Below are 56,016 nucleotides of genomic sequence, written 5' to 3'. Positions count from 1 at the left end.
TCTGTCCAGGCCCCTGAATGTATCACACAGCTGAGCAGCAGCACGACAGCAGGAGGGAGAAGGCCACAGCTGCCACCGCCAGCTCCAGGCATGGGACAGCCCCTACAAACAGGACAGGCAGCAGCACATCGCAGGCAGGAGGGCAAAGAGCAGGATGAAAGGAGCAGAGCTCTGCCCTTAAATCCCCCCAAAGAACCCCAGGGCAGGTGTAGGGCACTGAGCCACGCAAGAGACTGTGCACAGGCAATCACCATCCCTCTGGGCTGGATGCAGAGGTACAGCCCCAGCCCTGAGGCCTGGCCAAGGTGAAGGAGGGTCCTGCCATGGGGCAGCATCAGGCTCGGACCTGGCCCAATATGTGGGCAAGAGAAGGGAGGCAAGAGGGAAGTGGCAGCATCTCTCCACTCCCTGGAGGCACTGAAGCCCTGGAACATTCATGCATTAGCCAAAAGGCAACTACAACAGGATTTAAAATACATATATAAGGCTGGTCCCTGCTCCCCTCTCAGGGCTCTGGGAAGGGCAGGGAATCTTCCGCGAGGGGAAGGAAAGAAGCCATCTTCAGCGCCATGCGTGCCCAGCGCCCCTGGAGCTCCGTGTCCTGCTGTCGGGCCACGCCACGCTCCAGCTCTCCCCCCCACGGGCGGCAGGCTCAGAGAAAGTCAAACACCCCGTAATTCTTTGCTGCTTGATAGAAGAAACACAAAAGGGTGAAAAGAAAGAAGAGATGTTTAGGGTGGAAGGACTGAGGCAGCAGTGACACACGGGCAAGCAGCACAGGGTGCTGGGACGGATGCGGATTAATGGGGTTAGAGAGGATGGCAGGAGGGAATTACCATCGGCAATACACAAGTCTGGTGGCAGGATGGGCTGACAGCACCCAGCAGGCCTGCCAGGACTGTCCACCCCGCTCGAGGAGGGATTAGAATCAAGGTTTAGTTCCATTTATTATTTTTTTCCCTTTTTTTCTTTTCGTTATCAAGACAAAAAAAATAAACAAAAAAAAACCCCAAAAAACAAGGGTTGAAGCCAGGGCTGGTCCTAGGAAACAAACGACAGGGATAGAAGGGGGAAGGAGGGACAGCAGACAGACAGGGGACGGGCGCTTCACATTACATCCACAAAGAACTCACTGGGGTTGCCCATGGCCATTCGGAAGGACTGTCTACTGGCTGTCAGTTCGGGGGGCACAGAGGCCAGGTCACGGCCCGGCGGTGCCCCAGGGGGCCCCATGGCTGACGGCGGTGGAGGCATCAGCAACATGGGGGGGCTGAAGAGAGGGGGGAGGCCGGGAGGCCCGTACGACTGCTGGCTGTGGTGGCTGCGGATGCTGTGAGCCAGGGAGTGCTGGCTGCGCTGGCTGTGCTGGCTGGCCGGCACCGAGCGCTCGCTGGCCGCACGCTCGCGCCGCATGCTGCTCCTCGTGGTGTGGTCTGACTCGCTGCCGCTGCCGCCCGACTTGGACTCCCCGGTCTTTTCTCTCTCCTTCCTCCTCTCGCTGCCGCTGCGATTGGAACCGCTGCTCCGGCTCCCTGCGGAGCACAAGAGGCAAGGTTAGGCCAGCTCGGACAAGTCAGGAAGAACGGATGGAGTCCTCCCCTCTAGCCAAGGGAGGACTGCAGCACGCCTGGCACAGCCAGGCCCCAGCACAATCTGTGCTCTCAGTCCCCCTGCAGCAGTGAGTCCCATGACCCTTCTGAGATGGCTTCTGCCCTGGCTTCCCCCACATGGGGCCTTGCCTAAGCAGCCTTTTCCTGCTGCTGCCCTGAACAGGACATCTGCCCACCTGCAAGCATATTTTAGTCCTTTTCACTCACCTTCACTGTGCTGACTGCCTGCACTGCCCCCTCCGTAGCTGTAGCCTGGGTCAGGGAAGCCTGGATGGGGGTTGTATGGATGAGGCGGTGGATACTGATATGGGAAGGCCATAGGCCAGGGTGCAGCTCCTGGGTGGGGGAGCGGAGCCAAAGTGTCCTGATCAGAGGCACCGCTGGAGCCATCATGATCATGAAGAGATAGATTAGCCATATCTGCAAGAAAGCGGAGAACAGGGGTTAATTCGAGCAGAAAAACAACCATGTGTGGTGAAGCAGCTTTCTGTCCATTCTTGCTAATGGACAAGGACAGGATATGCAAGGAGACACAAGAAATTGGCACTCTCTCTGTTAGTCAATGCCATCATTTGTGCTTCCTGGCTGAACAACTGCCAGGCTGTGGGAGTCCAAGCTGCCACTCTAATACAGAGACCAGCTTGGTGGAAAAAGACCACATCAGAGCTACAGCTCACTCTGCCAATTCCTTCCCCCATCTTATTTGAGCAGAACTGAAGTTGCCTGAGCACCAACCCCTTGCCAGCACTGAAATTCACTGCCTGGAGACAGTCAGTAAAGACTAAGACTCTGCTACAACTGCTTATGAGAAAAAGATCACATAGCAGGTGACATTGTCAACGCTGCTTCCAACTTCACTACCTCAGCAGCAGGACAAGGGAGCTGGGATATTCTTCATCCCTCCCTTAACAGGGTTTGTAGAACAAGGGGCCCAGCCTGATGGCAATGGCTGTAGGTGTGTCCCCATGGTGTCAGCAGGGCTCTGCTGGACCAGTAACCCTCCATCCTCTCCCTCCCACCCATGCCAAGAGCCATACTTCCACAGAGGTCCCCGAAGATGTAATAGCACTGCTCCGAGAAGGTGATCTTGTTCACGGTGTGTCGGATGTAGCCAGCCTTCAGCAGATTGCTGGCATATTTGCGGGACTCACGGCGGTCTGTAAAGCCCTCCACATGGTGATAGAGCCAATCTACCACATCCGAACCTGCCACCAAATATAAAGTTAAATTTAGCAAGAGAGAGGAAGATGGCAGCCCTTGAGGCAGTGAGCCACACTGGAGCAAAGACAAAGTGGGTCAAAATGTTCAATTTGTGACTTCTGCCTAGTCAGAAGTTTGTTTATGGTGACAAAGATGCTCCCTTGGATATCTACTTGAAAATGTCCACAGCTCTTTGGACATCTGCTTGAAAATGTGCCACCCATTCCCCAGTCCCTGCCTCTGCTGCAGGCAGCACGGTCTCTTACCAATGAAGGCATTGGGGATGGTGATCTTCAGCCACATGCGGTCACGCACTTCGAGGCCTGACTCTGGTGAGGCCATGGCTTTGACAATGGTGGCCATGTCACTGTGAATGGACAGGTGAAAGTCATCGAGGCCTGTGGTGTGGATGAAGGAAGGTAGGCAGAGGTGAGAGAGGACAGAAGAGACAAGAAGGCCACATGGAAGCATCACACACAGGAGGAATGGGCCAGGGAACAATACATCGCAGACAGCCTTGAGGTACATGCTGTGTAATCCCCCTTCCAGTCTTCCCATGTTATCCTTCACATGTCAGCTGTTTCCTCTTGGGAAAAGCCCAGGCAAGAGTCACAAACTTACAACAAACTCCTGGCTTGTTGCCTCACCCAAGCTCTCCAGACCTTTGCTTCAGGGCTCTATACACCAAATCATCCCAAACCTTCAGAAAGCAACCAAGACGCCTGGGCTCAGCAGGACTCCACCCAACCACAAGGCTCTTTGCTCTCAGCTGCCTTCTCTATCCTGCACTATCTGCTGTCTGGGAGGAGCTCTCAATTGCTCCAGGGACATGCTGAATCCCTCTGGCTCTACATTCTCAGCACTAACCCCTGACTGGTCTGAGCCTTTCCTCTACACCTGCCACAGCTCCTGACTGCACCCAGGCTCCTCTACTCCCCTCACACAGAAGGCTGAAAAATGTGATATTAATTCTCCCAGGCAGAACTCCCAGTGATCAAAGTGCCGGCCCAGCGAGAGCTGCCTCCCTCCCAGTGCCTTGGCAGGGCAGATCTGGCCCACCCCAGCTGTCCCCAGGCAGATGTATTGCTCCCCTCACAGCTCAGTGAAGGCGAGGAGGCCGTGCAGCGGGTGCAGCACGGAGGCACAAGGACTTACGTTCGGTCTCTGGGATGGAGCTGGTGATGGAGGAGCTGGTGGAAGTGATTGTGCTCATGGATGGACTCATACCGTACGCTGGGTAGGTGCCAGTCATCGCTGCCGTGTGAGACACCCAGGCTGCCGGGTCGATGGGCCGGATGGGCTCACCTGCATGGAAGAAAGAGTCAGTCAGTAGCTGTAAGAAATTATCACCTCATCAAAACAACCTCTAGGGAGGGACAGGGACTCAGCACAGCCCATTTCATCCCCAGTATTTGCCGGGACTCACCCGGATCGGAGCATGGAGAGTCTGGCCCAGCCCAGATCCGCTGGGGAGCAACTGGGAGAGAAAGAAGAGAGGGAGGGTCAGCAGGAGAGGTGCAGAGGGAGAGATCCCCCTATGACTTAAGTGGGGTTTCTCTTTCCTCTGGCGCCCCAAGTGACCTCCCTGCCCCAGTGATACGCGTCCCCAGCGTGATGTGGGAAGGAGGGCTGGGCTTATGGGCATTTTGGTCTGGGAATAGGACATAGCAGCCTCCTAAAAGGAGAGCTGACACCCCATCAAACCCCAATTCAGTGTCCCATCGAGTCACACACACAGGGGAGGAACAAGACAACAACGAAGTGCTTAAGGCAGGGCTCTCACATGAGCTTGGCACCAGCACTAAGGGTGGGTCAGCTATCCACTTACTCCTGGGTAATGAGAAGCAGCCCCGCGGACTGGGGTCCCAGCACTTGGCCACTGTCAGGGTAATGGGCCTGCAACAAAAAAGTGAGAGTTAGAACCAGAGCACAGTAACACAAACCTCTGCATGACAGGTGGATGCTATGTGCCAGTTCTCTCCTGGAAGACAGGGAGAAGCTGCCAGTAAAGTGACTTTGTACCCCTCAAGCTATGGGTTTCCCTAGTGACATGAACAAAATTATGTGACCCTGCTGAGGGTTGCTGGTGACCCAAATAGAATCAGACAATCACACTACAGTTTGTTTTAAAAAGGATCTTTAAAGGTCATGTAAGTCCAATTGCCCTGCAATGAGCAGCAACATGGCATCCCCACAAATAAAGGGACACAGACTCCAATTCCCCGCAATTCCGGTGGCTGCAATTCTTGCATTGGATATGAAAACTCAGGAATCAAAGCAACACCAAAACCCTAAGCTCTGAGCTTCTGCAGAGGCACCAACAGAGGTGGCTGGAAGATACGACTCACACACCCCAAGCACAAACTGTGCAGATGTCCCTGGATGGAAGGAACAACCCAAGCACTCACCCCGGCTTGTGCACAATCTCCCTCAGCACCCGCACAGCATCATCGTTGCTCATGTTCTCAAAGTTGATGTCATTTACCTGCAAACAACACCAAGAGGTGAGTCCCACAGATGTGACCAGAGGCTGAGCTCTCCACTCAGCTCAGCCATGACTCAGCTTCCCTCTTCCAAGCACAGCTTCCTGGGTTTAGCCTGCCAAAGTTCTCAAGGAGGCTTCTGGGTCTTTTCTTACTGCTTTCCCAGGCCCAAAGATGGAGATATGTGGGCGTGAAGTACCTGTAGGAGCATGTCTCCTGGCTCAATCCTGCCATCAGCTGCCACAGCGCCTCCCTTCATGATAGAGCCAATGTAAATGCCTCCATCCCCACGCTCATTGCTCTGTCCCACAATAGAAATGCCCAGAAAGTTGTATTTCTCTGCAGGGATGGGACGAGAAAGAAGTAAGTCACCATAAAGCATCAGGCACAAGCAGACCTAACCTCAGTAAAACCACATCCTAATGATGGTGATTAGCACCCCTGTCCCAGAGAGATATCCTGGGACACATAAAGTCTTGAGAGACAATTTCTACAAGAGAAGCCAATCTCCTAAGGAATTCATCTCCTCACTCCTCCCTCATGTATTCTCTTTGCCCCCTCCCCAGTTCCCTCTCCACAACCCAGTCTTGCTCTGGAAGGACTGCAGGCTCCATGCACACCTCCCACTCACCCATATTCAGCGTGACCGTGATGATGTTCAGGGACATGGTGGAGTCTGTGATGCTGCTGAAGGACGAGGACTGCAACGTAAGCGAAATATGAGATGTCCTCCTGTGCCTCAGTAACGTTCCCAGCCCTAGTTTCCTCCACTTGTCCTTTCTTTCCTACCCCTCCTTATGTCACCACAGCCACAGCCACAACTCCAGTCCTATGCTGGGAGCTTTGCAGAGCCAGAGAACAGCCGTGATCCTTATGACCTCTCTACGGCTGAGACAAAAGCCTGTGATCCCAGCTCTTGAGGCTACATTGGCATGGATAAGGTTCACTGCACTTTTTGAAGTCTCAGCACTTGAACACTCATCTGAAGCCATGCTCACAGCAAAACCAGCTGAATCCCTGAGAGCCCACCCTGACCTGCAGTGCCCTCCCCAGGATACCCAGCCCCTCTCTGGGTACCCGCTCAATGCGTGGAGCCTTCTGTTTCCGTCGGCGTCGCTTGTGCCTTCTCATTAGACGGGAAGCACTGCTTTGCTCTGTCGAACTGCTAAACCTGCAGGCAAAAGCAAGAGTCATCTTTTGTGCCAATGGCACAGGGAACAGAGGACTGCAGGGGTAGAGGGCAGAACATGCACATGGGGTACGGACAGTGGCAGAGGGGTCTGCTGGATGAGACAGAAACAGGTCTGAGCCCAGCACTACTGTGCCCTGCATCTCTCTTTTCTGGGAGTTGGGGGAAATTAGTGTTTCCGCAAGACCCAAGCTCTCCTACCTGCTGGTGGAGTCATCCTCATCTGAATCAAAGAAGCTGGTGGTCTCCAGCTCGCTGCTCATGAGTGTGGAGGAGCTCTCGTACCCACCCAGGTCTCGGCGCCGCTCTCCCTTCACTGTCCCGTTCACCCTGGGTGCTGTGAAAAGACAAGGCTCAGTGGGCTTGAGACAAACCCTTCCCCCATGCAGGGCTCATGGCAACCTCCTGAGAATAAATATGGCCATCAGTCAATCCCATCTAGTGCCAAATAACTCCCAGTCCACCCTGGGATCAGATCCATCTCCTATGGATCTTCTGTCCCTACAGGATGGGGAAGAGGCTGATGGGCCAGTAGGAACAATGCTGATAAACTTGTGCGAGACTTGCAGCTGTTTCCTTGGTAGAGCAAGAAGGAGCACAAGTGGCAAGGCTAAAGCTCACTCTGCTTTTCAGATAAAAACGCAGAGGCACAACTGTCTCCTGCTCTTGGGGCTTCTACAGGAGATACCTCCATTGACCCCAAAGGGTTCAGCACCAAACTCTGATGTAACACAGGTGTTAGCTCCTGCCTCCAATGTGATGCTATGGCCCTTCTAAAAGCCATAGAACAAGCCTTTTGAGCTGGGAAGGTTCTGCAGAGCACAGAAAGCTGCCCCAAGTCTGGAGCTGGTGCTGCCACCATGTCCCAGCCATGCCCTTGCACAGCTCCCACCACGTTACCAACACTCACCATGCTCAGGTCCATCTGTCCGACGAGGTCGTTCCCTCTGCGATGACACCACCGAGTCTGTCTCTGTCTCATTGTCCAAGTTTTCTCGACTCCCCCCAGTGTTAGGGCTGTGATGAAATAAAAGCAACAAGTATGTTCAACAGGGAACAACTTGACAAGGCTCTCTCTACCTCTGTCCTGACCAACACAAGGTTCCAGCCATCAACTGTCTCTTTCTTGAGAGACAGGAACAACCACAACACATCTATGAGTGCAGGGCAAAGGACTGGGGATGCTGTGCTGGCTCTTTCCCTCCATGATTTTCATCATGCCCTTGTTTGTTGAATAACACAGCTCCACTTCAAGTCTGCTCCCAGCCCCACTCTCCTCCCCTCTTGCTGGCTGTCATCCCTGACAATTTGGGTAAGAGTGTCCCAGCCTGGTCTGGGATACTGGTCTGGATTACAGGAAACACACCATGTGTCCCTTGGAAACCAGAACAGATGTCCATGTAACTTACTGGAAAGAGGGGGGCCTGGAGTCTCCAATTCCTCCTGTGCGCTCCATGGAGGGCGGCAGCTCTGTCTGGTTATCGGCACAGACCGAGCCAGCATCTGAATGGGAACCCTCCGCAGACACCAGCTGGAGGGACGAGAGACAGAAAAGGAAACTGAGAAAACATTTATAAGAGTGGCCAAAGGAGCTGGCCAAAAGCCTGCCTGGCTGGCCCAGGATCTCATTTCTGGCAGTTGACAACAGCAGATGCCCGGCAGCAGGTATGGAACAGGCCAAGCATGTAGCAACATCTCCCCCTGAGGCCTTCCCACACACTGGCTATTTGTGGCTCAGGAATTCCTGACCCAGCAGTGAAGCCCAGGTGGGTGACAGCCGTGCTTGGACATCTCTGACATCACCTGCACACCCACACCACACACTCAGGTAACCTTTAGCAGCAGGGACAGACACATCCTGCAGCAGGGACTGGGTTCCCCCAGTTCGCACACTTGAAAAGGCAGTTACAAGTCATTCCTTTCCTCAGCTCTAGCAGCTTCTTCACTTCTGCCTTCAAGCTGTGGAACCCAGCAGGACTTTCACCTTCCCAACCATCAGAAGCTGGAGGTAACAGAGCTCAGGGCCAAGGCTTTTTGTCTTTGAAATAGACTCTTGAAACAGGCTCTTTTTCTGGCTTCCATATGTTCTTCACAAGCTTGCAGGCTGTGTTCAGCTTACTGGCTTGAGTACAACCTTCAGCCAATCTTTGGGATGCTCAGTGGATTTCCCAGCCCAGAAATTCAAGAACCCTAGGGACTCTGGGACTCTACACAAGCCATGCTGTGGGGCAGCCCAGACACATCAACACACCGTGATTCTGGCTCTGTAATAAATCACCAATTTCAGGGCTCAGGGAATGAGCTGGACACTCTCTCAGGGGCCATGGGGTCACCAGTGGAATGAAACAGAGGATAGCCCAAACGAGCTGTTCCCCAATATTGCTCCTTGTCCAGATTTGCACTCTCACTTTCAAGCTGTAATTAACTGAGCTGATCCCAATAGGGCCAAGCAAGAAAGCAACAAAAAGCCTCTTCCTTGACAGAGGCATTCAGGGCCCACAGAGCAGAGGTGACAGGGCCCAGAAAGGATCTAACAGAGGTGAGGGACACCTACTGCTGCTCAGGACAGAAGAAACATGAAACATAGGTGGGAAAAAACGCTGATAGCTGCTGTCCAAAACATAATATCCAGTGTAAATTCAGAGGCAGCACTTCTGCTTGCTGGTGAGGGAACCACGGGGAGAAACAAAACCACATCTGCATGGATCCAAAAGCAGATGTCAATTCAGATGCTAGAAGCACAGCCCATTTATATAGGTCTTGAGTGCTTCACAACATCCCTGATGAAAGAGCTGTGCCCTGACCACCTTCAGGAACTGGGGAAATCCTTATAAGGGGGGGATGGACCCCACAGATCATCATTAGTGTAGCAGATGAGAGGTCTACTGCCAGGGACATTGGTAACAGAGGCAGGGATGCAGCTAGAGCAAGGAAGAGAGGGCAGCCTTGAAAAAGCTGGAGAAAAAAGCAGCAGACAGGGCAGAGAGCAGCCTCAGGTGTCAGAAGCTGCAGAGCCCGTCCCACAAGCCCCAGGACAAGCCCAATGGCTCCTGCTCTCACAGCTGTCTAACCAGCTCTTGTCTCACGCTCAGGTCAGCTTCTCTCCCTCCAGCAAGCCCCAGGAACATGCCTGGCTCTGCTCCTGGCACCTTCCTGGTGACTTGTCTTCCCAGGACATATCCCCCTCCCTAAGGGCCACATCCCTACTCTGGTAGCCACTGCCTGGGAGAACAGGGTAGAAGAGATGCTGCAAGTGGCCAGCATTGCCTAGGGAAAAGTCATGTAACACATTATGCTTGAAAATCTCAAGGCAACATCAAGCAAATAGATCTGGACAGAGGGAACTACCCACAGGCAACTGTCAAACAGCAGTGAGGAGAGTTGAGGGGGTGTTCCCAAGCAGGCGGCATTGATGCTATCTTCCTCTAACACTCCCAAGGCTGGGATTTCCTTTCAGGAAGGTATTGATAACCATCCTGCACTTTTCCTGCCTCTTACACTGTCAGGAAATACTCACTTGGATTCAAACCCCCATCTTTCCCTGTTGCTAAAATTAGTACCAAGTTCCTATAATAGCACCATCCCAGCCTGCCTGTCAGAAGTAGCAAAGAAAGTGTTCCCCTCTCAGCCCCCAAACCACACATGGACTGGGAGACTCTCAGCAGAGGTAGAAAAAGGGATCATCGGGTGCACAAAGGCCTCTGGGACTGCCATCACCCTTCATACACCAGAGCTGGTAGTGATGCTCACTCTGGGCACAAGTTCCCTGCAAGGACCCAGCCCAGCAGTGTAGCAGCATGGTGGTCACACCAGACAGACCCACAGCAGATCTGTGCCACTCACACTGAACAACTAGAGAGCTCCTACAAGAAAAGCCAGCAGCTGCATGGATACATGCATCATCACAAGGAAAAGCACACCAGATAAAAAGCAGCACTGGAATGTGTTTAGAGACTCTGGGACGCCCCACTCCCCACTCTCCTTCTGGGCAGGTGAAAGCAAAAAGCAGCTGGAAAGGGTGGGGAGACATCTTGGGGCAGATGCAGCAGCAGCGGGATGGATGCAGAGGAATGTGTGGTGGCCAAGAGGCGGACCCAGGCTGTTTTCCGAGGGCCCTGGATAACCGCTAGAGGGAGGACGGCAGGCGTCCGGCCCCGGCTCTTTGTGTGGGAGCCCAGCACAGCCTTTCCTCCCTGCTCCAGCCTGTACCCTGCTCCCCTGGCTGGAATCCAGCAGCAGCTGTTTCGGCAGTGGGGTACCTGCCTATCCGTGTCACTAGTGCAGGGAGATAGAAGGAGAATTAGGTCTGACCTAGCCTGATTTGCTGAGGATTTTTACTGTTCAGGGGCTGCTTAGAGGCCTCTGGAAAAAGGCACTTGAGTCTTGGCTCTGCTCCTGGTGTAGATCCACACACCCTCATCAGCACAAACTGCAGCTCAGCAGAGGGAAAACTGGATTATGTACTGTGGAAGCATGCGAGCAGGGAGCAGAGCATGTGCATGGCATGGTACTGAGGGAAAAGCTTGTCCTGCCCAGGCAGTACCTTTAGTCTTCAGGGCAGTCAAATCCAGTCCGCTTCACCAGCACTAAAGTCACTTAAGCCCTTTGCGCCAGTCACTGGAGCGGGACTGTCCTTGGAAAGCTGACCCTGCCATAGGGGCACAGGGGTTATGCTGTGGACAGGCCACAACCATGACCTCTGCTAGCCATCAGTTACCATAAACTCTTCACAGAGGTACCCCACATCTTCCCTGGCACAGGGGACCCAGCATAACAGAGCCCCCTCTGCAGCTGAGGGACTGGAGTGTGGGGATCCAGCTCATCAGTGTCATGAGCAGCCAGCACAACAACAGTACAGAGCAGTCCCTGTGCCTTACTTGGCACTCCACATCCAAATGGTGTTTTTCAGAGAGGGCACAAACAGGCTGAGAGATACCAAAGCAAGGGGCTTGCTTACCCATGACACCACTCGGCCGTTGAAGCAGGGAAGCTTGGCATTGTCATCTGAGATCTCTTCTTTCACCACCCTGCAGAGGGGAGAGGAGGCAGTCAGAGCTGGATTCAGGACTTCGAAGGAAGAGGAGACTTTCCCAGATGGGTATTTGCACACAACACCAGGCAGCCCAGGTTTGGGGATGGAGCAAGAGAGGACTGGCAGCTCTCCTGTGCTGCCAGGCCACAGGTTCCTATGCCCACAGCCACGACTGGCAGACTGAAGAGGAGCCAGACAGAATAGTCTTTCTATGTGCATGCAGCTGTTTCATCCCTCAGTTCACATTTTAATCAGTAAAATCAAAATTCAGGCGCAAATCATAGAATCATTTAGATTGGAAAAGACCTTTAAGATCATCCATTACCCAATTTAAGTCCAACCACTACCCAAGCACTGCCAAGGCCACCACCAAACCATGACCCTGAGTGCCACATCTACATGACTTTTAAATACTTCAGGGATGGTGACTCCACCACTCCCCTGGGCAGCCTGTTTCAGTGCTCAACGCTTTTGGTGAAGAAATGTTCCTAATGTCCAATCTAAACCTCCCCTGGCACAACTTGAGGCACTTGCCTCTTGTCCTGTAGTTTCCCATTTGGGAGAAGAGACCAATCCCCACCTGGATACACCCTCCTTTCAGGGAGTTGTAGAGTGATAAGGTCCCCCCTGAGCCTCCTTTTCTCCAGACTAAACACCCCCAGCTCCCTCAGCTGCTCCTCACAGGACTTGTGCTCCAGACCCTCCCTCAGTTCTGCTGCCCTTTTCTGGACATGCTCCAGCACCTCAATGTCTGTCTTGTAGTGAGGGGCCCAAAACTGAACACAGGGTTCAAGGTGTGACCTCACCAGTCCCAAGTACAGGGGACAGTCACTGCCCTGGTCCTGCTCTCCACAGTACTGCTGACAGAATCCAAAATGCCACTGACTTTCTTGGCCACCTGAGCACACACTGCCTCATGTTCAGTCACTGTCAACCAGCACACCCAGCTGCTTTCCTACCAGGCAGCTTTCCCACCAGAGCTGTGTGTGGTTGTGACCCAGGCACAGGACTGAGCACTTGGCTTTGTCAAACCTCATACAATTGGCCTTGGCCTGTCGATCCAGACTGTACAGATCTCTCTGCAGGGCTGTCCTACCCTCCAGCACATCAACACTCCCACCCAACTTAGTCATCTGCGAACTAAGTGTGCCCTCAATCACCATGAGCAGATTGATAAAGATATTAAACAGGACTGGCCCCAGTACTGAGCCCTGGGGAACACCACTGTGAGCAGGCAATAGATGTAGCTCCATTCCTGACAACCTCCTGGGCTCAACCATCCAGTTTTCTAGCCAGGGAACAGTGCACTTGTCCAAGCCATGAGCAGTCAGTTTCTCTTGGAGAATGCTGTGGAAAATTGTGTCAAAGGCTTCACTAAAGCCCAGGTAGATAACAACCATAGCCTTTCCTTCATCCACTAACTGTGACTTGTCACAGGGGATCAGGTTGGTCAAGCAGGACCTGCCTTTCCAAAGCCCATGCCAGCTGATTGCCTGGCTGTTCTGTACATGCCCCATGATGGCACTCAAGATAATCTGTCCCATGACCTTCCCTGGCACTGAGGTCAGGCTGACAGCATGTAGTTCCCTTGGACTCTTTCTGGCCCTCCTTGTAGACGGGCATCACATTTGCCAACTTCCAGTCACCTGGGACCTCCCTGGTTGACCAGGACTGCTGGTAAATGAGAGTGACTCCATGAGCACTTCCACCAGTTCCCTCAGTATCCTTGAGTGGATCCCATCTCTCCCTGTACACTTCTGTGTCTGAGTGGCACAGCAGGTTGTTGACCATTTCCTCTTGGATTACATGGCCTTCATTCTGCTCTTGGTCCCCACCTCCCAGCTCAGAGGGCTGTGCAACCTGAGAATAGCTGATCTTACTATTCAAGACTGAGGCAAAGAAGACATTAAGTACCCCAGCCATTTCCTCACCCTTTGTCACTGTTTTCCCCCACATCCAATAAAGGATGGACATTCTCCTTAGCCCTCCTTTTGTTGCTGACATTATTTGTAAAAACATTTTGTCTTTAACAGAGTAGCCAGATAAGTTCCAGTTGGGCTTTGGCCCTGCTAGTTCTTCCTGCATAACCTCACAACATCCTTGTAGCGCTCCTGAGTGCCTCCCCCTTCTTCCAAAGGTAAAATATTTTATTTTTTTCCTGATTTGGAGCAAAAGCTCTCTGCTCAGTCAGGCCATTCTCCTTCCCCACTGGCTTGTCTTTCAAGCACACAGGGACAGCCTGCTCCTGCATCTTTTAGATTTCTTTCTTGAAGAATATCCAGCCTTCCTAGGCTCCTTTGCCCTTCAGGACTGCCTCTCAAGGGACCCTTTCAACCAAGTCCCTAATCAGGCCAAAGTCTGCCGTCTGCAAGTCCAAGGTGGCAGTTCTGCTGACCCCTTCCTTACTTCTCTGAGAATCTAAAACTCTTACCATGTTGTGATTGGTGTGCACAAGAGCCTCCAGCCATCACATCACCCACATGTTCTTCTCTGTTCACAAACAACAGGTCCAGTGCTGCCTTCCCCAGCTGGCTCCCTCACTTGCTGTATCAGGGAGTTCTTCCACACACTCCTGCAACCTCCCAGACTCTTTCTGCTGTACTGTATTTCCAGCAGAAATATTTCTACCCGTTTGCTTATTTCTAAAGAAATACATAATTTATGCCTCTTCATAATTATCTGAAAGAATCACAAGCTATGCCAGAGATTTCTAATAGATGAAAGCGAAATACATTAAACATGCTGCCTACCAAATGATACTGTTGCTTTTTAATTACATACATAATATTTCAACATCAATTCAAGCTTTATAGTTGTGCCATAATGTCATGTCCCTACATTACACAAACTTATTACATTATTATCAGCCTTCACAGTGAAAGAAGCACTAACTAACTTTGTTTTTTCTCAGGAGTAAAAAAAAATACTAAAAAATCGATTTTCTTTGGAGAAAGAAAGTTTATTTTTTTAAATATCACTGGAGCCCTAAATACTTTTTCCACAGAGAATCTCCAATCAAAACAACTTGCAAATTCAGAAGAGTCAATTACTACTATCTTTGATAAATTGAATACCAAAATAGTCTTTAACAAGATAATTTCCTTTTCTACCTTTCTACTTTGAAAATAACATTTTAAGCACTCTTATTTAATACAAAGATATATTACAATTAGTTTGTGATACTATGTTCCCCCTTCCAAGCTATATCTAAGGTAGCTTGACACATATCATACTTAAAACATGAAGTAACTAAATAGTGAATAAATTATTGGACCGAGACAAAGTCCAAAAAAGAACAAAGTAAAGAATGTGAAACCAAGAGAAATTATGTATTAAAAGTAAGTAGATTATAAGTATCTAACACTACTCAGAAGTGGAATCCTACCAACAGCTCTGAAGGGTGCCCAAGCCAGTCCCCAACTCACAGAGAATCGAAGAGGATGCAGAGGTGGGACACGGAGCTGTGACCCATTGCCCCAGAGTGCCACCAAGTCACAGCACGCTGGGGCTTGGAGAAAGAGGTGCTCTGGGCTCCTGGCTGTGCTCCCTGGTGTGCCAACAGCTGCCCCAACTGTCCCTGAAAACAGGACACGAGGCGTGCCAACACTCAAAAGGCATCAGCAAAAAGCAAATGAACAGCGCTGGAAGCCCAGACCTGGGGAGCAGGCTCGCTCCACCCTGCCAGCCCCACTGGTTGCACCGGTGTCACACACGCTCAGCAAGGGGCTGTCCCACGGGCTGAAAGGCAGCACATCGCCAGGCCTTTGCTGGCAGCTGGCACTCTCAATCCCTGACAAAACTGGAGAGGTAGCAAAGGGGCTGCACAAAGGCTACCCATCCCCAGAAGGCACAGATGAGGAGGTCATGGTTTGAGCAGTCTAATCCACTCCCAAGGATGTGTGTTAATTCCTCTTGCACAGATGGAGAAGCAGGAAAAGCAGGAAAGGAGCAGTGATGACAGATTAAAATCCTGCTATCTTAATGCTTCTTCAGCATGTTCTGTGCCAGCCTCTGCCCAAAGCCCCTGCAGCCCAGATGAATGTCAAATAGAGGCAGTCCCCTTGGGACCCACCCTCTTTGGTGCCCACACCAGCCCTTTCCAATGCAGGCAAGTTGTTGTCTTCTCACTTCCAAGCACACACACACATGCACCCTGCCCTGGCTGCACTAGCATCCATTCATACTGTCGCCAGCACCCTGGACTGCATCCAATTCCTAGAGAGAACTTCAGGCAGAGCCAATTTCCAGTGCTACATACTGCCTGCTCAGAGACACAGAGCCCTGCCTGTGGGTGAAGGGACAGGGTGATATATTTGCCGGGTCAAGGTGACCAACTGCTCTGCACAAGTCAACTATTCCACTTTCAGTGGGGATAGAGGAAACCAACCCCAAGACGCGCCCATTCAGCCTCAGCTGCAATGCCTGATGGAGAACAAGCCCCCTCTGTCCTCAGAGCTGGTCCCTCCTCACTCTTATTACCCTGTGGCTGCCCCAGACATCCCAGGGGTCAGCTCCACCCCGAAGCAGTTTTCTCCCTCCTTCCCCAGCCACTACATTATTTATCACTATTTATCACCCAGATGCCAGAGCACAATGGCTTATATATTTAGACTCTACAGAGCAAAAACTGATAGTGCTGGAGTCAGGCACATGCCGAGCAGGAATATCTCTGCGGCACTGCTCACATCTGTCACCCCTCACACCATCCCAGCTATTCGTGCTCTGCATTCCTTTCCAGCCTCAGCCTGAACTGCAGCCTTCCTCCTCCGTTCCTTTCCAGCCTCAGCCCTAGCTGCAGCCTTCCTCCTCCCACCTCTCACCACTCTTCCAGTCACACTTCTCGCACGGACACGACCGCAGGTTCACACGTCAGAAGCCACTGAGCGAGCAGCCTCTGGGGGAGCTGTGAGCAGTGCCACGTTTCTGCTCCGCGCCTCAACGGGGAGGCAGCCATGAGACGAAACTGTCCCGCGGATGTGCTGGCAGGGAAAACCATCCTGTGAATGTGCTGGGAACAGCCCCCACCTGATAGGGTCTGAGCCCGGAAATCCTGAAAGAGCAGACCCAGAAGGAGTTCTGGCTCTCTCGGTTCTCACCAAGCCTTTCCTTTTACCAGAAGCCAGGGAAAACATCTGCCTAAGGCTGATTTCAGAGGGACTGCTTTGAGTTTACTGTCAAGTTTTGAATGTTCCAACGTCCTGCTGGGGGCTGGGTGCAACACGGCTAAGAATGGTGGCCAGGAAAAAGCCCCTTTCATGTAGAGGTAACCCGAGCCTTACCCAGCCGAGTGTGAGCCCAGGACCCTCGGCACAGAATTGCCCTGCAGCCGGGCACTCACCGGCCCCTTCCCATGCTGGGGCCAGCAGACACGCCGAGGCCAAGCTGCAGCTCGGCGCCTGGCCCGCAGGCCCAGCGCTCCCCGGCACTCATCTGCCTTGAATTTTCCAACAAAGAGACCTGCGGGAGGGAGGAAGGAGGGAGGGTTACAGGGGAGGCAGGCCGAGTGGGCGGATGATTCCACCGCTATCCCCAGTGACACGGGGCCAAGCCGGGGGGAGGAGGAGGAGGAAGAAGAGGAGGAGGGGACGAGGCTCTGGCTGCGCAAGAGCCCGGCTGCGGTGTGCGGAGGGGGCTGCCAGCGCTGACACAAACAGCACATCTGCTCCCATGCAGCTGGGGGAGGGGAAGGGACAACCCCGGCAGCAGGGAGGGAAGCAAAGGAAACTCAGCTCCAACCCTGGCTCCATCCCTACCCTCCCACCAGCTCCTCCTTTGGAGCCAGCAGACCCTCTCCCCACGGCCTGGGAAGATGCCACGCTCCCCGTTTCCCTCCCTCTGCCTTGCCGGCAGGAGCAGCTGGCAGCCTCGAACACGGATGCAGAGGGGAGTGAGGGACAGGCAGGCAGATGCTGCCTTCTCCAGGGAGTTCCAGCCCGGCTCAGGAAATTAGAGGGTATTTTATATCACAGAGTCATGTCCTAGGAATGAAGGGAAGGTGGGAACAAGAGAGTGTACACAGGACAGAAAGGAGGCCATAAACCCCAAGCCGCGGAGACGGCCGCGCCGTGTCAGACCCCGGCTGCGCACACATCACCAGCGCAGCTGCTGTGTTCCACCCTCCTCGTTTCCCTTCGGTGGCCTCCAGCCTGGCTGAGACTGCGAATACAAGCGAGTTTCTCGCTTCAGCCAGCTCTAGTCTCTCCTGAGCAGCATGCACTAGCCACAGCAAGGTCCCTGCAAAGAACTCTGATAGAGTAATACAAGCCCAGCAATAGAAGAAATCCAAGAGGCAAGGAAAAAAGCTTCCACAGGATTTGAACCCCAGATTTGGAGGCAGGCTTGGAGCTCAGCAGCAATTACTGCTTGTCTCTGGCAGTCCTTGCCAACTTGCCTATCCAAGGGCTTGCAGTGGGGAGGATACTCAGAAGAAATCACAGGTGTGGTGGCAAACACAAAAGCTGAATCAGAGGGGTCAGTACCAAGAAGGGAGGTAGGAGTGGGGACCTCTCAAGCATGTTGGACAGCTTGATGGTCAGGATACTGAGAAAGACTGAGATAACTGAGCAGTGACAATTTCACGCTAAAAAGATGCAAAGTTAGTAGAGCAGATGAAAAAAGTGTCTCCTCAATTATTAAGAAGAAAGACCTTTACAGAACAGCGATGTTCTTCCCAACAGTGCAAAGCCCAGAAATTCAATTATAAACAATCTTCTGTTACAACATTCCAGAGGCACACAATTAGGTTGGTCATTCCTGTAACCCTAACAGCTCCCATCTCCTACAGCTCACAAAAAAAGGAAGAAAAAAACCCCAATCAAACAAAAAACCATCAAGAGACACTTCTATCCAACAGCACAAGCTTCAGGGATTTACACACTAGAAATGTGATCTCATTTTCAAGACCTGTTGTACATTCCCATTAGGGCAGTGATGTCTTGCTTCCAAATGATTGTATAGATTAATAATGCTGCATAGCAAAAGGAAGCATCTTGATGTTTTACTACTACCCAAATATGAGCAGCTCCTGGCTGAGCAAAATCCTCATCTCTTCTGTGAAGGAGAGTTTCCGTGACGGTTGAATCGGCGACAAAGTATCTCTATAAGCAATGAGCAGGGGTAACACGTGGTTTATTGTGAAGGCCTTGCTTGTAGCTGCTGGGCACAGCTAAAGCAGGCCAGGAGAGCAGGAACAGCGAACCGAGCCGAGAGAGAGAGAGAGCCCTGAATCCCGTACATTAAATATCTTTCTAAATTGAAGAGTATGAGTTGGACCAACCAATCTAATACAAGATGACAACATATACAGCCCATAGAAATGTCCCACCACCCAAGGCAAGCAGAAGGGGATTGTTTAATCAAACGATCTGGCCCTCAGCTTAGCAGGAGTATATTGTTTAATCAAGGGGGCTGGCCCTCAGCTTAGCAGGTCGTTGTTCACAAGCTGATGGCCCTGCACCCCACACCCTAAATCTCAAAGCATGCTTTCATTTCTATCTCGCTTGTTGAACTCAGACTCCCAGAATCTAAACTGCTATATTTGCAAGGTCTTTCTACTTCATCCTTCCCAACACTTCTGTAAGGTAATGCTGAGGCCACAGGGATGAGCTCTGCAGCCATTTCACCAGAAGACAAAACCGGACAGGGCAATTCTCTACAAGTGTTGGAATTTCAGTTGGGAAATACATGCCTGTTGGACTAAGCCCAGACATGATATGTGTGTTTCCCATGGGGATACAATTCACTCAAGAGCTACAGGCCCAAGCAAAGAATACACATGGCAGTGATCACACGTCTGTCTGTGAGACCTCGGGCTTTGCAGGCAAACAAGACGCATCAAACAAGATTAGAGGATTTGAGCTGTCTCTGTAGGCCAAGGCACTCTTTGGCTCTCCCTCACTGTATTTTCACCTCCTGTGCAAAGAGGAGTACAAATTGCATGACACTGGGGTGAGAAGGGCTCTCTGACCATACACAGACTGTCACTCTCCCATTTAATTCCCCTTCCGAGCCCCTACACAGGGTGTTCCACACTGCTCCTCTATGTTGCAGCACAAGGTAAAAAGGGAAACACAGATTTGTAGATGGTTTCATTCTGTCAGATCTTCCTCCCCAGAGGAGCTGCTGTTTTCCTGTCTGTCCCTCCACCCCATGTGAACATGAACTCCTTTGCATCTCTCTGTTTACCTGGTGTGCTTTTCAAGAGTCAAGAAGCATCTGCTAGCAGCTGTCCTACTACCACAATAACACACCTCTGCATTTGTGTAGGAATGGCCACCCCTGCCCTCCTAACAAGTCTAGGGAGCATCAAAAGGACTCCTCAAAGGTCATTCCCTTTCAAGCTCCTACCTGCACTCCTCAGGAGTAGGCTCTTTTCAGAGAATGGTTTGGATTGGAAAGGACCTTAAAGATCATTTAGTCCCAATCCTCCTGCTATGGGCTTAGAGCCTCCCTCAACCACGTTCACTTCTGCTGCCCCACAGCCTCTTCATGCACCACCCTCAGCTTTCTGTGCTTTTCCCCTACGGTCAGTCAGGCAAGGGCCGAACAGACATCCAAGATGCCAACTGTTTTCCCTGAGAAGCCCTCATCAGCACATTTGCAATCACTCCACTGGACAAACACCAGGACAAGCAGAGGCCGAGGTCTAGGCGATGCTTGGCTCCAGCAGGACCTGTGCTCAGTCCTACAGGCATCACTGGGTGGGAGATGACAGAGATCAGACCTCCCGTTCACCTAGTCCAAAGACTGAAAAAGGAATGGCATTTAGGAAGGAGCCACCCAGGCTCAGAGGCCTGCCCAGGAGCAGCACTTATCAAAGCAAAGCTACAGACTGATTTCACGGTGAGCGCAGAGCCCTGGCAGCCCCTCCCGCCTTGATCCCAGAGTGACCATCTGGCTGCAGCCCTCCTCTGCAAACAAGCCCGACAGGCCTGGCCTCCACAGACGGCAGCAGGAAGCTGCACGGGGACTGCAGGAGGCACCTCCACGCTAATTAATCCCGCCCTGCCCAAGCGATGCTTCCAACCTCCGGAAGGACATTTACAGACATCATCAAAGGAAGCATTCTGCAGGCCCCCGAAGGTTCAGTGACACTTTCAGTCTCTTTGAATTGGAAATCAGGACAAACGGGAACTTCCAGCACAAGCGAAGTCAGGTTCTTCACCCTGCTAACTCAATTTCAGCTCCTCAAGAACTAAAAGCTTGCACAGCCCAACACAAAGATACAAGACAAATGCAGGGACTCACTGTGAGAAAAAAAGATTTGAGGTTAAACATCTGCAGAAATGACTTTCAGGGAATGGAGACAATTCCACAGATATAATAACAGGGCCCAAAAGCTGGGCTTGTATTCAGGGTGGGAGAGGAAACAGGCCCAGAGGCCCCAGCCGAGATGTGTATGAGACAGGGTAAAATCCTGATGTGGTTGCTGTGGTTCACACTGATGTTGTGAGACAGCAAGTGCACTGGAGGAAGGAGGTTTGGTCTGCTGTGACACTTAGCTTCATCTGGACATAGACAACAGGAAGAGCCCACAAGGCAGAGCTGCAAAACACCAGCTCCTGCTGACAGAGGGAAAGGGAGAGAGGTGAAAAAAGGGCAGAGGTAGACAAAGGGTTTATCTGGCTACTGCTGGCAACAAAAAGCAAAGGACACAACATCAGCTTATCAAGAAGCTTGTGAATGAGGTGTTTGGGCCCTGCAGGGAGCTCCTTGCAACTCCCCATGAGTGAGAAGTCACTCCCCTGTTTCTAGGCGGGCTAGAAGAGCAACAGCCTCCCCTGCAACGTCCAAGGACTTCACACTGGTTAAGACTGAGGAGCTGTAAAGGGCCCCAAGGGCTGCTGCAGGGACAGTGTGATGTTTGCTTATACACCATAACCAAGGGAGAAGGCCATGATGCCTGTGAAGGCTCTGCATGCACCATGAGGAATGCAAGACCAGGCCTTCCTTTTCTGGCCCTCAGCTGAGGGACACCAAGTCAGTCCTGCTTTTTCTAACAGCAAGCGAGGCTCCTGCCAAGAAAGCGCTGCTGCTGTGGAATGTGCTGGGCCAGCAGTACAGCTCATTCCTGGAAAAGCATCAACTCAGCGGGAGAGCAAGGAGAGGAGAAGAGGGGGAAATTGGGAAGAGGGGGAGGGTGGGAAACAAAGTCTGAAAGCTTGGACTTCTGCACCTGGGGAAGCACAGAGCAGCCTGCTCACCAGCACCTCCTCGTCACAGGCTGCCAGCACAGCAGCCCTGCCCAGCACCAGCTCTATGCTCTAGGAGCACCCTTCTGCCAGCCAGATATCTCCAGAGCAGATCTGGGACCACACAGACCAAGGCGGATGTCTGTGGGGAAGAGAAGCAAGGTTCATTTTCCCCCATCATGTTAATAATGAATTTAATTTAATAACAGATCTCCATGAGGAGATGATAAAGCAGCCTCCACATGTGTCCTGTCCTCAAGACACTGACCAGCTCACATTACTCTCTCCTTGCATAAACAATTTTGCAAGTCTCCCCAGGAAACTGGTTCATCCTCCTACCCGATGGGAAGGGGTCTTGAAGTATGACAGGCTGTAGATGGCTGCACCTACTCTACACATCCAGCTGAGCTGCCATCAGCAACAGCTCTGCTAAGTGGGTCTGTAAGACACACAGAGAACCCCCATAAAACCAACTGGCAATTAATAAAGCTCACAACACACTTTCACCACAAAACATTTGCCAAAGACAATGAAAAGGACTCACGTAAAGAAGAGCCTTTCAGTGGTACAACAGCTGCATGGTGGCAAAGACAGAACTCTGTCCCTGATCCCAAGCTATTGCAGTACTCTGACAAATGGGCAAACACTGATGCTACATCCCTCTGATCCTAAAATGCAGGAGGCAGAAGAGAGCATCAGGGGTCTGAACACTCATAAGAAACTTTTCTGACCATTGCCAGGCCAGGGACACTCATTCTTTTCCTTCCTCCTCTGCTTTTGACAGTGTCGTGCAGTGGATGGTACAAAAAATTCCCTGTATAAAAACCCAGCAAACAGAGCACATTTTAGTGACCTCTAACATACTTCATCAATTTCACTAACACCAGTCTTACTCACCAAACTCCATTCATAGGAGCCAAACCCCTGAATACAACAAGTAACCTACCAAGGTTTACCAGGCCAGCCAGGCTTGCCCTCCAGCCAACAACCCAACAAGCATGAAAATACTGCTCAACTGCTGGAAGAAATGGAGAAGAAAGGTGCTCCAGTCCTAACCAAAGCAGGCATGTGCTGGCACACACCTTACTCAACTAGAGGTCCAGAAAACAGATGAAAGCCATACAGTAGGACCCAATACATTAATGCAAATTAAAAGTCTTCACAGTTCCCATGTAGAGATTCAGTTCACATCCTACCAGGACTCACCTCTACAATAGGAATCATCTTCCTTTTCAACAAGAGGGTAAGCTTCCCCTCAGTTTAGAAGAGAACAGTGTTTTGGATCACTGTAGCATCAGGTCCAACTGCTTGTTTTCTTCGACACTGTGAACTCCTGGACCTGACCCTGTCACATACCATGCAAAACCTTCCACCTGCTGTCTCTGACAACTGCACCAGAGGCTGGATAATGCCACTGACCTCCAGAAACCACCATCACATGACATGAAATGTTCCTTTTGTGGAAGGTCTCAAAGCCACAAGTGCCAACTCCTAGGTCCTTCAAGGATGGAAGAGTGCAGTGGAAGGCCGCACAACCTGTCTACAAGTCTGTAAATACCCCATGAGTTTGGTAACTCTTTTGAACTGGTCATTCTACATAATAACTATTCCCAAAGGCAGTTCAGAAATACTCATCACCTGTTATTACTGCAATAGGGCCATTTCCTGTGTCTGTGCATCTGCTGGTAAGTTAAGTTACAAGACTACCCTGATTTTGAGCTTCCTAATTATCTGCAATACTGATATCAAATTCCCTTGAAGCTTGTCTCCTGTAGGTTACATGTAGAGTGACCACAAACACTTAGTGCCAGCACCACATGTTGATCAACCAGGAGCACAGCTGGACCCTACAGTCAGCATGGCCAGACTCAGTCCCCACCTCAAATCTACGAACCCTTCTCCATGGCACAGCTAAGTCAGACCCAGCTCCAACATCCTGCACACTGGCAGAGATGTTACACACCTCGTGTTAGTTTGGAACTGCCCCAAGGAAACCCAGAGCTCACCCTAAACTGATGTAGATGTTGACATCCTCAAAGTCCTCTGACAGTTCCAGGATGACTAGACAAGAAATAGTCTTAAAGAGTTTTCCCAAGTCTAACCTTTTGGCCCCAGCTAAAACAACACAGTTTAAAACCAGAAAAAAAAATCAACCTCACAGGACCCCCTTCAGGACCTAAAGGTACATTTACCAGCTCTAGGTATAAATCAGGTTTGCCATAAGGGATTCAGCTCCACAGCCAGAACCATGAAGACCCACCCTTCTAAGAGCCACAAAAAACCAGTAAGAAAACTCACATGAACACATTTCAATAGCAAGACTCCATGCACTGAGGCTCTATATGAATTTCCAGTACGGCACAGCCCCATTTGGGCCCATGGGCAAGTCTGTGTGAATGGCACTACCATACTGGTTGAGCTAGGCGGGGCTGAATGAACTGGGACAGCTGGTTAGCTGCATGCAAACACAAGTATGGAGTTTGCATATCCATCACAGCTTCTGGAAAAAGCTTCAGTTTGAGAAGCTGCTGCGCCCTGGAGCCAACCAGGCAACAGCCACTGGCACTGCAGCAGCTTTCTCCCTGCCCTGATGGCATCGGGCCACCAAGCCAAGGTTGTCACCCGCTGCTGACACTGCTCTGGCTGTCAACAACAGCAGCACAGCACAATGCACTGTACAGGGGACAACCTACTTGCTCACAGATCATGAGACACAAAAGGACCATGAGTAGGTGGTCAGAGTAATGCTGAAGGAAAGAGTTGAAGCTCAGGCAGGGGCAGGTTACTGTGCTAACACCAGCTTCCCTTCTATAATAATCCATGCAGAACCAAAGGTCCTGAAACACAGACCCCTCTGGCAGACTTCGGTGTTCCCAGAACCAGTCTGTAGCCACCAGCAAACACGGAAAGGTCCACAAACTCTGGTACACCCAGACTCCTAGCCTATCACAGAGACAGCTGCCAGCAATCAGAGGGGCCATGCAGCAAATAAATTCCTCTCCAAACCCTAGGGGCAGGTCAAAAACCAGCAGAGGAAAGACCTTCCCACACAGCAGCCAGTGACAGCTCTCCCAGAAACAGAGCTTTGTTCCAAGTCATGTGAGGAAGCTTTTCCTATTTCAGCTTCTGTCCTCAGCCAGGACCAGAAGGACAGACTCCCACCGCAGCAACTCAGTCAGTGCTCACACTGCATCCTTTTTTCCTCCAGCTCTAATATCCTAACAAAGACACAAGGACAAATACCCCAGTGAGGAGATAATAACCACAAAGGATTTAGTGGAGTAGGGTTCCCAAATGCTGCTTCTGCTGCCTTCCATAGCTAGCTGTGACTGGAAAAACAACGCCTCTGGCACGTCGCCTTTAATAAATAACTGATACAACAACCACAACAGTCCCAACTCTCCACTGTGATACAGAATTACACGGCACAGGAAGGTCAGCACCAGGCATCTCTGCCTGCAAAAGCCTCTGGAGAGTTCCAGCCCATTCCTGGATGGGTTTAATATTAGTGCTACAGTAGTAACAACACAGCAATGGAAACAAGTGAAACCAAGAGCTTTGGGGCTCAGGGAAACACTAATGCTTCAGCTCTGCAAGCTAATGCAGTCCTCAGAGACAGTGATATTCACAGCCCAAAAGCTCACACTCTCTCCTAAGGCCACCATGGCATTACACAGATAAGCACATGGACAAAGCAGACAAAGTCACAGAGATTAGACTAATTCCCCTATTTGTACTTTATTGAAACGCCTTCCAAAAAGCCTTTACAAAAGGATTTGGTCCAAAAATTTCCAACAGCAGCCACCAGCAGGATTAAGTTTTACTTAACTTGCCAGCTGCTGCCTAACAAGCCAGGACCAGTGGGACAAACAGTAACGTAGCCACGTGGTGCCACATCCCCCTTCTGGAAAACAACAATCCATCCAGCACAGGTCAGAAGGGCAGGCTCTGAATAACAAACAAGGGATGGAAAGAGGAGCAAATCAATAGGAAACACCAAAAACACACAGCCCCGACTGCTGCCTCATCAGATGTGCAGCACGATGCAAAGCCGGTGCAACGTGAAGGCAATTTCCTGCAGACTCAGTATCTGTTGTGTTCTGCAAGCCCAGCTCCTCTTCACGGGCTTTTTCACAGATCAAATATCTTAAACCACAACATTGTTCTATTTATTCGGATGCAGTCAAGGGTGGAGGAGTAGCAATTCATTACAGCAGGTAGCCTCAGCTCAGAACAGTTCAGCAACTGCCATGCAGACATGGAAGAGGCTTCCTACCCTTTTAAGTACACTGAGCTCAAAAAGGACTTCAGGAATTTCAACTATGCTCCCTACACCTCTACATATACCGCTTTCAAGTCTAGATGAAGGGCATGATGGCTACCCTGACAGAGGACTGAAGCCAAACCCATGTGTGCAGCAGAAAAACTGGAGGGGAAACTAGATTTTCTCTGCTTATTTTCACACACCCTTCTTTCCTGAGCATCTCCAAGTGCACAGTGATGGGTGGCTGCCTCCACCTTCAAGAGTTCACACCTGCTAGGAGACCAGGTGAAGAAATCACAATAGAAAGAGGCCAGGAGCATCATGGAGAAGAGGGACTTAGTGGAAGTTCAGCCCTGCAAGCACAATGACCACGGGCTCATGGACCTTCTACCCCCACCCTGCATCCCAGCGCCTTCCTTCTCAGAGTCTGTTATGAAATGCTGCCTTCCCCAGCGACATCCTGCTCTCACTGCAGCCATGTAGGAAGGAACATCACTGCTTACACTACCACCCAGAAGACCCAGTACCCACCCTACAGGTGAGCCAATGTCTGGGATTTGGGAACGGCAAAGTTCTAGACGAAATTCTAGAGCTCACTTTAGAAAAAAAGATATATCTCAGCAGGAACCAGAAAACTGAGCAGTGGGACCACCACTCTCATCCCATAACAACAAAAAACGTTCAGGTTGTGACCCAAATTATGGTGGTTTATGTGCCATTTTTTACAGCATTTTGCCTCGACCTCCAAGACTGAACCATGCTGGGGCACAGCTGTACCACAGTCAGGGCACACTGATTTACTCTGCAGCAGTTTCTGAGACATCAAGGTAGGTTTTTGCACTGTGCTGGAATTTGGAGGACTGGAGTCCTCCAGATGATTTCAGAACACTGAACTGCACCAAAACATCTGCATTCACATGGCTGAGTAAAGGTTTCTTGACCTTTCTTTTTTTTCCTCTTTTTTTTTCAGAAATGACAAAAGAGGCTTAAAATTAAGAAACATTCCCATCAAACACATAACTGAAAACAATGCCTTCCTAAGAAAAATGCTGGCTTCAATATAACACCATATTTTGGGAGAAAATACATTCAGTCAAAAAAAAAAAACCTGACCAGTTCTGGCTGCAAACTAATTCAATAGATGTTGTAAAGTTTCATTGTTTGCATAGGACACACAAGGCCTTAGGAAAATTGGTCTGCAGCCGGATTTGGCTAACTTGGCTTTCCGAACGCCACCCCTAGGCAAAGAAACCAGGCTGTGACTGCCATCCAATGTGGCCTTCAGAGCACAGCTCCAGCCACAGCAGAGAATTCTGGACACCTACAGAGTCAGGAACAGCTGGGTCTGAACAGCAGGGCACACAGGGCCAGGCACAGGCAATACAGTCCAGGGAATCAGGGAATACTGTCAGCTAACCATCTCCATCTTCACCTCAGCCCTGGCACTGCTGTAGCCCCCACCACCATCACCACAACACTTGGAAAGCAGCAGCAGCCAGAAGCAGTTCCAGTGTCCATGGGCCACCCCTAGCACGGGCAGCATTACAGGAACTCCCCACCACAAATGCAGACAGTGGTTAGCAGCACTCTGCCAAATCCTCAGCAGCTCAGGAGACAGGCACAGGCTGCAGTAACCTACAGCAAAATGTCTGAAGGAACTGCTGGTGGGCCCTTGCTAACCAGGGCAACTCATCTCACAGCAGGCATGGAAACACATCCTCTGGAGCACAACAGATGGGGTACTGCGGCCTCTCGTGTGTAAAGGGCTCCCCTCCACACAGAATGGACAGGGACTGACTAGAAACTGGAAAAAAGTGAAGGCCACCTTCCAGTAGGGCTAATGCTGTCACTTAGACCACCACAAGGGACACGAGCATACAAGGGAGCTTTGTAGGCCTTTTCACCCACAGACTTCTTGCCAACCTCTCCTAGCATGAAATTCATGCTGACATGGAAGCAGCCTCCACCAGGGGCATGGGACAGGCAAAGGCCTTCTGGAGACAGGAAAAGTTTCCAATTAAAAATAAATTTTATAAAGTTCCCAAAATCAAAATAAAACAACTCCCTCAATACATGCTACAAAGAGCTGGCAGGAAAAGCAGGGGCACCATGCCAGTGCTCACCACTGCTTAGAAACTGACACTGCTTATTAAGTTTAGGATCCCTTCCCCAGCTCCCAGCATTTCCAGCCAGAAGGACAGTCACCACTGGCATCAATTTCAAAAAGCCCCTGCAATAAAAATAAATCACTCAGCCTTTCAGAGAGCATCAACGCGTTTCCTCATGCACATGTGCAGAGATGAGGCCGCCAAATACCAATGGCATCTGACCCCTACACTGGGAATTCCAGCAGTGCCCGCTTTGTTCTGCCTCCAGAGTGTTGTCCTAATCACTGCTTTGTACCCGGCTTTGGAGAGCAGGTGATAATTAAGCAGGTCTGGCTAAGATACTGGGCCAGTGATTAGCTGGATACCAATTTTCACTTCACAGCTGAGACCAAGGAATCACCACAGCTATGAAACTAAAATTGGAATGGAGACCTGCAAGAGGGAGAAAGCAGCAGCAGCAGGAGGAGCACCATCCCACCACTGTAGCTCGGATCACTGGTGTTCTCCCAGCAATGCAGAACCAGGAGGATGGGGAGGGAGGAGTCGTCCCCTTACAGAAGAATGGGGCCTTTCCGCTCTCCAGTCTAGGACAGGGGAGGTGGCCAAGTGAAGATAAGTGAGATGATCACCAAAGTGATTTCTTCACAGGCAAAAGAAATTCAAACTTTCAGCCACTCCACAACTTATGGAAAGACAAGGCAGAACTTGAGACCAGGTGCTAAGGATTTACCTGGACACACAAATTGCACCCATTAAACTGCTCTGAAAAGTTTAGCCTAAACTTTAGCATGCCCCTGTGGGAACAAATTTTGCTCAATAGAAAACGAGCAGTATCAATAAGAAACAGAGAATGAATCAAAAGAAATCACATCTTAGTTCATATAAGAATATTCTCAGAGTTGTAGCAGATGAAAAGACAAATCTGTAGTTCATTTGAGGTAAACTGCACAATACCTGGTTGGTGAGAAGTCCACACTGCCCAGGTAAATTTCTCATGATGGACTTGGGTAGGAGACAACATTTTACACATGACTGAAGCCTGTGCCCCAGCAAACTACAAACTACAGATTATCAGCATGGTTGCTCCCTTCCCAGCTGCACAAGTACCCAGAAGAATCTACAGTCCTATTCTTGCAGCACCTCTACAGAACTGAGCTCTCTCATGCTAAGAGCCACACAAATGTTTGCCCAAGAAGCTCCCAGAGTCAAGTGGACAAGACAAGGCACAGCTGGAAATTCCATTTTATGGATTAAGAAAAAAAAAGAAATTAAAAAGCCTGCTCAAAATCTCATTAAAAACCTGGGGGAGGTCTGATGGAGAATATGGATCTCACAAGCAGTCACAGCACTGCACTGATCTAAGGTGCTCTCCTGCTGACCAGCACACAGCTCTTACCTGTGAAACACTGAATGAAAAGATTCAAGCTGCAGGAAGAAATCTTCCTTCTCTAATGAGTACAGTGTTAGCAGCCAGGGGTAGTTCCACTCTTCATGGTGTGACAAATCCACACAAAGCATCTCAGGTCCAAGAAGAGTCTACCACATCTGTGCACTGCCACACTCACACCACCCATCAGCTGACCTTCATGTGCCTCCACTTCTGGGATTAGCAAGACATAAAGCCAACATGGGCACAGATATCTGTACCCTGTTACATACCACTGTAGCCCACTGCATCAGGAAGAAAACCCTGCAGCCTTCCTGCTGCTCACAACTTCTCTCCCCAGGACAAAGGACATGACTTCTTCTCATTTCTCCTCCTTGCCACCCAGAAGTGACACCCACCACTCTGGGGTCTTCATTATTTGAAGCTGAGCACTAGCTCCTGCCATAGCCCAACAACTCCACAGCCACCCAGGGGAACCTCAGTTCACATTTCCAAGGAGATGTAAACACTGAAACTGCTCCATCACAACTCTGATTCTCAGAGCAAACAGATATTAACAAGATAAACAAAAGAATGAAAAATCCCACACACCAAGACTGAGGCTCTAATACTGCCTTGGGGATGGGGTGAGCTGAAGGGAATACCAGACTTGAGATCCACAGCCTGGAAAAAACAGAGAAAGAGCAAGAGAGATTCAGACCAGGCAACAGAGGTGAGAGGAAGAATTGAACATCCTGCTCCAGCTGGCTCTGGAAGGTGAGATGCCTCCGTTTTTAACAGACGAAAGGAAAAGTTTGCTTTATGCCACAGGGATCCTGCAGAAGGTCCAAAGTAGAACCATGGGACCTGCAGGCCTCCTCTTCATTGATCAGCTGCCCTAAGGCCATCTACTTCATCTGCCATTGAGGGGGCTTTAACCTGGGTCCTACTCCTGGACACTGCCCAGCTGACAGACAGCAGCCCAGCACAAACCAGGCAGAAGGCACCCTGAGGGAATCTCCTCAGGGAAGGAGCTGAGAGGAATACATGTGTGAGAGAGAAACGCTTTTCCCTGTCACACAACTTCTGAATGCCACCATTGTTAACCTCCTTCTAGTTCTCACTAATTGCCCGTGCATTTACAGTCAAGCAGCCACTGCCTCCTGCCCTTCTGTCTCTGATTCTCCCTGCAAGCCCATGGCTTGCTTTCTCATAGACATCAATTACCAGAGATCATGATTTTTTCAGCTGGACTTGATGATCTTAAAGGTCTTTTCAAACCAAAATGATTCTTTAATGCTATTTTGTGTGCTGCCTGGGGCTTCGGGGTTTCTCAGAGCAGCTGGACTGCTGGTTCCCACCATGTTTCAACCACCACCACATTCTTCAGCTCTCTGGAAAGCAGCTTTCCTGATGAAGCATCCATGGTGACATCACGAGAGACTCGCTCCCCCTGTCATACCCCAGGCCTTGTACATGCTGCTCCAACTGCACAACTCATTGCCCAGGACTTCTCCCAGGAACCAGCTGCCCACACATAGCCCCCGAACCCCTCAGCTGCACCTTCCCTTCCAGAGCTGTTTATGCTACCCAAACAAATTACCTGAACTGGTCACAACAAAAATCTCATCCCATGCATTTCTGACACAAATGATCTTGTGGGGTCTTCCTGAGTGACTTTCCCCTCCCTCTGCCATCACCCACTATAACTCCCTATGCTGCTTTATAGTTGACTTTTGTTAATCTACCATCTCTCTCCTCTTGTAGAACCTTAAAGAGATAGAAGAGGATGAAAAGGCACAGCACAAAACTTCACTGCCACCAGACCCCTCTTCCCAGTGCAAGACACTGCTATTTATTATTAAACTTTGTTTATAGTTGCGCACTCTCCCACCCACATGGCAATGTTTCATTCAAGACAAGTTTGAATTCACTTCAAGAACAACATTTCAAAGGATCCCAAAGCATTTGTTTACAAACAGCATGCATGGAGAATTCACTTCTCCCACCAATGAATATGGTCCCCTCCGAGACAGGGAGAGGCAGCTGTTTCATAGCACCCAACACTACTCAACAGCTGAGGCACAGGAAACGATCCACAGACAACTGATACTGCTGAGGAAATTTATGGAAAATGAGGGCTGGAGACTTCTATTTGCCAGGAGAGAACGGGGAAGCTTCTGAGGACTAAAGCTCTCCACTGGGTCAGGAGGAATTTAGGGAGGCAAAGCATCCCAGACTGTGGTCAAAGGAGCGACTCCAAATTTCAAGCCTCATCTGAAAGCTGGCACCTCCCAAACTAACGGGAACCTGGGCACGGGGATGATTTGGCTGAGGAGGGGAGAGCACCCCCTGCTGAGGCAGCCACACAAATCTCATCCAAACCCCAAACAGGCCCAGCCCTGTTCAACATGAGGTACAAGCCAAAATCACAGCCTAGAGAGGTACTTGGTGCAGTGGGAAGACTATAAAACTGAAAACACTTTGCAGCCCCATACACAAGACCTATTGTAAACACTAAATCTTCAGAGGAGGAAGGATCACACAACTCCTTCAAATACCCAAGTCCTAGGAATGGTAAAGGGTCACATGTTGTGAAACCAAGAGGGTCCCAGGATGGAAAAAGAGGTCCTCAAAAAGGCTAAAGGAAAGTCAGATGTAGGAAATCTGGACAAAACAGAGTGACGACAATAGGTGTTACAGGGAACTGGCTTCACATGGAACTTGCTCCCCAGAACAGTAACCAACTTTACACAGGTAGGAGACAGGAGGGGCTCCCCAGAAAATCGGTGAGTACAACATCCAAACAAGGGACAGAACACATCTCCTCACCTCCAAAGAGCCACCTGTGATGGGAGGAAGCAAAGGGCATCACAAAAGAAGTGATGGAAACACCAGTGAGGAAGAGAGCTGCCCTGCAGGAGATGGGATGTGAGGCAGGACTGCACCCCTCTTCAATAGGAGAGACTGAGTAAGGGACATCTGACTTTGAGGATGGGACATGTACATGGGTACAGTGGGTCTTGCACAAAGCCATTACTCAGAAATAGGCAGCATGTGGGGAGCTCTCACTTGTTCCCCATGGAGGCAGGGGAGGAGAAAGCTGGTCCTCTCTAGGTGTTCTTCCCAAAAATGAGATGTGGAGGACAAAGCTGCCAAAATGGATGTTCCTCCCCAAAATGGATGGTAGGAGAACAAAACTGTCCCCAAATCCGTTTCATGGAAAGGGCTGATGGAGGTGGCACTACCTCCACACCCTCTTGGAGGAAGGAGCAAGGGGCACTTTCCCCAGGCAGGCACAGTGGGAGATGTCCAGGCCCTTTTGGTGGGGAATGACAGTCCTGAGCAGGATACAACCTGGGGATGCCACCCTAGACACCCCAATGTGTGCTGCATGGGAGATACCACCTCAGGCAAGGTGTTGGTCAAACATCCTGAGTACGGTGACCCTCGGACGGGGATGATGGTCTCCTCCAAGGCGCCTCTGGCACCTAAAGCAGGGTATCACCAGCTCCCTCACTCAGGAGGCAGCATGGGGCAGCTTCCCCAGAGCTGGTGTGGGATCCGAGGATGCGGGGCTGTCCCCGGAGGCAGCGCCCAGGGACAACGAACCCCAGAGAATGTGCACGGGAGGGCATCACCACCAGCCTCCCACAGGTGAGGTCCTGGGGTGCACGGAGGGTGTGTCCCCCCAGGCAGAACCCAAGGGGGTCACCACCCCCATCCTCTCCAAGGAAAAGCAATGGGGATGGAGGATGGATCGGGGTTCCCCTCCCCGCGCCGGGCACGAGAGGGGCACCTCCCCACCCCGGGAGTCCCGGCCCCGCCGTCCCGGGGGCGCTCCCGGGGCCGAGGGGGCAGCCAGCCCCGGCCCCGGCCCCGTGAGGGGAGGGAGTTCCCCAGCCGCCCCCCCTGCTCCCCGGGGAGGCCCACGGGGCCCGGGCTCCACGCGCGGCCCCGGGGGACCGGGCCCGGGCCCGCGCTCACCCGAAGTCGTCGTCCATGGACTTGAAGTAGAACTTGTAGTTGGGGCGGTTGAGGAGCCCCTTGAAGTCGCCGAGGGTGACGCGCTCGGCCGGGATCGGCAGCTTCACCAGGTACGGCGTCTCCTGCTCGTCCAGGTGGTAAATGATCTTCGTCTCGGCCGCCGCCATGGCGCCCCTGCCCGGCCGCCAGGCCCCCGCCTCAGCCTCCGCCGCCTCCTCCGCCCCGGCCCGGACCCCCAGACCCGGCCTGGCCCCCGCCCGCGCCCCGGCCCGGCTGCGGCCTCCGCACGCCCGGTCCCCCCGCGCCCCTTGTTCTCCGGGTCCCAGCGCCGCCCGGCTGCACGGCGCAAGCTCGGCCTCGGCCGGCCCCGCCCCGCCCGCCGTCCCGGCCCCGCCGGAACCGGAACCGGCGCCCCGCGGGGCCGCGGCGCGGAGCGGGATCGACCCCGCACCGGGGCCCGCCATGGGCCGGGACCGGGCTCAGCGGGCAGCCCGGGAGCTTGGACACATATCCCGCCACGATGCTGGCCCGCACCGTGCCCCCGAGCCAGATCCCGCATGGCTAGGAGAGCCCCCCTCGCTGGAACTGCCCCACACACCCCCATCCACCCCCGCCGCTGCTGTGCCCCATGTGGGTGCGTGGCCCCTGGCACTGCACACCTCCAGCCCCATCGCTCGTGGGTGCGTTGGGATTTATACTTTACATCCACATCCTCCCTTCCACAGCCTGGTACTCCCCATGAACCCACATTCCTCGTGCCAGCTGGGAATATACCCAGGCTCCCCACCCCCATTCAGCCTTCACACTGCCTTTACACCCTCTGATGCTGCTTCACAGGGTCATTCCTGTGTCCCACCACCTCTGCTTCTGTCCACACCCCAAGCCTCGTCTTCTATCCCTGCAGCCCTGGTCTTTTATCACACACCTCCCAGCCTTCCCCATGCTCCTCATAGAGCTATGTGCCCCATCAGTACAGCTTACAAAACATGAGGCATATCCATCTCTACCCTGTCCTTCCATGCACAGACTCCTTTGAGCTCCCTGTACCGTGTCTCAGAAGGCCACCACACCCAGGAACTACCACCCACCCCAGCTCCTCTACAGCTGAGGCTTCCCTCTGAACCCCTTGTCACCATCCAACAATTAACCCCAGTACTCAGACCTTTTCCTCACCAAGGAAACTCCTTGCTCTTCATGAGCATCTTCTGTTGCTCATGGCTTCTTTAACTGGGCACCCTTTGGCTGTGTGGTTTTTTCCCATCCTCTATCTCCCTGGACCCAGCACATTCTTACCTATAGTCATCAGCACTGTGACCCCAGCCCCCAGGACTTGCCTCCCTTCCACAGCAGTCTCGGGCTGTCTGGTTTCCCCTCTGCACACCTTGCCAGCATGCAGCAGGCACCAAGGAACCATCTCCATCAGCAGTTTCCTGGAGTTGTGGCTGAGAGCAAAGCTGGGGTGGATGGAGTTTGGGAACACCCACCAACAGGAAGGGCAAGAACTGCCTTGCACTGTCCTGGATTAGAAGGAACAAATGCAGAGGAAACACCACAGCATGGGCCTGCACAGGGCATGACACTAGATCAGCCTTCAGACTAGACTCCCCAGCCCTAGGAAAAGGAGCCAGAGAGATCCTACAGGGAACAGGGCCAAGTTCCTCAGGCGGGCAGGCAGGCTGAGCTAAATAAGCCTCCTAATGCATTAAAGAGTCCTGCAGGCATTGCTAGTAATTACCTGGGCAGCACTGCTAGACTGGGGGAAGAACCCAACATTAAACTGAAAAAAAAAAAAGAATAAAAAGTTCATGGAAAGTCCTCAGGTAAGCAGAAGCTGTAAGAGATCTGAGACTCTCCCATGTTTCCACATCAACTCTTGGAAGATTGTCATTTCCTTGTGCTCAGAGCTCTGTGGTAAAAGCTGATGTACCTGAAATGAAGAATGCAGGTCAGGAATGGAAAAATTTAGTTTAAGTTGCTTTTTCCTGTGTCAACTCTGACAGAGCTAATCTTAAAGTCTTTTTGCAACACTTCCCTGCCCCAAAAGCAGCAGCACACGTGAAAGAATCCCAGTCTGCCCCGGCAGGGCCACTGTCTCACACACCTCCCAGCACAGCTGTGGATGCACCTTGGAGCCTGTACTGTACACACGAGACACCTTTGTTACCAAAAGGGCAATTCAGTAATGCTGAGCTCCCAAGGGTGCACATGCAGCTCAGGGGAGGGGTGCCACATCCCCCAGGGTGGTAGTAGATGAAATCTCATTGCTACAACTGCCTTTTCTTTTAAAACACGCCAAGTGACTGAATGGAGTCAATGATGGATCGGTTTCACTGCTCACAGAGGCCTTGTGCTGTGTGACTCACTGAATGGAAGCTAAGAACACAGTGCCAAAGAAATTAGCAGGACAGGATTGTGTTGTGCACTCCAAGGTCCACAACGAAGAGTTTCTGAACTGCCTGTTGGCTTATTTTTGTAATTATTGCAACTCAAAATTTGCAGCATTGATAACATTGCTTCTCTTTACAGAGTACACAGGCTTCAGAGATATTTTAGTGCATCTTGGAACAGCCCAAAGCAGAGGTGGATATACCTGAGTTCCATCACTTACACCTTTAAGCAATACCAAACTATTATCTTCTTTTAAAAGGGTTACTGTTGTTAACTGAAGTTATGGGTTTGATACAGGAACACCAGGTTCCATCCATCCATCCATCCATCCATCCCTGTCAGATGCAAAGTCAGACAAGTTGATTATTATAGCCTTAGGAAAATAAAATAAAATTCTGCTTAAATTGCTCAGAGATGGGTAGCAATGATTCCACATTCAAGATTGCTCTCAAAGGCATTTCTAGTCTTCCAACCCAAAAAACATCTTGACTGCAGCAACAAGAAAGCATCAAACCCACCCTACACTTCAGCAATGGAGAAAATGCTCCTTTTAAAAGTACAATATGTATCAGTACATAAGGATGCTGCCCCATGCCAGAACTCCACCTTGGAGAGTATCAAATGTTCTAATTTGTTTTCTTTTTACTGCTCTGCTCTTGGCATCTGTAAAACTACCCCACCACACACACCACCAAGGCCTGAAGGATGTGGCCACAGAGCAACTTTCTCTCCTTGGATTTTAATTCCCAGGTATAAAAGCAGCTCATATCACGAAGTTGAAGCAAAGGAGGAAGGAATGTGGAAAAAACAAAAGCGGAATTGTTACTTGGCAGAAATAATCAAGAACTTCTGGCAAAACTGAGCTATTTACAGCATTACATGTTAAATTTATTCTTAAGCCATCTTTACCCTGTAAAAGGAAAATAAAATACTTGAGATGTCCGAGGAGATTTTAAAATTACCAAGTCTTGCAGCTGGTTTGTAAATGGTTTCAGTAAGGGCTCCGTAGCTGCCCTTCCCTGCCTTTGCCAGTTCCTATTCCCCAGCATCAGGAGGACACAATGCAGGACATATCAGCCAACATTCCCAGCAAGTCCCATAATGCCAAATGGTAACAGATTTCTTTGGATTTAAGGTTCATCTTTGCAACATAATTCTGTACAGCACCAAACCTCACCCACTTCAGGATTCCAAGTTCAGAAGTTTTAATTAATTGTTCTCTAGTTGCAAACAGGGGTCATGAATTACCATAAAACACGTTCACCAATTCAATGCTGTGCTGATTTTCCATGTGCCAATTGTGTGCTTAAAATCTGAGGAAAAAGCAGTGATGACTCATTTAACTTACACGTGAAGCCCTGCTCAGGCATGTAAAACTGGAGACATACAATTCCAAGTCAAAAAAAGCAAACAAGCTGGTAACACCAGGATAGGTTTTATTTGCTCCCTGAATTAAATATTGGCAGATACAGAAAATTCAGATACCAACTATTTCCCCAACATTTACAAGACTGAGTTTGCAATGTCAGAAAACAAGGACATTTATGCACAATCCTGGCAACTGATAGTGTGAGTGCACAAGATGGCCCTGCCTGAACATCAGCTTTTTAGAGGCAGTATCCCTGGTCTCCAGCATCCAATGCTGTCCCCTCACTGACAATTGTGGCACCACGGAACGGCCAAATAAATATCCTGAGTGGGCAGCTCCAGTGCATTTCCCCCTGGAAAGGATTTATTCCATGCTCCTCCTGAAGGGGCAGAGGCAAGGTCAGTACATCCAGCAAATAACCCACCTATGAACACAAGCTGATGGCTGTGGTACATTTTTCACTCTGTTCTTTGAGAGCAGGGGAGAACACAGAACAGTGACACTTCCAAGTAAGCTGTTCTTAAAGGCCTTGCTGCTGCACACTCACTCCCTGCTGCCTGCCGAGCTGCTCTGTGGCTGCAGAGCATCACAGTGGGTTTGCAGCACTTTCCCTGCTATCTGAGGGAATTCTTCAAATAAATAAATGGCCATGAAGTAAGAAATCATGTGGATACACAGACTGTGTGCTGCTGAAGGAAATACCATTCGCTCCTTTTCACACTGGAGCAGAACTTAGGAACTTGCATTCTCTGCCAAGCAGCTGGTGCAGTCAATGCCCCCAGGGCAAAACACAAGTGTAGTTGGTGCAGCAGGAGGGACCAGGCACCTCTGCTCCCTTTTCATAAAAAAAATAAAGAAACAGACACTTCTCTAAAACATGTCTGCTAAGCTGGGGGCATAGAAGAACGACCACATGCAGGATTTGGTGACCTGTACAGCCATCCACCATCAACCAACCCTGTGGGGAAGCTGAGCACACATCACTCCCAGTTCTACAGCACAGGAAACACATGGTTTTACCAACTCCACTGTGCAATGTGTGTTAGATCCTAGCACGGCAGATGGCAAGAGATTTTCCCTTTTGGAAAGATCACAGAAGTGCCTTCTAGGCTGCAAAATGCCTTGGGCGTCCTCAGACAACTGCACCTTCTCCAGGCATAAGAACTCCTGAATTCTAGTCCTGCACTCCAGATCCTAATCCACGTGCTCTTACTCACCAACCTTGCCAGTGTCTCTTCAGAAGGAGTTCCCTTAACTCCAGAAGCAACAATGACTCCAAATACTTTAGCTGTATGACCATTCTTCCACAACCCTGATGGTTAGATCTACAGGGGCATCATATGCATTTGCATCTATTCTCTCCCTTTGTATTAGTAACAAGGACCTCCCAAAAGATAGCTTATAGTACATCACATCCAGGCTCCAGAGGGATTTTATGTATCATCACCTCCTGCTTTTCCCTTATAGTTTTTATACTGGGTTGCAACATAAGGTGCAAATGAGGGAGGGAGTGAAGTGGCAAAGTTGGGAACACACAACTGAATTAATGATGGGATTGTCAGTCACTTCAATGTCAGGCCCCACATCCACACACCATGCACTGGCATTGATCTTGCCATGCCCACTTGGCCCAGAAAGGCAGTGAGAGCCTCTTCTCATGCTGAGCCACCATGTCAGTCTTGGTCGCCGTCAGACGACTCCTCCTCTGCCTCCTCCAGCCACTGGATAAACTTCTGGAGCTGCAGAGGGAATGAAAAGTAATCGGGTAACAACTGACACCTAAGAGATGCTGGAAATGCTCAACACATTGTGTGAGTGAGCATCACTATCATGCACAAGAGTGTTTCCAGAAGAAACAGAAACAGAGGCAGATTGAGAGACAATTAGGTGAAAAACAATTGGGATGCCACAGACAAACAGAGACTGATTCAATTCTTAAAGGAGATTCCTCCAGTCAGACTATCCCTCTGACACTCAGCAAAAAGACAGAAGTTTGAGAGTTTTTCAGAGCTTGAGGGCAAAGCAATGGCAGCTGCACCTTAGCTGACATGTTAGGAAAACTCTGCTGGGAAAAAAATTTGTGCCTCAGAAACTGCTATAAAAAAGGCAGTTTATTTTACGTTTTAACTGGGCTTGAACAAGCAGCTGAAAGCACTGCTGACTTTGCAAAGGTCTTGAACAAAGTTGTTCTTCAGATGGCTTTTTTTTCTTCTACTTCCCTCCCAGATCCAGGGAGGAGGACTGGAACAGGGCTCAGACAAACTGCAGCACAAAGTTCTACCTCATGGAGGAGGGAAGTTTATAAGGAACTGCCGAGCCAGGAGTGAAAGCTTCAAAGGAATTGCATGGGGCCAGCACACAGGGCATTGGCCTAAAGCCCATTTCAAATGGGTGTTGGCTTAGAGAAGCTGTGCTGCTACTCCAAAAAGTGCTGGCCTCGTGCTACAGAGAGCCCACTAGAAACAATCCTCATACTCCCTCCATTCCTCATCCAAACAAGATGATTACGGCAGAACGCACAGAAATGCCTGCTCTGGAGGATAAATCTGTGCTGCTTGATGCACTAGTGTGTTTCTTGGCCTACCATGTGATGGCAGCTGCTCCACAGGAGGTGACAGGGACACCAAACTTCACTCGAAGTTTCTTTCAGCAGCTGCTGTCTGTCTCTCTCCCCCCACCCCGGCCTCTCCCAACACCTTTGGGACTCACCCGTTGGTTTTTCCGAAGCTGCTTTCCTTTGTCAGACGTGTCCCGCAAAGAGAACCAATTGAGAATTACATCTTCTTCCAGAATTTCCAGCTGGTAAAATGTCATCAACACCTGCATCAATTAGAAAAGAGCAACAGGCTCTCCATAAACTCTTTCGGGACTAGCTCACGTCCAAGTACAAAGTTTGCACGTAATCCATGTCTCTCAGCTCCCTCTTCACCAGAAGGCACTCAGGCTGCTTCATTTTCCTTCTACTGTTAAAAATAACTGTGATTCTCCTACCAAGCCTTATGTTCCTGACAGATGCTGTGACACGTAATGAGTCAAAAGTTCAAGCCCCAGCTCCAGCTCCGAGGATGCTGGGTATGACTGAGAGGAGTGGACAACAAGGGGTCACAGAGGACATCAGTTCAAGATATGTTTTCTTTTTAAACCAACCCAAACGCCATCCTCAAAGCAGATCCAACAAGGAACTGATGCAGGCTCAGGTACAAGACTGACACGTGCAGAGGAGCATGAACATACCCAGCTCTGCCCCAGGCTCCCTGCTCCTGCCAGCTCTCTCTTTGCAGTGCCTTATGGCAGGTGTCAAAGCAATTGGTCATTCGGCAGCTCCAGCCCCTCCCCTGTGAGCCAGGGGCAGGCCCGATCTGGCTTTCTCAGGGTGCCTTTGTGCTCAGGCAGAGCAGGCATTTCGCAGTCGGTCTCCCTGCAGCAAAGCACCAACAAAGCTGGCTGCCAACTCCGAATATAAAGTGTCACTTCAATTCCCAGCCTCTAGGGAAACCCAGGCCTCTAGAACAATGGACACATGCCAAACAATTGCTGTAATTCAAGGACATTTTGGCTCACCAAACTGAAGGCTTTTGGCTCCAGTCCTAAGTGCTTTGCCATCAGCGAGAAGCACTAGCAGCAGAAGTTAGGATTACTCTTTCTTGAGGAATCAAGAGTTAAGCAGGCTCTAGGAGAGCTCTTCCAAAACAGACAGGGGCTTCCTGAGTTGCTGCTAAAGGAGCCTAGCAATCCAAGTCAAATGTGATAGGGCAGACATAATGCAGGGACAAAATATTTGTGAAGGACTATGAGGAGGAATATATGAAATTTCTCAGAAGCAGGGAGGCAGGGAGATAACAAGCCATATGACAGGTTCCCTTTATTCCCAATTTCATAACTAGCTCAGCCTGAATAAAATTCCACTTTTATTCCCAGCTTTTCTGTTTTACACTCTGAAGTGGTATAAACCATTTAGCAGTGAGATTCCAGGGACCATGGAGAGATAAATGAAGTTCTTCCTAGAGTGAGTCTCTGGCCTTACCCCTTCCAGCGTCACACAACAAGGGCATCTATGTTGGAAGCTGCAAAATAATAGCTCCCCACAGGCTGCAGGCTGGTAATTAATACTCACCCTCAGCTGTGCTCCTTCAGAGGCACAGGCAGACACAGAACTATTTTTTTTAAGAAATTGTTATAGATGGATTTTCTACACACCCTCTCCACCGAGAACCCGACATTCTCCCCCCTAAAGCAGAGAGGTGATGATGTAAACAGGATTCATTCCACTGTGAATCAAGCACAAACAGATTTGGGAGTGGATACTCACTTTAGCTATCGATGTGCAGAGACTGTCATGCTCCAAGAAGAATTCCTCAATGGCACATAAGGCATTCAAGTGATCTGATGCTCGTTTTATGTAGTTCTTAAACAACGGGGTCCAGTTCTTCAACAGCTGCAGCGAGAAAACACAGAAGAGCTCCTGAGCCGAGATGGGCGGGTGCACTCAGCCCTGTGTCTCAGCTGTGTTACACCATAAAAGTGACCCAGGGAAGCACACTCAGCTGACTACTTCAGGTATTTGACCCTCTCTGTCCATCAAACAGATGCTATTGAGTCTCACATGTGAGGACAGAACTTGGTTTTATTAAGCTTTCAGAATATCCACTAGCTTTCTTGTTTTTACCTCTATGGATGGAATACCAGATCATAACAATAAATGTGTTCAATGGAGTCTGGTATTCAAACAAAATCTCTTCACTGCAGACTGATAATGAGAGATACCTGCATACTACTCACAGCCTCCCCCCACAGAGCAGCTGACATTTCAGTGGAATTTTCCTTCAAAGCAGAAGGACGAATAAGGAAACATAGGAAAAGATAATGCCAGGTTAATTACCAGCTGAGTAGAAGTGAACAGTGAAAAACAACCATCTCTAAAACAGGAATGCGTCAGAGCAGCCCCTAAGTGCAAATCACACATTTGCTGTGTGCCTAGAGGCTTGTTTGGATCCTGAAGCCTGCTGCAGGGAATGGGTGGAAGGATGAAGGGCAAGAAGTTGTTACACTATTAGTTGTTCTCTCCTCCAAGGCTTATTTTTCTTGAAGTCTTGAGTTTAATGATTTTAGTGCTGCCTCTTCAAACAATATTTGTGAGTCCCCCACAGCTCTTTCCCTTGTTGTACATATCTGGGAAATATGCAGCAGGGAGCTCTGCAAAGCAGCACAGACTGACCTGAATCTGGAATAGGAGATAATACTTAGATCCCTGTCCATAAAAATTTTAAAAGGTATCAGAACTTGGATAAGATACAAGAAGAATTCTTCATTGGCCACATCATGACCTGACCACCCTACAAAAACATCATAAGAAATTAAATCACTCTTTTTCAATGGAGTAATTCAACAGCAGGCCATGCTGCAACTACACCCCTGGCATGACTGAACAGATACAATGGTTTGCTGTGCCTTCAGCAGTGTCTCCTTACAGAACACATCTGGTCTGTTTTGAAGGGAAAATGGCAATTCACAGGGGTTTGTAGTGTGAAGCTTTGAGTCACCTATATTTGGGGTTAATCAGCATTATACTGTCCAGGATAAATAACTGTTAACAGGCAGTAGACCTGAGAGAAGGAGAGCTCCAGGACACACAGTGGAGCTATGGAGATAGCCCAGGCTGGTGTGGACTACCAAAGGTAACCTCAGCTAGGAAACAGTGCTCATGTACTCTGCAGTACTGCACTCCATCACCTCTTCAGACACATTTGCTATGCAATGATGGAATCTGCATGCCTCAAGCAGAAACAAAGAAGGGGATTAGTACAAACAAACTCATCTGTACAGTGGTACACTGACTGGTTTAAGGAACAACAGTAACAGCACAGAATAATCTTGATCATTGTGGTATCACAATACAACAACTGAGGGTCCTGTGGCATATTTACAGGAGGTACTTTAGTGTTTAGCAAAATGCTTAATGCTAAACACTCTTCCCTCCTCTACAACCGTTTCCCCATTCTTATTACTCTTTAGAATCTTCACCTCAACTGCAGTAAAGCTACTGGAAAATTCCTTCCAGGCTAAGAAACACTTTGCAATATTATTAACACCTTTAAATCATAAGCAGGAAAAAATCCAACCAGAAGCTATTGAGTTTCTGAAAGCAGGTTATTTATAAAGAAAACACTCACAACCCCAGGACTCAATTCATTGTTCCTGCTGCTGGAAAAGGGAAAGAAGGAAAAATATACCATGTCAAGTTGAGAACATGCACTGCACTGTAATTGGTGCTAATGGGGATAGTAGGGCTCAGCACCACAGAGCCCCTGGGAAAAACATCCTTTCAGCCTGTATGACCAGAGGGGCTATTTTGGGCATTTCATGAAGATCTAAACTGGAGAATTAGAATCTTCCAGTGTGGATTTGATAAAACACTAAAAAATTTGAAGTTACCTGACAGAGAGCCCTATAGACAATACCACAATTTTTCAGGCTTTGACTCTACACAGGTAACGCTTCAAAACAATCTACAGTCTGGAGAAAGCAATTAAATCTCTCTGACAGGTTGATTAATGTTTCATCAAATCTGGTCAATGAAATTCTAGCAACTTGGAAGAGGTTTGTGATCCAGCTCTCTTGTCAGAAGGACAGTCTCAACACCAAGATCATTTTACACCTACCACCAGCACAGAACACCATCAGGAAGTACGTGCAAAACACAACAGACAAAACTGTAATTCCAACCTGTTAGACCACAACAGCATCTCTGCTGATCACCACAAATGACTTTAGTGACAGCAGAAATCTATTTGGTCCCCAAATAAGCAATCTCATGGTGTGTTCACATGCACACCATTACAGAATCCCAGTTCTGGGAAAGGTCCACAGTTCTAGGAAAAGTCTATTTCTGCACCATCTCTCCTTGACCCCTTGTACAAGAGCTGAACGAGATGCCTGACATGCATCAAACTGGATATCTCTATTCTCAAGCCTCCATGTTTCATCTGAAAAAATTACCCACAGGCATATCCTTCACCAGATGCTTGTTTCCTAAAATTGCTGCAACACTTTAGAGCTCCATGCTCAGGGGCCAGCACTTCAGACCACGTACTGTGGTTTCAAGTCAAACCATACATCATAACTATGGCATTCCCACAATCTCCCCACCTGAGCTGCCTGGGACTGCTCTACCATAGGTTTTACATAAACAACCCATCTTATTTTAGCATCTCTTGGTCAGAGTTGAGCTACAAAGAGAGTGAGAAACATGTAACAGGTCTGTAAGGTTCAGTGGGCTTCTGATACCAATCACTCTCAGAATGCAGGCAGCCCCATCTCACACAAAATAACACTTTTCCATAACTACTCCATCATGAGCAGCTCTCAGCCCAAAACTGCTATTGCCTGAGGCAGTTTTAGCTGCAAACTTCAGCAGCAACTGCTTTCATTATGTACTAACCTATGCCAAGCCTGTGCTTGGGATTTGCAGAGTGTAAATAATAATTAGTAAATTAATGGAGTGTACTTTTTACTAACCAGGGAATCACAAAGTGCAGAGAAGCCACTATTCCAGATGCTGTACAACTTCTGCCTGAAGAACTGGACTTTTCAAAGCACTGCTGGTAAATACACAAAGCTGCTGCCTCAGAAGACCAGTGATGTGTGTTTAATAAGCATTTCAAGGCTGGGATTAAAAAAAACCCCATCCTATACAGCTACCAATTCCACACAAGCTGTTGTCTAGATGTACTGCTTTCCACTTAGACTCTATCACCTGCTTCAACATTTTCTTCGGTCCTCCTCCTTCAATGCTCTTTTTCTAGTACAGGACATGCTATTCAAGAAAACAGTCTGGAAAAATTAATAAAAGCAAGCAGAACTTAAACAGACTGAGCAGCAAAATCTCACTAAGCCATCTGAAGAACAGATCAATTTACATGGATGTTTTCTGCAGAAGGCACCTCCACATGTCCAAGAGGTTAATTAAGTAGCATGCTTACACCTACACAAAGGAAAATTAGTTTTCCACGCTTTCCCATCAATTGAAAGCACATACTTCCTCAGAGAAAGGATTATGAGGAAGTCTAGTGTTCCTCCAAATCTCATTAAAAAAAGTAATCCTAAAAAAATGGAAGTAGTCTGTCCCAAACACGTATCAGACCTATTCATTCTGAAAGAGCATCTTCAGAATCTGCAGAGTTTGCAAAGTCAAATACATAAATGGACTGTAACAGGGAGACAAAAATAGTACAATGACTTCAGCTTGGGTGAACAAAACCATAAAGAGAAGACTGCCTGCTTTTTCAAACAGATCCTACCCTATTTTGTCTGCTATAAGGCAAGAAATTGAAGTTGGTACACCCAGCTATACAACCCATCTCCCTAGAAACAAAGCAGAACTTTATCTTTGCATAAAGACAACAATATCATGCCTTTGCATTTGGCTTAAAAAAAATTGGCACCAATTACAGTATGCAGACAAGTAAGACCTTGGAAAGGATCCCACTGGGAGAGGAGTGTGTTTCCCACTGCCCCAGGGACAGGACTTGAGATGGACTGGAACCGGGTTGCTGGAATGCAAGGCTGTAAAGACATCTCTAATTGACCTTCTCTTTTCTCTTTTACAAATGATGCACTTCTACTATCTCACACAGGCAACAGAAACAACTACAGGTACTGAAGTAGAGCTCCCCCACCTACAGTCTTAGCTGAGCTCTGTCAAGCAGGAACAGTTTCAGTTCATTTTTACTTCTCCAGAAGACAGGCTCAGGACCTCAAGGAGTTCAAGTGGTTCCAGGCTTAACCAGAGAGATTTCTCAGTCAGGAACTACCTGGGGCACACAGAGAGGCTGCTGTGCACTAGGAGATAAGCCCAAAGAAGAGTCAAATGGAGCAGGACTCACAGGAAGTAACGCTGAGAAATAGTTCTGGGAGTCCAGGTTTGCATCCAGCTGCTGCAGTGGGAACTCCAGGATCACTTTACTGAGCACCTGCATCATCTCCTTCAGGCCAATGTTATATGCATACCTACGATGAAAAAGGTAAAAAACCCTCAACATTTCACATTGTCTGATCTCTGCAGGCTGTGGCTATTCACAGAGACAGAGGAGAAAATCTGATTTTCATCTTCTCAACCTATTTTTTATTTGTTTATTTGGTTTTCCACATATTCCGACAACAAAATCACTTTGCATTGCATCAGGTCCTGCATAAGGCCATAAGTCCTGCAAATCTGTAATGACAATTGGAAGAAGCTGCTGCAGGGACAGCACCCCCACATTTACCAGAGTGCTGTAGGAATGCTCTGCACAAAAGAAGGCACACAGGTTTGGATTTGAGAAACACTAGACAAAAGGCACGCTGATTATGTGTTCTAGACTTGCTGCTGTAAAAGTCCTGTGGACAAGCCACACTGCAGCACAGCCCCAGCTGCAGGCAGCTGGCTGAATTCTGCAATGCCCAGAGCAGCAGACCCTGCAGGAATTTCCAGGCAGTCATGCCAAGAACTGGCTTGCTCTCTTCAGTCCACAGTTATTTAGCAGCAATTCAATCTCTTGTTACAGAGATGGGGCAGGAAAAGCCTAACCACCAAGGATGCTAGAGATGCAGCTGATGCTCTCCATCAACTCCTGTTGTCATTTAGTCATGATGTCTAAGCTGCATTTCTCATGCTCCATACTGATAAAATGTCTAACAGTGGGCATTCATGTGGTTTCTCCTCTTCTTTTGACACGCCTGCTATCAATCCCAACTGTTCAGCATAAGGGACAATATCCCTAAGGACACCCTGAGGATCCCTAAGGACACCCCCAACTCACTTGAGGGAGTTGATTTCCAGGACCAGGTTGTCACAGGAAATGTTTTCTTCTTCACCCCTTTGTAACGTACCCAGAACCTCATTCTGGAAAACTAATGAAAGAAAGGACAGGCAGTTAGACATGAGGGAAAAGCACAGATCCTTCAAACTGCTCATTGCTGAAGGAATGATGCCCATCACAAACAAATCATTCTGACAAAGATGTCTATTTGTTCTCTGTGAGCTGACACAAACCCACAGCAACTATACTTATAAACAGTGGGATATAATTCAAACGAAGGAAACCACCTACTAAATATCATTGATCTATCCACAAAAACCAGTACCAAGCTATTTACCTCTGCAGCCTTTTAGAGCAGAGTTTCTATTATATTTTCACAATCTAGGCTTTCCTATTCAGACAAACCTCATCTTCCTATAACTGAAAGTATTAATTCAAATTTAAAATTTATTGATTTAATTTATTTTGGGGTGATATTCCAATATGAGAAGGTTTTTGGGTTTTTCCAATTTGGCCTGAACCTCTTCCAAATCCAGGTAAGCTTAACACAACGAAACAGAAAACCAAAACATCTCTGCCAAAAGAGAAAGCTCCTACAAGGACATTTATTTCTCCAGAATGATGACAGTACTAAGCTGTCCATACAGAGAAATTCTGCTGGACCTTCCCATAGTCTCTAAAATTAGCAGTGACACTGCCATTTAAACAGCCAGCTCAGGGAAGTCTCTTTCATGAAGGTCCAGTGATGAGGAATGGGAAGATGGAGGCTCTTTGTCTAGTTTCTCATCCTTGACTGCCTTGGGTTAACCCAGCAGTGATATAGGGAATACTAAAGAACTCTGTACAATGTGCAGAAAGTGAGATCAGGAAACAACATATCACAGAGGTGCACAAATTTTCCAATACACCAAAAGAAAGCAGCACAAACCTCACACACTGCATTATCTACAGAGTCATTGTACTTCTTCAGAGTGCCTCTCACCTTTGATGTCATCCAGCTGAGGGGAAGCTGCCCGACTGTCTGGCTCCTCAGAGCCCATGCTCAGGTCACTGTCAGATTCACTCTCTTCCTCTGAGTGCATAGCTGGGCCTGAGGAAGGAGAAGATGCAGCATTCAGCACTCAAAAGCTGCAACTATCACATGCCATGAGGAACCAGGTGTCTCAGGGACCTCCCAACCAAGTCAGCAACTATCTGTCCTTGCAAGGAAGCTTCTGTTTACAGGTCCAGATGATTATTTTTGCTGCAGAGGGAACACTACAGCTGGCACTAGGATAATGGGATTTTTTGGGAGTCTGCAGACAACAAAGGACAGGGACAGAAGCAACTGCATTTTGCGCAGACTGCTGACTCACAAAGGAGCAATGTCAGCAGACACTGCCACGGCAGGAAGAAAGCCAGCAGCACCCAGAATAGCCAAAGCATATTCCCATCTGAGGGAGGGCCTGGTGTCCCATAGTGCAGCATTCCCAGCACAGACAGCTCTGTGCATTAGTGCAAGGCAAATATCTAACAAACACCTTCCACAGAACACAGGTAGAGAGAATCTGGTCCATGATCTGCATTTGCCTCTCACCTTCCCTCCACACATAGCTGTTATCTGGAGCCAGTCTGCTTCACAAACCCAAGTCTTGCTCTAGACACAATTACCAGCATCCCCCTTGGCTGGTTTCCCCAACACACCCTTGTCTGTTCGTCCCAGGTGACCACACTAAACTTTTCCTTACCCCAGAGGCTTTGTCTCTGCTCCTCTTCATCCTCTTCATTCTTGTCATCTGCTTTCCAGAGATAGCCTCTGCCCTCAGAGCCTACATCCTTTTTATTGTAACCTGAAAAAGAATCAGCAGACTGTGGATGTACTGGATCTGCTTACAGGCAAATCAGAAATAGACTGGTATAACCTGCATATTACTGCCCTGAAATAGCCCTCATCAAGAGGGAGCTGAGATTCCTACAGATGGATATGGATTTCAGCTTTGATTTTCTCACATGCCTTGACAAGTGAGTTACTCCTTCCTACAGCAGCAACATTTGGCAGACCATGTTTAGATCCCTTGACAAACCCACACTGTAGCAACAGTACTTCACAAGGACAAGTCCTTGGACACAGCTGAGCATCCTTGCCTGCCCTGACGAAAACACAGCAGTTCCAGGTTGAATGCAGCACTAAGCTCCACCCTGGCACTGCAGTGTCTGGAATGGGGCTGGTAAAGACTCCAAAAGATCATGGAAGACAAAACCTTCTGCATAGCTTTAGTGCATGGAGACAGAGACTCTCATACCTTTCAGTTTCACTTTGCTCTCCTTGTTCACACCAGAATCATCACTGAACTGGTCATCATCGTCTTCCTCCTCATCTGGGGGGTGCAGAGAGATCACTGTGCCCTCAGAGAGAGTGATGCCAGGACCTACTACTACCTGAAAATATGTGAAACATTTCTTAATGAAAAACACTCTGACTGCCCCCTTGTACCTCTACCAGCAGCTCCAGACAAGCTGGCACTAACAAGTACAACTGAAGACACCAGCACTGCTACATTGCATATTATACTGTCCTAGCCAAGCAACGGGAAGAAAAGGGTGAGAGCAGTAGCACAGTTTCCTCCACTGCAAAAAGGCTTGGGGCAGCCCTGTTTTCTGGCATAGTACAGTGTAAGATGAGTAACCTGCCAAGAGAGGCAGAAAGCAGAACAGACATAAATCAGCTCACCTGAGAAGAGAGAACACAGCGGGGCTTTAGCTTCACTTTCTCCTTCACTTCAGCCTCATCACAGATTACAGAATGGTGGATCTCCACGTTATCTGCTATGTGCACTCGGTCCCACAGAACTGCTCCATCCAAAGTGACTTTATCACCTGTCATACACCACCAAGTACAAATATGTTGAGGAAGGCTGTCTGGTGCTCTCTGACACTGCTGAGTCCATTAGGAAGCATCTTACTGACTCCCAATCCCCTTGATACATAATGGATGTTAGATAACAGGGGAAAATTTGCCTCAGAGGCCTACATCCACTTCTTACCCAAAGTTGAAAGACAAAGTTGTTGTCTACAGAGACTTGAGAGTAACAGCTGACATCTCAGTTTTGGACAAACACGGCCAAATCATAAAAAAAAAAAAATCCAGCCAAGGCTAAGTAGGAGTGAGCTAGGAGGGAGCAAGGTTAAGAGTGAGCTGCTAGGAAGCAGCTCATGAAAATGGGGATAGATGTCCCTCATTTGCAGGATGTTGGTAGTTGATAACTCTAGATCAGTAAAGGTCACACATTCTCTGCTGCTGAAACAACTCATTTGCATGAAGTACTTTCCAGCTTCATTATGGTACCCTGAAAACTTCTATCTATTTCAGCTACTGGAAAACCAAGCTTTTCTCCTTTCTCCCCATTAGCAATCAACCAGTACCCACCTATCATCCTCTTGCAGTGCCAAACGCTCTTTAAAAACTGAATCCCAAAACGTGTGGCCTGGCAAGGCTGGCACACCCTCCACTCTTGCACTCACCTATCCTACAGTTCTGCCCAATAACGCTGTTGGTGATGGAGCAGTTGCTGCCAATGACGGTTCCCTGCCCGATGAGCACGTTCTCTTCCAGCACACTGCCCTGGCCAAGGCTCACATCCACCCCTCGGTAAATATTGTGTTTGGAGTGGGTGTAACTCTGGTTCTTGTCGTCACTGAAGTTCATCTCCGGAGTGAGAGGATAAACCCAGCGCCGGATGATGTCCGAGCACACAGCTTCGTACATCAGCAGGTTGCATATATGAGCACCATAGTCTTCTGTTGCTACGTGCATGTGGATCTGGTTCCCCAGGACCTGGGAGACAGGCAGGAGCATGTCAGAAGGTCCTCTAAGGCAAAGTAACAGGATCCCCCTTGTAACAACCCTTTCCTTACCTCCTCATTCACCAACAGACCACGCACAAAGTCATCCCGTGTCTGGTAGTCAAAATTGTCTGTGAACAGTTCAGCCACCTGCCAGGAATAAAGTACATGGAAATAACATAGTTAGAGTCAAGTTATACAATACAGGAAAGTGATGGTCTTGCCTTGAATAAAGCTCTGACTCCTTCTGCTAGGAATATTGACCCTCCCATCTACTCCTCTTCCTCCTACTTCTCCAGAATCCATGAACAGATTCTGGTTTCCAAAAGGGACAAGACAATCATTTAGCATTTCCAAGCAATTTGCCCAGCCTGACTTTGTAGTTTCACCCCAAAAAGAGGCCACAGACAAACTTTATCAGATCTAGAAATATACATTAGCCAGCCTTAGCTGGAATAACCCTGAAAGTTAACATAGTACCAGCTTACAAGTACTGACACTTCTCCACAGTACAGCCACCACCTCTGCTCCACAGATGTTATTATACCCAAAGTGAAATCACTTTTTTTCTGAAATAGTTTCATTCTGTGCCAAATCAGACAGTCTCTGGATATATCCTCCAAGTAGTTCTGCCTGGGCTTGAGCAGTGGATGCCAGAAACTGACTGAGCCCCCATATGTTCCACACAGCAGCACCACACGATCACCCGGGCCCTCAGCTCAGCCAGCTCTGTTTTCCAAACATGGTACTCAGGCCACGCACAGCCCCTGCACACCAGCAGTACCAAGGGAGCAGACTGAATTTTGGACCCTTGGAAGGGCAGGGCTCACCTGTGGAGAGCAGATGCTGATGTGACAATCCAGCAAGTCATGACGCACCTCGACATTCTCAATAGAGTTCTGGAACAGACTCTGAAAGAGGAAAAAATTCAGATGACCTGAGTGCCTCATGCAGTATCGAACCCCAAAAGCCTTCAACAAGCCAAGGGCAGTATTACTGAATTATTAAACTAGCTGAAGTTCTGAGGATCAGAGAAATCTACAATCTGAACTAGACCCAATCTTAGCAGGCACATACTGGTCACACAAAGAGCTGAGTGTCAGCCAGCAGAAACTGGAAACTGCCCTGCCCCTACACAGTGCAGGTCTCCTAGAAACAGCTTGTACTTCCAACAATCACTTTTCTTCCAGGTGGCTCCTTACCTCAGCCTCTGGGAGCTATAATTGTACAAAAAAAACCCCACTGATAAATGCAAATACAATTTTTACAGCTGTGGGTCAGTTTTGTATTCTTGGGTTTTGTTTCTTTTGGTTTTTTTTTTTGGTTTCCTACTGTGATTTGTACTTCCATTTGAAGACATGAAATAACTTCCTGATTACTGAGTTGGGGATGAAAATATTATACAATCACAGCCTTAATTCTGAGTTGAAGAAAGAAACTGGTCCATCTATCTCATGGGGAAGTGCCTCTGTGACATTTACAGAGACATTTACTTCATTATTAGGTGAACACGTAATAGGAGGTACCATTCCTTACACCTCTGTAACTCCACCCCATATCAGGCTCAACAACACTTCAGAAAGGAAAGGGCTGTTAAACACTGGAATGGGCTGCCCAGGGAGGTGTGGTGTCCCATCCCTGGAGGTGTTCAAGAAATGACTGGACATGCCATGGTCTAGCTCACAAGGTGGTGATCAAAGGCTGGACTCTCTGAGCTCAGAGGTCTTTTCCAACCTAAATGATTTGGTAAAAATGGTCTGTGTATGCTAGTGGTATATGCACCCCAATTTGGGAGCCCCTGTGATAGCACAAATAATCTCCTTCCCTTGTTTTACATCATGGAAAGGAAATAAAGGGCAAAACCTGAACTGTGAGAAATACATCTCCCTCATATTCAAACTGGAATGAGTCACAAACGTGCGTGTCCCAGCATGACATCATCAAGCCTCAAATAAAGACTAAGGGGAAAAAAGCCAGTTTACCCCAAGTTACTTCCTATCCTAGAGGAGCAGCTAGGACAGTTGCCCAGCCCTCATTCAAGGAGGATCTCCTTGGGCGGGCTGCCTCACTACCACAGCCCTTTTCCACCCACCAGTTTCCAGACGCACCATAGGAAAGCGGAATCGTTTCAGCCCCTGCGTTCTCTGGTAGTGAAGGACACGATTTGTGGCACTGTCCATAGCAACAACAATATCATCCTCCTTGCACCTGGCGTGGTGGCCAGGCGAGGACTCCTTGAATATCATCGTCATCACAGACACATTCTTCTCCATCTTACGACGCAGCCTGAGAAAGGAGAGCAGAACTATGAGAACGCTCCTCGGAGAGCTACAGACCGCAGTCTCAGCACACCAAGCAAGCATTCACCCTTCCAGCACCTACTTGTGCTCCTCTAGGGCTTTGGATATGTTGAAGTTGGACACCACGTCGCCAGTGACAAGGATGAAGTCGGAACGAACAAGGGATTTGGCATCCACGTCTCGCAGCACGTCACCGAGGGAGCGGTACAGGTCCGACGTGACAAACCGCACCGTGTTGGGAGAGCTGTGCCGGCACCACTTGGATTTTCTGGAAGAAGGGAAAAAAAACATCAGGAAGGCACAAAGGGGCTGTTCCTACAGACACACTAGGACACAGTGTCCCAGTGCATGCCACACCTGCAGGGGGGTGCAAGGAGCATCCTGTGACAGTGAGCCCGCTATCGCCAGGCTCAGGTACACTCAGAAGGTGAACTGAGCAGCGCTACAACACTCAACCCTTTTAACAAACTGCACACTCCTACACTGCAGGAAGGGTCTTTTCTGAGATATACTAGGAGACCCCTGCTGAAAGGGTGTCTCTTACAGTTTTCATAAGAATCAGCGAGGCCTTTCAGGCCTGCTGGAGGGCGGACAAATACTTTCCATGATGAAACTAAAAAGAAGAAGAGATTCTTACTGCAAATGCTCTTTTATCTCAGCTGACTTCCAACAGCAGAAAACAAAGGTTTCTTCCACTCCAGTTGCTGTTAGGAACTCCAAGGTATAGTCAATCATAGCCACATTTGCCATAGGTAAAAGAGCCTGAAAAACAAAACAAAACAAAACAAAAAAATCATACAGACAGCTGAACACTCAGTACCCCAACATCAGCAACAGCCCCTTCCAGCTTGGGGATATAATGTCATCAACAGTACCAGAAACACAGCACAAGTAACTGCTCCACCAAGTTTTATAGAAACCTTTTAGAGGTATCTAAACAGAAAGAGCCAATTTGTGATCTTCTAGGGGCAGATCCTCAGTTCAGAAAGAAAGGCATGTAAAAGTGAAGTTATCACAGAAAACTGTTCAAGAAGACTCAGAAAAATGACAGAGACTGGAAAAAAAGTGCTGATTCCAAGACTCGGGCTTTAACTGCTTCAAGAAAAACCTGTCAGACATGAATGATGAAGCCACAGGAATAGGAGTATCCAGAATTAAACACAGGCAAGAAACCCCAACCTAAAGTGAAGTAAGTACTCTCTTGACTTGAGATTCAACTCACACTTTTAAACTGAGTTACTGAGTCACACCTGAGTGATGCCATACCATTCCTTAATTCATTCTCGGTGCTGTTTCATTTCAGGCCTGAGCTCGCGTGTATAATTACAAGCACCACCACCGTGTTTAATCAGCAAACGAGCTAAGATAATTGTTCAGACCTAAAGTCTCCAGAAGCTTTTTATGTTCCTTTAACACACAGCCTTTTGAGCTGGATAATTAAAGTACTACCCCCATCCATTTTTCTGGCCATATTCTTTCACGCATTACAGCTTGTAAGGGCCAAGACTTCGTTTCTTTCCTTTATCAGAAAACAAGCCTGTCCAAGGCCGTCCTGCACCAGCCACAGACGCGGAGCCAACAGCGCAGCTCTGCACGCCGTATGGAAAAGCGAACAGCACCCGCAAAGCTGTGAGATCCACCCCGCCTCTGCAGCGGGGACAGAAACTCCCGCGGGAGAACGGTCGGAGCGCAGGGGCCGGGGGTCCTCGTCCCCTCCCGCCCCAGCCCGGCCTCCCGGAGACGGCGCGCACCGGGACAGGCGGCCCCGGAGGCACCGGCGCGGCGCAGGCAGCAGCGCCCAGAGGGGATTTCTCACCCGCGGCCGGTCCTTGGAGATCGGGAAGAAGCGGCGGTTGAAGCTGTCGGCGACCAGCACGGCCTGGAGCGGCGGCGGCGGCTCCTCCTGCGGGTCGGGGCCGCGGGCGGAACCCCCGCCCGCGCCGCGCCGCGCGGGACCGCGGGCCGCCATCGCCGCACGCGGCCGCCGCCGCTTCCGCTTCCGCTCGCGACAGGAGCGGCGACGGGCGCCCGGCGGGGACACAACGGCGCGGGGCGGCGCGTCCCGGCGGCGGCGGGCGGGAACGGGGCGGGAGCGGGGCCAGGGCTGCTCCTTGCCTCTCCATCATCTCCCTCCTCTCGGCGTCACCTCCGTGCCGAAGATCCGGCGTTGCATGGCCTCAGGAGCGGGGAGAGGCTTTTCATCGGCATCCCCCGAGGAGGGAGCGGGGACAGAGCAGCGCAGCTCCCTGCCATGGCCGGGCACGGCCTGGGGAAGGCCCGAATGTCCCCACAGACATCCCCGGGTGGCCTCGGGGTGTGTGCAGTGCTTTTGATGTGACCCTGGTGGTGTCTGGTTTTGGGAGCAGTGATGTTTTCTTTTACACTTCCTAGCAGCGGCGTTTTTGTGCTAGGTTTCCAAATGTCCAGACACTCCTTCTGCGAAGGACAGCCTTGAAGGGGCCAGGGATCCCTCGTCAGTGAAGGAGGGAAGGAGCCCGTCAGTGCACAGCTCACACCTGCCATCAAAATGCTGTCCCCAAAACCCACAGCCCCAGAGAAACCCCTCAGAGCCCGCTCAGAGACCCTTCCAGAGTGGATTGGAGGAAAGAAGACGTGGTTTCTGAGGGTGGGGGTGGCATTTTTCTTCCCCTCAGCCTGGTGAAGGTGCTGGGATGCTGCAGTGCTGGCTGTCCCCCTGCTCGGACACTGTCAGTTCCACGGCTCCCCATCCCCTCCGGCCATTCCTGCCCCAGCCCAGGCCCTGTCCGTGCACAGCTCTGACTGTGCTTCAGTACCATCCTGGTCGATGTACAGAAAGGGCTGGGCCATGTACAGCCCTCAGCGCAGAAAACCTGCCCTCAGCTGTGTCCCTCCTCTGCTGCCTTTCCCTGCCGCCGGGCCAGGGCCGCGG

The 56,016-nt window shown here is 49.6% G+C and overlaps 2 protein-coding genes across 3 annotated transcripts; both read right to left on the bottom strand.

Annotated features, from left to right (window-relative positions):
• Positions 1-928: 928 nt before the first annotated feature.
• Positions 929-33,908, bottom strand: DVL3 (dishevelled segment polarity protein 3). 2 transcript variants are annotated; one of them, XM_063407913.1, is made up of 16 exons: positions 33,430-33,908; positions 11,440-11,509; positions 7,892-8,013; positions 7,393-7,499; positions 6,684-6,819; positions 6,371-6,464; positions 5,925-5,994; positions 5,493-5,632; positions 5,219-5,295; positions 4,639-4,706; positions 4,237-4,287; positions 3,966-4,115; positions 3,077-3,208; positions 2,648-2,815; positions 1,818-2,030; positions 929-1,532 (listed from the first exon to the last, which is right to left on the bottom strand). In XM_063407913.1, the coding sequence occupies exons 1-16, from the start codon at positions 33,891-33,893 to the stop codon at positions 1,108-1,110; spliced, it is 2,487 nt and encodes an 828-aa protein (XP_063263983.1). In that variant the 5' UTR covers positions 33,894-33,908; the 3' UTR covers positions 929-1,107. The 2 variants fall into 2 exon arrangements, with proteins under 2 accessions (XP_063263983.1, XP_063263984.1); XM_063407914.1 differs by lacking the exon at positions 4,237-4,287.
• Positions 33,909-37,236: 3,328 nt separating this feature from the next.
• Positions 37,237-55,120, bottom strand: EIF2B5 (eukaryotic translation initiation factor 2B subunit epsilon). Its single transcript, XM_063408189.1, has 16 exons — positions 54,922-55,120; positions 53,743-53,867; positions 53,188-53,373; positions 52,914-53,091; positions 51,636-51,716; positions 50,878-50,955; positions 50,485-50,797; positions 49,694-49,839; positions 49,266-49,401; positions 48,711-48,812; positions 47,966-48,073; positions 46,984-47,074; positions 46,069-46,192; positions 41,496-41,621; positions 39,896-40,006; positions 37,237-38,925 (listed from the first exon to the last, which is right to left on the bottom strand). Exons 1-16 carry the CDS (start codon positions 55,072-55,074, stop codon positions 38,860-38,862), a joined length of 2,124 nt encoding a protein of 707 aa, XP_063264259.1. The 5' UTR covers positions 55,075-55,120; the 3' UTR covers positions 37,237-38,859.
• Between the last annotated feature and the right edge of the window lie 896 nt (positions 55,121-56,016).

The sequence above is a fragment of the Prinia subflava genome, chromosome 11 (assembly GCF_021018805.1).
Source record: "Prinia subflava isolate CZ2003 ecotype Zambia chromosome 11, Cam_Psub_1.2, whole genome shotgun sequence".
NCBI classification, from domain to species: domain Eukaryota; kingdom Metazoa; phylum Chordata; class Aves; order Passeriformes; family Cisticolidae; genus Prinia; species Prinia subflava.
The sequence above is the reverse complement of the archived record's forward strand: the minus strand, read 5'-3'. Positions and strand labels throughout refer to the sequence as shown.

What these genes read in the sequence shown, in the direction of transcription:
- DVL3 (XM_063407913.1), bottom strand. Translation starts at nt 33,893, where the DNA reads ATGGCGGGCCCCGGTGCGGGGTCGATCCCGCTCCGCGCCGCGGCCCCG. An exon ending in CTCTCCATGCTCCGATCCGG is followed by an intron (nt 4,116 to 4,236) that starts GTGAGTCCCGGC and finishes TCTTCCATGCAG; the next exon opens with GTGAGCCCATCCGGCCCATC. An exon ending in CTCCATCCCAGAGACCGAAC is followed by an intron (nt 3,209 to 3,965) that starts GTAAGTCCTTGT and finishes TCCACACCACAG; the next exon opens with GCCTCGATGACTTTCACCTG.
- EIF2B5 (XM_063408189.1), bottom strand. Translation starts at nt 55,074, where the DNA reads ATGGCGGCCCGCGGTCCCGCGCGGCGCGGCGCGGGCGGGGGTTCCGCC. An exon ending in TGGGCAGAACTGTAGGATAG is followed by an intron (nt 49,840 to 50,484) that starts GTGAGTGCAAGA and finishes GGTGTATGACAG; the next exon opens with GTGATAAAGTCACTTTGGAT. An exon ending in CTGGAAATCAACTCCCTCAA is followed by an intron (nt 46,193 to 46,983) that starts GTGAGTTGGGGG and finishes TTTTCATCGTAG; the next exon opens with GTATGCATATAACATTGGCC.